The sequence below is a fragment of the Macaca nemestrina genome, chromosome 3 (assembly GCF_043159975.1).
Source record: "Macaca nemestrina isolate mMacNem1 chromosome 3, mMacNem.hap1, whole genome shotgun sequence".
NCBI lineage: Eukaryota > Metazoa > Chordata > Mammalia > Primates > Cercopithecidae > Macaca > Macaca nemestrina.
The window spans coordinates 172,149,186-172,221,274 of record NC_092127.1 but is presented as its reverse complement, the minus strand read 5'-3'; the positions used below and the strand labels follow the sequence as shown (position 1 = coordinate 172,221,274).

At 43.9% G+C, this 72,089-nt stretch overlaps 1 pseudogene; it reads left to right on the top strand.

Moving 5' to 3' along the window:
- Window positions 1-14,354: 14,354 nt before the first annotated feature.
- Window positions 14,355-60,724, top strand: LOC105487828 (inositol-3-phosphate synthase 1-like; annotated as a pseudogene).
- Window positions 60,725-72,089: the final 11,365 nt, after the last annotated feature.

Sequence of the window (72,089 nt, the reverse complement as noted above, 5' to 3'; positions counted from 1 at the left end):
TTTTCTGCTGTGGGCATTTAGGATGTTGCAAGTTTGTGCTGTTACTTCAATTAACAGTTTCCTATCAGTCTGCTTGTCTTCTTGCTAGAATGTGTCTAGAGCGCATATCTAGGAGTGGAATTGCTGGGTCAAGGGATCTGCAAATATCCAGCCTCACCATATGTTACCAAATTGGATTTCACAGTGATCAATAGCAACATAAACTCTCACTGGTGGTGTGGAACAGTTCCTGTGGCCCTGCCTGCTCACCAGACATTTAGCGTTGCCAAAATGTGTAATTTTTGGCCAATCTGGTGGGTAGGAAACTCACTGTTCAGTATTTGAGGACTCAAGAGCTAGGAAATGCTTAAGAGGGAAGGTTACTGATAGTTTTTGAGGACCTGCTCTGGGCAAGGCACTGCAACACCATCTGCTTGAATTCTCCTAGCAAACTCTGCTAACTTGATATGAACATCCTCTTTTCACTAATGAGGAAATCGAGGCTGGTTCAGGGTCCCACTGATGGTGGAAGAGCCAGGATTCAAGTTCAGCTCTGTCTGTCCCCCAAACCCCGCCCTCCCCTTACCAACTTCTCCATAGTCCACATGTCTCACCTCCACAGAGAAGAAAATCATGCTCTAGAGAGGCAAGGCAGCGTGACTGTCCCACAATGAGCAGGTGGCAGAGAGGACTGGAAGCCTGCTCCATAGGGGTGACCGACCTGTGAGAGCTCTCCCTGGAAGCTCTCCTGGCTCTCCTGGCCCTGTGGCATCCACATACCCTGAGCAGGACCACCACAGGGCAACGTCATTGTTACTGCCCAGTTCCTGAACCTGCCCCATCTCCTGGCCTTTGGGAGAGGGGGATGTTAGCTACAAGCTGTCACTTATGTGCCAGGAGGTGTGCTATGTGGTGTACTTACATGACCTAGATATCCTCATCATTTCCATTTTGCAGGTGATGAGATGAAACTCAGAGAGCTTCGTTTCCCCCATGCTGTTCCCACTCACACACCCTGGCCTCAAGCCCCACGTTCTCACTCTCTTTTCCAGCCAAGAGAATGCCAGAAATGTGCCTGGAGGGAAATAGCTGGGGAGATGAGCCTCATTTTACTGCTTCTGCTCAAGGCTCTTCCAAGCTGAGTGTTAAATGCCATTCCTTTTTTCTTTTCCTAAAATGAACTGTACTTAAAAAAAACCCAAAAAACTCCAACCTTTTAACTTTAGAATAGTTTGAGATGTACAGAAAAGTTGCGAAGCTGATATAGAGTTTCCATATACCCCAAACCCAGATTCTCGTAGTTAACATGTGACATTAGCAAGGTATGTTTGTCACAATTCATGAACCAGTATTATTAATTATAATATTATAACTAAAGCCCATACTTTACTCAGATTTCCTTAGTTGTTTTGTTGTTGTTTTGTTTTTGTTTGTTTGAGACAGAGTCTCGCTGTGCCACCCAGGTTAGAGCACAATGACTCAATCTTGGCCCACTGCAACCTCCACTTCCTGGGATCAGGTGATTCTCCTGCCTCAGCCTCCCACGTAGCTGGGATTACAGGCGCCTACCACCATGTCTGGCTAATTGTTGTATTTTCCTAGAGACAGGGTTTTGCTGTGTTGGCAAGGCTGGTCTCAAACTCCTGACCTCAGATGATCCACCCACCTTGGCCTCCCAAAGTGCTGAGATTATAGGCATGAGCCACCGTGCCTGGCCAGATTTCCTTAATTTTTACCTAAATGTCTGTTTCCTGCCCCAGGATCCCATCTGGAATACCACATAGTCATCACGGCTCTGTAGGTTCCTCTTGGCTGTGAAAATGTTTCCGACTTTCCTTGGTTTTTGGACAGTTGTGAGGAGTACTAGCCAGGTATTTCGTAGAATGCCCTTCAGTTATGATTTGTCTGAGACTTTTCTTATGATTCAACCGGGGTTATGGGTTTTTAGGAGGGAGACCCCAGAGGGAAAGTGCCCTGTCACCACGCCACAGTATATGAAGCGGGCACACCCGCAACATGGTTCATCCCTGCTGCTGTTAACTCTGATCACCTGGCTGATGTAATGTTTGTCATGTTTCTCTACTATAAAGTTACTCTTTTCTCCCCATTTTCATACTGTGCTCTTAGGAAGGAAGCCACTATACACAGTCCACACTTAAGGAGCTGGGGAGGCTGGGGACAGTGGCTCATGCCTGTAATGCCAGCACTTTGGGAGGCCTAGGCAGGTGGATCGCTTGAGTCCAGGAGTCTGAGAGCAGCCTGGGTGACAAAGAGAAACCCCGTCTCTACTAAAAATACAAAAATCAGCTGGGCATGGTGGCACATGCTTGTAGTCCCAGCTACTTGGAAGGCCGAGGCAGGAGGATCGTTTGATCCCAGGAGGCAGAGGTTGTGGTAAGCCATGATTGCACCACTACACTCTAGCCTGGGCGACAGAGTGAGACCTTGCCTAAAAAAAAAAAATGTGAGAGGGGTCTGGCTGCAGTCTGTGTTCCTGAGCACGTGCTGTGTGGCCTCCTGGCCTCTGGTTTCTCCAGGCCCCTGTTGTGCTCTGGCACTAATAATAACACCTCCACCACCCTTAGCCCTGGAATTAAAGCTGCCAAGGCCCTTTACAATTTCATATCCTTCCTGTCATTTGCTGCTCTGCCAAGTAGGAAGCACATGCATCATTATCTACCCCTTTTTATAGTTAGAAAAACGAAGGTTCAGAGAAGGACAGTGACTTACCAGGTGCTGCACAGCTGGTCTGCCGCAGGGCTGGGGTTGAAGGCAGCAGGTGTCCCTCGCTCCACTAGGCCACTCTCCCTGGGGCTGCCCCCGTCCTAACTCCCAGCAGCTGTTCCTCCCCAGGACAGAGCCTTGCTCCCTCTCGCCTGCATATGTCCTCTCTCTGAACCACTTTTCTCTTCACAATTGTCACGTGGCTCCTGCCCCGAGGCCCCCTTTCCACCCTCTGACATAGTTTCCATTTCACCAACTGCCCCAGCCCTTTGGCTCCCTCCTGGTCCCAAAATGTCCATTCTTGGGCTGTGTCCTCCTTCACAGCCTCCTCCACAGGCTGTGTTGAAGTCTCCATCCCCCCCACCTGGGTGACAGAGGGGTTCTCAGGACCACAGACGTTTTGGGGAAAGAGATGAGCACCTTCAGAAAAGATATCTTAGCCCATCCTTTCTCAAACTTCTCTGTACAGAAGAAGCCCACAAGGTATCTGTAAAAAATACCGAATTCTGGGCTCCTGCTGTTGAGTTAATTGTCCTGAGGCCCAGAAATGTGCATTTTACACAGTTGTCTGAAGTGATTCTGATTCAGGTGATACTGCAGTTTGAATTGCTTGAGCCCGGGAGGTTGAGGCTGCAGTGAGCTGTGATTGCACCACTGCACGCCAGCCTGGGCACTAGAGTGAAACCCTGTTTCAGAAACAAATAAATAAAAGAACTCACCAAAACCTTTCAACACATACCTACTAGGATGGCTACTAAGGAAGGAATGAAGGAAGAAAGGAAGGACGGATGAGAGGAAAACGGGGAGAGAGAGACAAAAAAAGAAAAAGAGAGAAAGAAGGGAAGAAAGAACAAAAGAAAAGAGAGGAAAGAAAGAGAGGAAGAAAAGGAAAGACAGAAAAAAAGAAAAAGAGGCCAGGCTTGGTGGCTCATGCCTGTAATCCTGGCACTTTGAGAGGCTGAGATGGGAGGACTGCTTGAACCCAGGAGTTCTAGACCAGCTTGGACAACATAGCAAGACCCTGTCTCTAAAATAAATAAATAAATAAAATGAAAGAAGAGGAAAGAGAGAGGAAAAGAAAGAAGGAAAAGAGGAAGACAGAGAAAAGGAAAGAAAGGAAGAAAGAAAGAGAAAAAAGAAATGAAGGAAGGAAGGAAGAAGAAAGAAAGAGAAAGGAATGCAGGAAGAAAGGAGGACAGAGAAAGAGAAAGAAAAGAGAGAGAACATAACAATTGTCAAGGATGTGGAGAAATAGGAACCTTTGTGCCCTGTGGGTGAAATGTAAATTGGTGCCACTAATGTGTAGAATAGTAATTGGTTCCTTAAAAAATTAAACATGGAGCTACCATGTGACCAAGCAAGTCTGCTTCTGGGTATATACCCAAAAGAATTAAAGCTAGAGATATCTGTACACCATGTTCATAGCAACATTATTCACAATAACCCAAAGGTGGAAAACAACGCAAATGTCCATGACAGATCAATGGATAAACAATATACTGTCTCTACATACAGTGGAATATTATTCAGCTTTAGAAGGGAAGGAAATTCTGACATGCGCCACAACGTGAGCGAGCCTTGAAGACATTACGCTAAGTGAAATAGGCCAGTCGCAAGAGGGCAAATATATGATCCTACTTATGTGAGGTGCCTAGAGTAATGAAACGCACCGAGACAGTCGAATGGCCATCGCCAGGGTCTCGGGGGTGGGGTGGGATTGAGGAGTTAGTGTTAAATGGAGCTTCGGTTTTTCAAGATGAAAAGAGTTCTGGAGATGGATGATGGTGATGGTTGCACAACTTAATGTACTTAATACCATTGAACTGTACACTTAAGAATGGTCATGAGGGTAAATTTTGTGTATTTCACCACAATTTCAAAAACCAAACCTCTCAACAATTCTATGAAATAGGTACTATTACTATTCCCATTTAACAGATGAGGAAACTGAGGCATAAAGAGGTTAGGAGATGTCCTTAAAAATCACACAGGGCCGGGCACGGTGGCTCACACTTGTAATCCCAGCAGTTTGGGAGGCCAAGGCGGGTGGATCGCTTGCAGTCAGGAGTTTGAGACCAGCCTGGCCAACATGGTGAAACCCCATCTCTACTAAAAATGCAAACATTAGCCAGGCATGGTGGCGGATGCCTGTAGTCCCAGTTACTTGGGAGGCTGAGGCAGAAGAATCGCCTGAACCTGGGAGGCAGAGGTTGCAGTGAGCTGAGATTGGGCCACTGCACTCCAGCCTGGACAACAAAGCGAGACTCTGTCTCAAAAATATATATATACAATAATAATAAATAAAAAACACAGATAATAAGTGACAGACCTGGAATGTGAATCTGGGAAGTGTGCTTCCCTGAAATGTCCACACATCCATTCCTACCTCCTCCAGGCTCCACGCAAATGCCCACCCATCTTCCCGCCTTTTGTCATCATTCTGCATAAAATAGCTGTCCCCTCTCTCCAAGACATTCCCTATTCCTGTTTCCCTGCTTTATTTTTTATTTATTTATTAATTATTATTATTATTTTCTGAGACTCTAGCCAAAGATAGTTTTTATTCTTGGCACTCGACTTGTAATATACTTATTCGATTCCATTTTTATCTTCTATCCCCTAGATATAGCTTCATGATGGCAGGGATTTTGACTTTTTGTTTGCCATGATATCCGTGTATCAGGCTTTACATAGCAGCTGCTCAGTAAATTCTTGTTGAATGACTGAACCAAACATGGATTTGTACCAGACACTGAAAGTGCTAATATGTAAATGAAGTCCAGTTTTTGGCTCCAGGGCTCCTGGTCTGGTGGAGAGATGGAGCAGCAAGGAGCCGTTTAATGATCCTATTTCCACAGGGCACTGGGACAGTAGAAAGCACAGAGGAGGAACCCCCTGCCCAGCTTTGCTGGGGCCAGGAAGGATGCCTGGAGGCGAGACAGCCGCTTGAGCTTAGTTCTCAGGAATGAGTCGGGGATGTCCATGTGAAGAAGAGGACGAAGGGCTTTCTAGGTAGAGGGAACAGCATATGCAAAGGCTTAGAGGCCTGAAAGGGCATTGGCCTTCAGGAGAACCCAGTCACTAAGTGGGAGGGATGCCAAAGTGTATTGAGAGGAAACTGGAGTCTCTGAATCTGCTGTGATTCTGAAGGCTGCCAAATAAAATTTTTTTTTAAAAAGAGGAAACTGAGGCAGATCTTCAAGGGCCTTGTTTGCCTGCTAGAGGACCCCCGAAAGGCCTGGAGAGCTATTTCTTTCATCTCCTATGCCATCATTTCCTGTTTCCTATGTACCAAGGAGGTGCCTCGGTTTATGTGAAACCTATTTCTAGCTTGGTTGCACTCAAATTCCATCAGCGATGTTTAGAATCATCATAAATACAAACTTTACCAGGAAAAGAAGGAAGACTGACATTGATCGAGTATCTCCCTTTTGGTGTCTGAAGCTTAGTTTGCATAAACAATGGAATCACTACAACCACCCTGAGCAGTGAGTAGGTGAGTGCAATTAACAAGTGCATTTTACAGGCTGGAGCACTGATGCTCAGAGGTCATTGCTCAAAATCACACAGATGGTAGAGTCAGGATTTGAACTCAGTCCACCTATCCCAGAACCTGGGTGTTCTTGCAGTGAGAAGAATGGACTTCTCTGTTCTTGCTTTTCCTGATTCCCCTGAGTACTCCAAGTGGCTTGGATCACTTGATTCTCCTTGCTCTGAAGAGCAGTGACAGCAGAACCTTATCTACATGTTAGGTGTAGACGATCAGACAATTGCAATACCAGTTCTTCTTTCCAAAGCCTCTTGGATGATTGTGAACCATTGCTAACACTCTTCTTTGCTTTTGTCAACTGGGCAGGCAGCAAAGAGGACACCTGGGTTTTGCTGATAAAATTAGGAATCTGGCACCTATCCTGCAGCCTGGAGAGAAATTATTTTCTCTTGGGGTGCTTGTGTGCTTCTTCTTTGCCAGGGCTTGGCCAGGGAAAGGCTGCGTCATGCTTGTGGCACACAGAGTAAAGCTATGAGGATGTGAGTGGCCCCAGGTCTCAGTGATTTGAAATAAAGGGTGGCAGATGCAACTAAGATTTAGACACAGTGAAAATCTCCAGCTAATAAGGTGGAGACAGAGGGCAGGGGCTAGGCATTTAAAACCCAGAAGTAGATGGAAAATTAATACCATCTTAATGCCTGATGGAACTATGTAAATAGTCACCCTCATTGTGTTTGCTGCTGTCAGTTCTTGGTTCTTTCCTGACATTTGTGTATTTTCTCAGATGGAAACACCCAGCCTGCCCTCCAGGAAAGAAGGCGAGGAGGTGCTCTCAGTTTCTGTGTCTGGATGAGTTATTTTTCTTCAGTAAGACTTGGTGCCCTGTGTCTGTGTAGAGAGGGATGCAGAGAGGGGGATAGGTGCATATCAATGGCAGACGCAGTTTTGCCTCATCGTGGTGCTCCTGAGGAGGGAGAGATTAGAGCTTTGTGGTTTATCTGGGGGTAAGTTCTTAGTTTGAGGAGGAAAAGGGTATTAAATGACTGTCTTAGTCAATGTTATACTGCTGTAGCAGAATACTAACAGACTAGATAATTAATAGTAAATAGAAATGTATTTGACCCATGGTTCTGGAGTCTGGGAAGTCTGAGAGCATGGCATCAGCGTCTGACAAGGGCCTTCGTGCTGTGTCATCCAGTGACAGAAGGCAGAAGGGCAAAAGGGGGTGAGAATGACAGCAAGAGAAGGCCGAGCTCACTTTTATAAAAAGTATGCTCTCCCAGTAATGAACCCACCCTGACAATAATGGCATTAATCCATTCGTGAGGGCAGAGACCTCGTGGCCTAATCACCTCTCAACATGGTTTCATTGAGATGTGACACATGATCAAGTTTCCAATACATGAACACTGGGGGACACATTCAAACCATAGCAATGACCCATGATGACTGGACCCACCCCTTTTATAATTGCATCACTCATCCATTCATATCATTCATTCAACAGATATATATTGGCTTTGGTTGCAAAAGTTGAAAGGAAAGCATCCTTTTTATCAATCAGAAAGGAACACGTCAGTGGATTTCCTATAATTGCTGACTTCACTCCCGATATTTCCCATGGTGGCCCCTGGAATCTCCCTAATTGTTGACACTCCCTTCAGTTCTCCACCTGCCAACCCAAAGGGAAACCAGACTCTAGCTTGAGGACCTCATTTACCCACAGCTCTTTTGAGAGGAGGGAGCTTCTTTCTCTGCATTCAACAACCCAGCTTAGAGCAGGTGTATTCCCCATGCTCCTCATTGGGATTTTGAGTTCCACTGGGGCTCTGCCCATTTCCACCATACCCTGCCCCCTTGCACTCTTGTTGTCCTTGTCATTTGCTGGCCTCCTGGTAATTCCCACATGCATCCATGGGCACTTCAGGCACTTGGCTCACTGTTTTCTTCTCCATTCTGGATGCATTACTGCCCAGGCCCTGCTCCCTCTCTTGGTCATCACTGCTCAGGCCCTGCTCCCTCTCTTGGTCATCACTGCTCAGGCCCTGCTCCCTCTCTTGGTCATCACTGCTCAGGCCCTGCTCCCTCTCTTGGTCATCACTGCTCAGGCCCTGCTCCCTCTCTTGGTCATCACTGCTCAGGCCCTGCTCCCTCTCTTGGTCATCACTGCTCAGGCCCTGCTCCCTCTCTTGGTATGCTCTAACATACCTTCTCCTCCTTCCTTAGACCTCCAACACCTCCTTCCTATCCTCACTCTCAGCTCATAATGTAGCTTTCTGTTTCACTGAGAAAATAGATGCCAACAGAGAAGATGCTCCTGCCAGCGTCCTGTCCACACATCTGCACTCTCTGCCTCCCCACCCATGACTTCTCTGCACACTTTCTTTGGCAAGTCCTGCTTGCCTTCACCCTGCAGGGGCTTCCTCTCTCCTGCATCACCAGTTTCCCTCCCTCTTTTGGCTCATTCCCATCAATATACATGTGTGCTATAAACCCCCCAACTTTAAGATATAGACCCGCCTTTGACCCCAGCAGCCTCCAGCTGTGGCTCTATGTCTCTGCTCCTAACACAACTCCTGGAAGCAGCTGTCTCCACTTCTTGTCATCCAGTTCTCTCTTGAACTCACCCCAAGCTATCCTTTGTTCCCATACCACCACCTAGAAACGTGTCTTGTCAAGGATTGCAGTGACTCCCTCCTCCATGGCCATATCCAGGGTCTTATCTTAGTCCTTTCTGTTCCTTACTCCCCACATGCCATGAGCCACCAAACACTGTCAATTCTGGCCCTTAAATCTCTCGCCCATCTGTCCCCTTCCTCTCCGTCAACATTGCCCCTCACTAGTTCAGACCTTAGCCCTTTTCACCTTCCCTGTTATAATAAATGCCCTCTTTACCTCTCTCCCAGCTACAGCTTTTCCCCTCCCCAAATACTCCCTCACTGCTTCCCTCACAGATGTCAGAATGACGCAATCACCTCCTAGCCTCTAAATCCAATGTCTGGGAATTTTAAAGCTCTTCCTTTTTATTTATTTATTTTTTGACTCCTCTACTGACTACTCATTTCCTGAAACTTTCTCCCAACTTAGATGTGTCACTTCCTCGCTCAGAATTCTTCAGTGACTCCAGCACCTACAGGACACAGTGAAATCTCTCTTCCTAGAGTACCAGATTCCTCACGATCTAGCTCCAGACCCTGCTAAGCCTCTCCTCCTTACCCCTCTTTCCTCTGAATTTCTCTCCTAGCCCCTGTGGTTCTTCTGAATTTTCATCTCTCTTTGCACACAAGGGTTCCTCTGGCTTGGATGCCTTCTCCCTCCCCTGCCTCCACTTCATCTTCCAAGTCTGTTATTTCATCTTTTTCCCACAAATGTTTATAGCATTCCTTCTTTGTGCTAGACTCTGTCGCAGCCCCAGAGTCTGAAGCCTCCTGCACCTCTGTTGCAATCTCTCTGCTATCTGGCCCATCTGTTTCCCGGGGATTTTCATATTGCATAATTGTTTGCGTGCATGATTTTTTTTTTTTAAGAGGCAAGGTCTTACTCTGTTGCCCAGGCTGTGGCATGATCATAGCTCATTGAAGCCTCAAACTACTGGGCTCAAGTGATCCTTTTACCTGGGCCTCCCAAAATGTTGGAATTACAGGCGCAAGCCACCCCACCTGGCCTTGCTTGTATTTTGTTTTTTCTTCTCACTAACCACAGCCTGTCATGGTTTTTTGGGTTTTTTTTTTTTTTTGTATTTTAGTAGTTATAGGGTTTCATTGTGATGGGCAGGCTGGTTTCAAACTCCTGACCTCATTATCCACCCACCTGGGCCTCCCAAAGTGCTGAGATTACAGGTGTGAGCCACCCCGCCCGGTGGCTTTTTATTTTTGTGCTTCCAGAGTCAAGTCTGTGTTTGGCCCATGGTAGGTAATAAATCAACATTGTTGAAAGGATCAACAATGAATGAGCTACACTAGAGGCCCCCAGTAATCAGGACTCTGGTATCTGAGCCGCTGCCTCCTGGTTTTCCCATATGGCACACGGCAGGAGTAATATGTTGCTTTTGAGGAGCTTCATTGAAGACTCTAATCAGGATCCCACATATCAACAAGGATGTTCTTAGACCATTTTGTCTTTTCTATTAGAATGCCAGTTTTCTGCTTTTATTCTATCAATCCTCACTGAGGGATGGATCCTGGCCTCCCATGGGATGAGGGTAGGAGACGAGCTTGGATTTTTTGATCTATCTGATCAGTTTCCTCCACAAAGATGGGAGACGATGGAGGGGAGAACCCTTTAGGGCAGAGCCCATGCCCTGGTCTTCATTTCCCAGGATCTCGCTGAATTGATGGTGCTCAGTGCTGTCTCCAGGAAAGGTTTGCTGAATGAATGACGAAGCCCTGATTATCTCTTCATTTCCCAGGATCTCGCTGAACTGGTGGTGCTCAGTACCGTCTCCAAGAAAGGTTTGCTGAATGAATGAGGAAGCCCTGATTACCTCTTCATTTCCCAGGATCTCGCTGAACTGGTGGTGCTCAGTGCAGCCTCCAAGAAAGGTTTGCTGAATGAATGATGAAGCCCTGATTATCTGTTACAGGTAATTTAATAGACTGCATGAGGCATATCAAAACAACTGGGAAATAGTTCTTTCTCTCAAAGATCCTACAGTCTATTTGGGAAAAAAATGTATTGATTTGAATTTTAAAACTCTGTGAATAATGTTTTCCCCAATGTTATTTTATCTATTCATTTATTTTTATTTTTATAGACTTAGTGCAGTTTTGTTACATGAATATATTTCATAGAGACAAAATCTGAGGTTTTAGTATAACCATCAGCTGAATAGTGTTCATTGTTCTCATTAGGTAATTTCTCATCCCTCACCCCCATCCCACCCTCCCACCATTTTGAATCTCCAGCATCTTACTATTTTTCTTTTTGGAGACAAGGTCTGACTCTTGTTACCCAGGGTGGAGTGTAGTCGCACCATCTTGGCTCACTGCAACCTCAGCCTCCTGGGCTCAGGTGATTCTCCCACTTCAGTCTTACAAGTAGCTGGGATTACAGGCTAAAGCCACCATGCCTGGCTAATATTTTGTATTGTTAGTAGAGATGGGGTTTCACCATATTGCCCAGGCTGATGAGTCTCCAATATCTATGATTCCACACTCTATATCCATGTGTACCCATTATTTAGCTTACACTTACAAGTTAGAACATGTAATATTTGACTTTCTGAATTACTTTTCTTAAGATAATGCCCTCCAGTTCCACCCATGTTGCTGCAAAAGACAAGATTTTATTCTTTTTTATTCTTTTTGATATATATAGATATACCACATTTTCTTTATCCAGTTATCTGTTGGCAGATACTTAGGTTGATTCCACATCAACCCACATCACTTTGCTATTGTGAATAGTGCTGTGATAACATATGAATGGAAGTATCTTTTTGTTATAATGATTTCTTTCGCTTTGTGTAGCTACCCAGTAGTGGGACTGCTGGATCAAATGATAGTTCTTTGAGAAATCTTTATACTCATTCCAACAGAGGTTGTACTAATTCACACTCCCACCAACAGTATATAAGCATTTCCTTTTCTCAGCATCCTCATCAATGTCTGTTATTTTTGACTTTTTCTTTCTTTTCTTTTTTTGAGACAAAGTCTCACTCTTGTCGCCCAGGCTGGAATGCAACAGCGCGGTCTCGGCTCATTGCAGCCTCCGCCTCCCAGGTTCAAGCAATTCTCCTGCCTCAGCTTCCCGAGTCGCTAGGATTACAGGTGCTTGCCACCACGTCCGGCTAATTTTTTTTGTTTTTTTTTGTATTTTTAGTAGAGACAGGGTTTCACCATGTTGGCCAGGCTGGTCTTAAACTCCTGACCTCATCCGCTCACCTTGGCCTCCCAAAGTGCTTGGATTACAGGTGTGAGCCACCGTACCCAGCCTATTTTTGACTTTTTAATAATAGTCATCATGACTGGTGTAAGATGTTTCTCACTGTGGTTTTTAAATTGTCCCAGTGTGATTTAGAGTCCAACCAAGAGCAAAGGTGAAGTCCTCTTTAGGAATCAGATTATGATTCCTTTCTTCGCCACACAATAAAAAAGAAAGGAGAGAAACAAACTAAAATCATCTCTCAGATGACTCTTGGCTCTTAGCTCCTGCTGAAGTTGGAGACCCTCATGGGATATTCCAGGCATTAGATAGGGTGGGAAGAAGGGAAGAGGGAAGGCGTGAAACACGACTCCCTTTATTTTTCTTCTTATTCAAGTAATATCTTTTTATCTTTGGAATTTGGAAAGCAGAGATGAGGGTGAAAAAAACTGCCCTAAAACTTATCATTCAGAGACGATGGCCTTATATTTTAGTGTAGTTTAATCTTTGTTTCTTAAAAACAAGACAAACTATATGTTTTTTGCTTTGTGTATAGGGATTCTTGTTGTAATTACAAAAGCAACGCATGGTCACTGTTGAAAGGATTGGAAACATCAATAATAAAAAGAAATGAGAATGAAAATTGCCCTCAGGCTCACCAAATAAACACCAAACAGTGTTGACCTTAAAAGGTGTATTTTGTCTTCCTTGTTACTGCCCTCCTCTTTCATTTTCTACGTGACACAAAGAAACAAAACTCCACAATTTTTTTTCATGTTTTGTACCAAATTAGAAAAACACAAATAAGTAAAGGAATACAAATGAAAAGGGGGAAGGCTGGGTGTGGTGGCTTACACCCGTAATCCCAGCTACTTGGGAGACTGTGGCAGGAGAATTGCTTGAGCCCGGGAGTTTGAGACCAGCCTGGTCAACGTAGAAAGACCCCCACCTCTACCAAAATATTTTACAATTAGCCAAGCATGGTGGTGCATGCCTGAAATTTAGCTGTAATTATTTAGCTAGGTTCCAGCCTGGGCAACATAGTGAGACCCTGTCTCTAAAAAAAAAAAAAAAAAAAAAAAAAGAAGAGGCCGGGCATGGTGGCTCACACACCTGTAATCCCAGCACTATGGGAGGCCAAACCAGATGGATCACCTGAGGTCAGGAGTTTGAGACCAGCCTGGCCAACATGGTGAAATCCCATCACTACTAAAAATACAAAAAAAAAAAAAATTAGCTAGGCGGAGTGGTGCATGCTTGTAATCGCAGCTACTGAGAAGGCTGAGGCAGGAGAATCGCTTGGACCTGGGAGACAGAGGTTGCAGTGAGCTGAGATCACCCCCCTGCACTCCAGCCTGGGTGACAGAGCATGACCCTGTCTCAAAAAAAAGGGGGAGTCACAATCTAGAGAGAAAGGAAGACCAGGAGGCAGGTGATTACCAAACAGCAGGCCAAGCACAAGACAGAGCTAATCACAGGGTGGGGCCATTTAGGGCAGAGCTGAGGGGCATCTGGACCAGGAGGTGTGGCCAAGATGTGCCTGAATCTACCCTTGAGGGATCACATTAACTACATAAAAGAAGAGCAGTCAGATGGGCAAGTGGTGATGGTGGCAAAAACCATAAGGATATTTTAAAACCAGGCACTGGCATGTGCAGAAACATGGTGACGTGTTGCCATCCTTTACCCTCGCCCAACAACACCCTGTACATAGAGGTGAGGATAAAAGTTTGCTGAATGGATGGATGATCAGATACAAATTTGATTTTATCGGGACCATCCTGGGCAACATAGCGCCCATGTTAGGCACTATGATAGTAGTACCTACCGTGGTAGGTAATAAATTAGTATTTGTTGAAAGAATGAATGATGGATGAGCTACGCTAGAGGCCCTCTAGTAATCAGGACTCTGGCATCTGAGCCGCTGCCTCCTGGTCTTCCCACGTGGCACATGGCAGGGTCATATGTTGCTTCTGAGGAGCTTCTTTGAGGACTTTAATTGGGATCCCAGATATCAACAAGGATGCTCCCCTAGGCAAGATTCTCTCTGCTTCTTGGGTTGTTCTGCATTTGATATTGTTAGAATGGGTGATGTCTGAGCTTGGCTGGCACAGAGAGACTTGAAGTTGGCTGTGCCCAGTTGGATCTGGTGCAGGAAGGGCTTGGCCCTACTTCTTCAGCTGAATATTAATATTAATTGACATCTGAATGTTGGAGGTAGAATTCCTGCAAAACCAGTCCCAGGTGTTTCATGAAGCCTGGAGTGGGGTGGAGTGAGTGGGGTGGGGTATTGCAAAGTTGTCGCCTTTGACTGGTGTCAGGTCACAATAGTCACTGTCAACTCGGCCTCCTGATGAACCTCTAACCTGGCTTCCCTTCCTGCTTGCCTTGGAACTGGGCTGCCTGTTTTCTTAAGGGCTTTCCATCTCTCTCTACCTCTCACTATACTAATCTCATTAAGTTATGACAGCAGCCCATGAAATGAGTACCACAGACAAGGAAACCTGGTTTTGGAAAGGTGATGGGGCTGCACAGGCCACTCAGCTGGTGAGTGAGCGGCAGAGCTCAATGTCAAGCCTTGGTGTTTGTCTCTTCAGAGTTTGTTCTCTTAGCTACTCAGTCCGTTTGGGCTGCTGTAACAAACTATCATAGACCGAGGGGCTGATAAATAACAGAATTGTATTTCTCACAGTTCTGCAGGCTGGGACATCCAAGGCCAAGGCAGCAGAGTTAGTGTCTGATGGGGGCCCGTTTCCTGGCCCATGGATGGCCGTCTTTTTGCTGTGTCTTCATGACAGGAGTGGGGAGGGGGCTCTCTGGGCCCTCTCTTGTGAGGACACTAATCCCATTCATGAGGGCTCCACCTTTATTACGTAATTACCCGCACAGCCTCTCCTCCAAATACCATTGCATTGGGGTTTAGGAGCTAACATGAATTTTGGATGGGACACATTTGGTCTATAGTAGCAAGCACCCCACACCACTCCCTTTCAAATAACAGCTGGGCCCCTGCTGTGCCCTGGGCTAGCAGGTATCAGAGTCTTTAACCATTCATTCGTTCATTGGTTTGCCGGCTTGACATCTTCCATCCCTTTGGGAATACAGTGCTCCTGAGGGCTGGGGCCTTCCTCATTGTCATGTCACCCGGCCCCAGCACAGTTCCTGGCGTACAGAACACCTGTAGTAAACCTTGGCTGAGGCACCAGCCCCGTGAGCGCAGGGATTTTGTCTGTTTTGTTTCCTAATGTATCCTTAGTGCCTGGGATGGTGCCTGGCCCTTACATAGGCACATAATAAATAGTTGTTGAAAGAATCCATGAACCGAAGGAGCAAATGTTAGGCTTTGGGATACAAAGGTGAATGAGCATAGCCTGTGCCCTGGGAACCTCGCTGTTGAATGGGGGAGGCAGGCATTATGGGTGAGGCAATAAGAGGAGAAGGAACCCGGAGTGACCAGAGCCACCTGCTGCTTGACCGCTAGGCCCCCCGATGTCAGCAGGAAGATGTTGATAGGGGCTTTTCTAGGGGCTTGGGGTGTGGTGGGTAATGAGACAAAGTCACTGCCTGGAAGGAGCTCATGTTCTATTGGAATCATTTGCTGCCAGCTGGGGCCAGTTTGTTAATGGGTGAGGTCATGGCTTATAAAGTGAGAGCGGCTGGGCGCAGTGGCTCACGCCTGTAATCCCAGCATTTTGAGAGGCCCGGGCATCTTATCACCTGAGGCCAGGAGCTCTAGACCAGCCAGCATGGTGAAAACCCATCTCTACTAAAAATACAAAAATTAGCTGGGTGGCTGCGCCTGTAATCCCAGCTACTTGGGAGGCTGAGACAGAAGAATCGCTTGAACCCGGGAGGCGGAGATTGCAGTGAGCTGAGATCCTGCCACTGCTCTCCAGCCTGGGTGACAGAGAGAGACTCTGTCTCAATAAATAAATAAATAAATAAAAATAAAGGGAGGGCACCTTTTCCCTCACAACAGCCAGGCCGTGAGTCGCTCAATCAGCAGGGACTTGCTGAGGCCTCCTGAAGACAGAGCCTTTGCTGGGTGCTTATTCCACACGGCGGGGAGCAAGAGTTTGCCCTCAGCCTGGTCAAATCAAGGAGATAAGAGACCCTCGCACGCCCAATGACAAACAGAAAAACACCTTAGGGCTCAAAGTGCCCAAAGAGCAGAACAGAGAAGCACCTGGAGTTAGGAGGAGCTGGTCATAGGCAGAGAGCATCTGGACTTCCTGGGTAGCGAGGGAGGTTCCATGTGACAGGTGTGTCAAGCACTTAATGCAGTCCACCACCCGGAGTCACTCAGGAAGCGGTTGCTGGTGCTCAAAGGCTGAGGGTCATTGTGGGCTGAGTGGCCCAGGAGCATCTTCACAGCCGGGCTATAAAACCTGGCTGCAGGCTGGGCACGGTGGCTCACTTAACCCCAGCACTTTGGGAGACCTAAGTGAGAGGCTCACTTGGGTCCAGGAGTTTGAGACCAGCAACATAGTGAGACCCTGTCTCTAAAAGAAATTTTAAAAGTAGCTGGACATAGTGGCATGCATCTCTGGTCCCAGCTACTCAGGAGGCTGAGGCAGGAGTACTGCTGGAACCTAGGAGGTGGAGGCTGCAGTGAGCTATGATCACTATCTCCATGCCACCGTACATGGAGACATGGAGTTTGGGTGACAGAGCGAGACTCTGTCTCAAAAATAAAAAACCAAATCTGGCTGCGGCAAGTGACCTTCTGTCCTGCAGCAGGTCTGGAGAAATGGGGGTAGTGGGCTGGTGACCCACCCCACCCCAGCATCATTTACTTACAAATTCACCCATTCATATGATGCATATTTACATGCGGTACTTTTACCCTGAAACATCAGCTTAATCAGATTAATTAACTAAGTGTTTAACAAACAATTAACATTTATGGCTTGATTTTTATAATAAGCCATATTGTAGCAAGCTTTAGGTTAGTTAGCGTTCACGCACGAGGAGATTTTGACTAAAAGTCAATCCTTCTTCTAGGCCAGGGAGTAAAAGTCTATGTGCTCTTGGGAAACCCACTCATTATAGGATGTCAGCTCTGTGTCAGGCACTGACCTGGGCACTGGGCCTTCTGCCCTCAAGGAGTTTGTTTTCTAGAGGAGGAGCTAGACAGTGGATAAATAAACCAATAACTATATAGTGCTAGGGAGAAAAATTAGATCGCAGAGGAGGAGAGCAATAAAAAGCCCAGTGTGTGCTGCCAGGGTGGTCAGGGAACAGGGTGTCACCTGTTCTCTGAGCAAGTGACATTTGAGCAGAGAGGGATCCAGGGAGGGAGGGAGCTGCATGGGTGTCCACCTGCTACAGGGACCTATGGGGAGGAAATCTGATTGTGTATATAACATGGTGATCATTCAGCAAAGGTTAGTGCCCCGGGGCTCACTGGTGTTAAGGTCATTGCTAACCTTTGAGCATGTGACATCTCCAGGAACCCAAGATCATGTGTCAGACAAAGAGGTAGAATGGTGGAGTGGAGTTGGGGAGCCATGTGGCTATCAGGAGGAAGCTCATTCCTTGGTAGAGAGAACAGCAAGTGCAAAAGCTGCGAGATGGGAAGGTGTTTGATATGTCCAAGCAACAGCAAGGAAGGCAGCGAGCCAGGAGGGCAGGGGGAGAAGGCACACACACCGCAGTGGGGAGGTCGGCAGGACCAGACCTCATACCACCTTTTAGGCCATAGAAGGACTTGGGATTTGTTCTAAGTGGGATGGGAGCCACAGGAGGGTGTAGGTTGCAGAAGGTTTATTCTGACCGCTGTGTGGAGAGTAGATGGGTGCAAGCGGGTTGTGGGCAAGAGTGGAACCGGTGGTTACCCAGGAGGTATTGCAGTAGTGGCTGTGTGGCAGATGGCAGTGGGGGCCAGGTGGCAGTGGTTAACAGGTAAAAGGTGGGAAGTCAGGTCAGGCAAACACCTAGGACAGTCAAGAGGGAAGAGAAGTCATGGGGTTTGGACGGGTCTGGTAGGGCTGGGCAGGGATGGTGTCCCTTTGTTAGTTGGGTGGGTGGGGTTGGCTATTGCAGATCATTGGGGTTGTGTGGGTGGAAACTCCAGTCTCAGATGCTCTGCCCCTGTTGTCTGGGCTCCGCGCTCTTGATCCTATGACTCTACTTGGAGGTCACTGCCTTACTGAGCCTCCTCCAAAGCGATGACTGCATTAATTTGCTAGGGGTGCCATAACAAAGTAGCACACACTGGGTGACTTAAAAAACAAATCTATTCTCTCACAGTTCTGGAGGCTTGATGTCTGAGATGAATGTGTAGCCAAGGTTGGTTCCCTCTGAGCGTCATGAGAGAAGGACCTGTCCCAGGCTCCTGTCCTTGGCTTGCAGATGGCCACCTTCTCCCTATGTATGTCTCCATCATCTTTCCTCTGTAGCTCTCTGTGTCCAAATTTCCTCTGTTTCTTCTAAGGACACCAGTCATGTTGGATTAAGGCCCATCCTAATGACCTCCTTTTAATTTAATTACCTCTTTTAAGACCCTGTCTTCAAATATGGCTACATTCTGAGGTCCTTGGGGATAGGATTCCAACATATAAGTTTGGGCGGAGACATAGTTCATCCCATAAGAATGATCCATGGGGCCTGGTGCAGTGGCTCACACCCGTAGTCCCAGCACTTTGTGAAGCCGAGGCAGACAGATTCATTTGAGGTTAGGAGTTTGAGACCAGCCTGGCCAACATGGTGAAACTCCGTCTCTACTAAAAATACAAACATTAGCTGGGAGTGGTAGCGGGGGACTGTAATCCCAGCTATTTGGGAGGCTGAGGCAGGAGAATCACTTGAACCTGGGAGGCGGAGGTTGCAGTGGGCTGAGATCCCGCCACTGTACTCCAGCCTGGGTGACAGAGGGAGACCCAACGGCAACAAAAAACACACAAAAAACCAAGAATGATCCATGGGCCCTGAGAAGGGGTTTAGTGCTGGTTTGTCTTAGCTCATCTAAAGCACCAGGAGCTGGGAGAACACTCCCTCAGTCTCAGGCCCGTCCTGTAGGCTTCCTCTTCCAGTAACCCGGCCTTCCATTTCTGCCTTCTTTCCTGCCTGGGCTTGGACACCCCTCTGCAGCACCAGCCTGAGGTGTTGTCAGTGGCTGTTGTTTTCACTGTCTGTCTTCCTTTCTTCCTTCTTCACTAGGTGAGCAGCCCCAGCCCCAGCCCCAGCAGTGGGGGACACTTTTCCCAGTAGGGACGGCCCTTATGGGTCCACGTGACTTCGTCCTCAAGCCGTTTCATCGCGGGAAGCCTGGTGTGCTCTGCAGTTTCCCAGTGTTCTGATCATCTCAAGACCAATAATATCCCAGTTTCCTTTTGTTGTTGATTTTGGCCTTAGATAAGCAAACGTGATGAGGCAAAGTGTGTGTGATACTTCACACAGTATCTGATGAGTAACAGAATGAGCACTGCAGAGGACAGTACTGTTATTTTTACAATCTGTCCTCGCCTTCTTTTCTTTAGGAAGGGGCCTGGAGATGCCAGCACCATTGAGTTCCAGAGCACAGATATTCATTGGATAATTACTACATTACATCCATCATCTGATTTACTCTCCGTGTGTAACTGGATGAGGTAAGCATTTTCATCCTCACTTCATATAAGAAAAATCACAGGCTCGAAAGTTGAATTGACTTGCCCAAGGCCATATAGGAAAGGAAAGAGGAAGGATTTGAACCTGGTCATTGGACTGAAACCCAAATGTTTTCACGTCACCATTCTTGCTCCTTGTCTGATACCAGGAGCTCCAGCCCAGATTAGGGGGCTGCAGAAGGGAGAAGGCCAATTTGATGATTGAAATAGGAGAAATAGGCCGGGCGTGGTGGCTCACTTGGAAGACTTATAGGATGACAATGGTAATGGAAGCCAAGACCTTTCCGTTTCTCCTCCTGCAAATTACGCAAAAGCAACAAGGCAATACACACTCCTCTAGAGATGAAGATCTCTAACCCTTCCCACGATTCACATTTTCAAGAATGTGAGAGGCAGAAATAATCCACAAATTCGACAATACCTGTAAGGGCTGCCCAAAACATCCGAGGTGAGACCTTACATGGGAGGAAGCAGAGCTTGAGTTCTCTTATCCAAAACACTTGAGACTAGAAGTGTTTTAGATGTTTTTGGATTTGGAGATATTTGCATAGACATCATGTAATATCTTTAAAAAGGGACTCCGGTCTAAACACAGAATTTATCTATGGTTCACATCATCTTATACACCTAGCCTGAAGGTCATTTTGTACAATATTTTAAATAATTTTGCGCATGAAACAAAGTTTGTGTATACTGAACCATCAGAAAGCAAAACTGTCCCTAGCCCCGCCGTCCATGTAGATGATCTGTGGTCGTTTGGCATCACCATCATTCCTGACTCTTGAGTTTATATGTTATGGATAAGTGATCCTCTCCTCTCCTCTGCTCTCCTCTCCTCTCCTCTCCTCTCCTTTCCCCTCCCCTCCCCTCCCCTCCCTTCTGGTTTCTTGAGACAGAGTTTCACTCTCGTTGCCCAGGCTGGAGTGCAATGGCGTGATTTCTGCTCACTGCAACCTCTGCCTCCCAGGTTCAAGTGATTCTCCTGCCTCGGCCTCCTGAGTAGCTGGGATTACAGGTGCCCACCACCTTCACCTAATTTTTTGTATTTTTAGTAGAGGCAGGGTTTTACCATGTTGGCCAGCCTGGTCTCGAACTCCTGACCTCAAGTAATCCACCTGCCTCGGCCTTCCAAAGTGCTGGGATGACAGGCGTGAGCCACCATGCCTGGCCCTAAGCAATTATTTTCTGAAACTTATTCACACATAAGTACTTAGCAGTAAAAAATATGACACACCATTAATGCAGTGAAAAAATACAAAGTTCAGGGTAACTAAGCAGCACAGTAGCATCATCAGAATACCTGTGTCTTGGCTCAATGCAACCTCCACTTCCTGGGTTCAAGCGATTCTCTTGCCTCAGCCTCCCGAATAGCTAAGATTAGCATCACCAGAATACCTGCGTCAGCTGTTAAACAACAGCGACAAGTGCTTAACAGCAGGTGTTCAGTCTCCACCTGCGATGCTGTGTTTTGATTCAAAGGTTAATGTACACTGTATTTTTAAATTTTTTTTTTTAGGTAAGAAGAACCATCAGAAACAGTTGAGGGACCAGGAAGTGGGTCCTCTAAGGATGATGAAGATGGCTTTCTTTTTTGTTTGTTTGTTTTTAGAGATGGAGTCTTGCTCTGTCACCCAGGGTGAAGCGCAATGGTGTGATCTTGGCTTACTGCAACCTCTACCTCCTGGGTTCAGGCAATTGTCCTGCCTTACCCTCCTGAGTAGCTGGGGTTACAGGCACCCACCTCCATGCCTGGCTAATTTTTGTATTTTTAGTAGAGATGGGGTTTCACCATATTGGCCAGGATGGTCTCGAATTTCTAACCTCGTGATCTGTCCACCTCGGCCTCCCAAAGTGCTGGGATTACAGGCTTTTCTAAATGCTTCATCTACTGTCGTCTGCCCCATTAACGATGGCTTTTGTCTTAGATATCTATCTTTGATTTTATAGACTGACATAATTTCTTGTTCTGTTGTGAATGAAGGCTGCTGGAGTCGTTCAATAAGTCCATCACACATTTTCACCATGTCATTTATAGGCACTTTTTCTTCAGTGCTAACAACATCATCTTCATTTCACTATTATCACAATCACCTTGACTTAGAATAATTTGGGGCCAGAGGTGGTAGCTTATGCCTGAAATCCCAGCACTTTGGGAGGCCAAGGTGGGAGGATCACTTGAGCCCAGGAGTTCAAGACCAGCCTGGGCAACATAGCGAAACCCTATCTCCACAAAAATTAAAAAATTAGTCAAGTTGGCTGGGCACAGTGGCTCATGCCTGTAATCCCAGCACTTTGGGAGGCCAAGGCGGGTGGATCACCCGAGGTCAGGAGTTCGAGACCAGCCTGGCCAACATGGTGAAACCCCGTCTCTACTAAAGATACAAAAATTAGCCAGGCCTCGTGGTGTGTGCCTGTAATGTCAGCTATTCAGGAGGCTGAGGCAAGAGAATCGCTTGAACCCAGGAAGTGGAGGTTACATTGAGTCAAGATCATGCCACTACACTCCAGCCTGGGCAACAGAGCAAGACCCTGTTTCAAATAAATAAATAAATAACCATTTTAGCTATTCCACTATCCGTCAATGAATGAATAACTGGAGCCTCATTATTGACGTTAAAAACGTCTTTGATATCCAGTTCTTCTGACTGACTGATAGACTCTGAAGGTATATTTTTTGTATATGTAAGGAGGTCAGACATCACTTTTTTCTCACTTGACATATGAAATCCTTCAAAATCTCCAACTTGTTCAATATTATCACTGAAAATAGTCACAGGACAGAGGTTGTGCCAGGCATGCACAGCTGTGTCTTTAATCAGTGTTCCAAGCATTGGCAACAGCATATAGGGCGTCCTTTATGCCACACTCCTCTTGAAAACCCTCCACACCCATTCCTCTATTCACTGCTGCTAGCATGCTGTTGAAGAACGTGGGCAGGGCGTGGTGCCTCATGCCTGTAATCCCAGCACTTTGGGAGGCCGAGGCTGGCAGATCACGATGTCAGGAGTTCAAGACCAGCCTGTCCAATATGGTGAAACCCTGTCTTCACTAAAAAATGCAAAAATTAGCTGTGCATGGTGGCACACACCTGTAGTTCCAGCTACTCGGGAGGCTGAGGCAGGAGAATTGCTTGAACCAGGGAGGTGGAGGTTGCAGTGAGCCGAGATCGTGCCACTGCACTCCAGCCTGGGCAACAGAGTGAGACTGTCTCAAAAAAAGAGAAAAAAAGAACGTGTTGTTGTTTGTTATTGTTGTTGTTGAGATGGAGTCTGGCTCTGTCACCCAGGCTGGAGGGCAGTGGTACCATCTTGGCTCACTGCAACCTCCACCTCCTGGGTTCAAGCAATTCTCCTGCCTCAGCCTTCTGAGTAGCTGGGACTACAGGCGCCTGCCATTACGTCCAGCTAATTTTTGTAGTTTTTGTAGAGATGGGGTTTTGCCAAGTTGGCCAGGCTGGTCTCGAACTCCTGACCTCAGGTAATCTGCCCGCCTCGGCCTCCCAAAGTGCCAGGATTACAGGCATGAGCCACTGCGCCTGGCTCAAGAATGTGTTTTTATATTTAGTCTTCATTTCTCTGATACCCTGGTCACTCAACTGAATTTACAAAGTCACATTCGGGGGAAAGTATAAGGCACAAACATTATTTTTGATGAGAATTTTAGCTGGAGGATAAGCAGAGCAGTTGTTAAAGAATAAAAGATTCTTACAGTCATCATCCAGTCCAGCTTCCCTGCAGTGAGCACAGGCCGCTTGTACAAAATCATTGTGAAACCAATCCGAAAACATGTCCCTGGTGATCCATGCTTTTTTGTTAGTGTAGTAATGGACTGGTAAGAATTCACTCCTCAAACAAGGAGGATGCAAGCTTTTGCCTATCCCAGAAAGTGTACCCTTATTTCTGCCTGCTACATTAGTACATCCCAGCACAGTTACGCTGTCCTTGGCATCCTTAATTCCTACAGAGGCTGTCTCATCAGCTGTATTCAGTGCCTTTCTGAGGCAATAACACCAAAACATTGATGTTTCATCAGCATTATAGACTTGTTCTGGTGTCAGATTTTCATCAGTGATGATGACCTTGGCAATGAATTCCTCTGCTGCTTCATGATCAATCCATGTTTTATCACCACAAATCTTTAAAACTTTACTGCTGTCTTTTCTTAAATTTCTGAAACCAGCCTGTCGAATATTCACAGTTCCCTTTGTGATAGATCTTTGATTGCTTTATGATCCGCATACCATTGAGTGGCATGTGTTCACTGCAATGATGATGGATCCACTCTTTCAATACATGATTGAGATCTTCCCTTTTAGCTTGATGCAGGGTTTTTCTACTTTTGTCATTAACTTCTGTTCATCTCTTTCAGTACAGAACGTGAATAGCTTACGCTTCTGTTTCTTCAGTTACACATGGTGGTCACTCCAACACCAAGGTCTTCTGTAAGACATTTCACACTTTCACCCCTGTCTAGTTTATGCAATAGCCTGACTGTCTGTGCTATAGATAAACATAAATGCTTCCATTTTTTTTCTTATGACTGTTACCTAAAGGGATGTCTGCAGGCTTTTCCGACAGTTTCAACAATATCTTTATACCACAGAGCAGAAAATAAGCAAAACAAAATAAAATAAACAAAAACCACAATGAGTAATGCACATAAGTCTTGGTCATATGTAGCATATCATGGGGAACCTCCTGTTGGTGCTTCTGGCCTGCACACGTGCCATTTTCTTACCCTTTGTGGGTGTGCTTGCATGGGGGATCTGGGCATGCATGGAAAAGATATATGCCAGATATAAAGTTGAAGGTGGCTGAGAAGTCTTTTTTCCTTGGGGATGCTGAATAAACTGTGTGTTGTGTACTTGCATTTTGACTGCAGCCTATCGCAGCAGGTCAGGTGTGGTAATCACAGCAGGTCAGGTGTGGAATTTTCCACTTGTGGCATTGTGTTGGCCTTTGAAAAGTTTTGGATTTTGAAGCATTTCAGATCTCAGGTTTTTGGATTAGGGATGGTACTAGAGTAGCACCCAGAGTGATGGAATGGCCCAGTGGTTTCATATGTTAGAAAGTGCCGCCAAAAATTTGTTTCGTGAAGGAGGGGCTCTAAAATGTGAAAACTATTGCTCTTATTTGCAACCACCTGTAAGTGAACTCAGATATGCAGCTTGGAACAGAAGATCTCATAGACTCAATTATACTTAGAGATGCAGTGAAGGAAATATTATAGAAATACATTGTGAAGCCATTTTTGCAGGAAGCAGTCTGTCTTTGTGGCAGTTGAGAGAGATAGACCTTTTAGATTATAAAGCCTGGAGAGCTATCCTGGCCTATTCCCATTTCTCACCAGTTGAATGGTCCAGGAAAATTCAACCTGATAAATTTCAAAGAGATAAAGGATTTCATTGTACAAGATAAAATCATAAAAACATAGAGGAAAATGTGAAATAATTTCTTTCTTTTTAAAAAGAAAATATGAAAAAAATGTATTTCCAACTTTAAAAAGTTATTAACATCATTAAAAAAGACAACCAACTGGATAAAATTTTAGCATAGATAAAAGACTAATCTCTCAAGTGGATAAAAATCCTCTAGAAATTGATGTGAAAAAGAACAAATTCATTAGAAAAAATAAGTAAAAATTACTGATCAGAAAGGATGTTTCCAAAGAAAAAAAAACAGGAATCTTCATCTGAAGCAGTCAGGGATCCATGCTTTTCTTTAAGAAGAAGGAAAGTGTTCCCCAAATCTTCCTCAGGTCAAGAGGAAACAGAAATAAACTTTATTCAATGACTCATAGATTCAACTTTGGGAGGCTGAGGTGGGTGGATCCCTTGAGGTCAGGAGTTTGAGACCAGCCTGGCCAACATGGTGAAACTTCATCTCTACTAAAAATACAAAAATTAGCTGGATTTGGTGGTGCATGTCTGTAACTCCAGCGATTCAGGAGGCTGAGGCAGGAGAATCACTTGAACCCGGGAGGCAGAGGTTGCAGTGAGCCAAGATCGTGCCACTGCACTCCAGCCAACAGAGCGAGACTCTGTCTCAAAAAGAAAAAAAAAAAAAAAAAAAAAAAAGATTCATAGATTTGGCAACATTGATTCATTGATTGATTGATTGGGATGGAGTCTCTCTGTTGCCCACGCTAGAGTGCAGTGGCACAATCTCAGCTCACTGCAACCTCTGCCTCCCGGGTTTACGCGATTCTCGTGCCTCAGCCTCCCCAGTAGCTGGGATTACAGCTGTGAGCCACCACACCTGGCTAATTTTTGTATTTCTTTAGTAGAGACAGGGTTTTGCCATGTTGGCCAGGCTAGCCTCAAACTCCTGGCCTCAGGTGATCTGCCTGCCTTGGCCTCCCAAAGTGTTGGGATTACAGGCATGAGCCAGTGCTCTGGGCCTGGAACATGTATTCTTTGAGAGACATAAACAAGAAGAATAAGATAGGTTATTAGCATTACAGCCTCAGAAAGAGATGGATAAAGAGCAAATGAAGCCAAACTGGCAAAAAGAGTTCCCAGATGAATATCGGTTATGTGCCTACATCCTCACCCCTAAATTGCTAAATAGAGAGAGGAAGAATTCCAAAGGTAGGAACCTCAAAAGACAAACTGATCCAGAGCATTCAAAACCTTGGAGAGACTCAAGGGATAAAAAATGGCAACCTTCTTTTAAGATCCAGTTGAAGCATTCAGTTAATGGAGGAAAGATGCCAAGTTCCACTAGAGATAATTGTAAGGAATCTAAAAGTGCTGGTTCCCTACAGCCTAGTAATTCACAGAAAAGTATTTTTCAGATGTTTCAGAGATACACAGCTTAATGCCTGGGTAAAGGGAGTGTTTTGTAAGCTTGTTAGGTAGATTGTGAAGATCTCTTTTCTGTCACAGAACCTTTACACATTTGTCATTCATTCTGCTTTGTAGGCATACTCGGAGTTTTGCTCTTGTCACCCAGGCTGAGTACAGTGGCACGATCTCGGCTCACTGAAACCTCAGCCTCCTGGCTTCGAGCGATTTTCATGCCTCAGCCTCCCGAGTAGCTGGGACTACAGGCATGCACCAACCTTGCCTGGCTAATTTTTTATATTTTTAGTAGAGATAATTGTAATGGGCATTCACCATGCTGGCCAGGATGGTCTTGAACTCCCGACCTCAGGTGATCTGCCCGCATCAGCCTCCCAAAATGCTGGGATTACAGGCGTTAGCCACTGCTCACAGCCATATTCATTATTCGTAAAGGACTATGTGATTATAAGAGAAGATTTTATAAATGTGTTTCTGCAAAACTCAGTGATAAGCAGGGGTATCCCTGTCTTTTCCATTGTTAATAACTGTGATATGTACTTTTCCAATCTTTATGGATATAAAAATGCCTTGATCAACTCCAAGAAATCTTCAAGTGATATTCTCTTTCCAAAAAATGTATGCTTTAGGGGCCAGATACAGTGATTCATGCTTGTAATCCCAGCACTCTGGGAGGCCAAGGTCAGCCTGGTCAACATAGCGAGACCCTGTAGCTATAAAAACAAAGAAACATACAAACAAACAAATGCATGTTGCATGGCCTTTGCCCACCTTTTTGTCATTACTAGTAATCAAAGTAAGGTTATACTATTCCAAGTTATTAAGGAACCCATGCAGAGTCTAAAGTCTAAGTATTCTTGCTATTATTGTTCCAAATATTTACAGAGCCCTTGAAATATATTTTTCATAACACTGAAGTAATTTGAGTTCCAGCTCCAATTTAATTACATTTTAAGCATCATAGCATTTCTTATTATTTAAAATGGGTTAGGATCAACGTTAAAGCAGAAAAGCAGAGTTTTCTAGGACATTGGGAATTAGTTAACAGAAAGGAAACTAGACTCTGTAAAAGGAGTTAAGAGCTGGGGAGAGGCTGGGTGGAGTGATGGACAGGTTGGTAGAATGGGAACCGAATGGGTGAACAGAAACTGGGTCTAGAATGAAGCAGCAGCTGAAGTTCAGCACAGCATTCTCCCTGTCCTTTATCTTCTAAGACACAGAAAACATTAGGGTTTTAGGTGGGTGGATCACCTGAGGTCAGGAGTTTGAGACCAGCATGGCCAACATGGTGAAATCCCGTCTCTACTAAAAATACGAAAATTATCCAAGAGTGGTGGTGGACACCTGTAATCCTAGTTTCTTCGGAGGCTGAGGCAAGAGAATCGCTTGAACTTGGGAAGTGGAGGTTGCAGTGAGCCAATATCATACCGTTGCACTCCAGACTGGGCAACAAGAGTGAAACTCCATCTCAAAAACAAAAGAAAAAAAAAAAGAAAGAAAGAAAACATTAGTGTTTTATAGCTTTTCACATAATAGTACATGGTGTCAATATCAAAATGAATTACTAAATTACCTGAATTTTTGGAAATTCATATTTCTAATAATCTATTATTCCAGAAAAAAATGGGAATTTACTATAGGAGGGTTATATCACATTATATTATGTTGTAAAACCTGAAACATAACCATACGTTTTTGTTGTGAATTTGTATTGTTGTTGACTTTTATTTGCGTTGATGGACAGAAATAGAACATATGATACTTGGATTTTGCCCTGAAGACAGTGATTGATTTCCTTTTGTGAAATGTAATTTAGAGACTATTGATCTGTTTTCCTTTTTTTTTTCTTTTGAGACAGAGTCTCACTCTGTTGCCCAGGCTGGAGTGCAGTGGTACAATCTTGGCTCACTGCAACCTCTGCCTCCTGGGTTCAAGCAATTCTCCTGCCTCAGCCTCCTAAGTAGCTGGGATTACGGGTGTCCACAACCACACCTGGCTGATTTTTGTATTTTTAATAGAGATGGGGTTTCGCCATGTTGGCCAAGCTGGTCTTGAACTTCTGACCTCAAGTGATCACCACCCTCTCAGCCTTCCAAACTGCTGGGATTACAGGCATGAGTCACTGCACCCAGCCTATTGATCTGTTTTTCATTAATATGAACAACTGGCCAGGCTCAGTGGCTCATGCCTATAATCCTAGCATTTTGGGAGGCTGAAGTGGGAGGATCGCTTGTATCCAGGTGTTGGAGATTAGCCTGGGCAACAAAGCAAGACCCTACCTCTAATTTAAGAAAATAATAATAATAATAATATGAACAACTATTACCAAACAATAGGTTTGGCAGCATTTCTGCTGATGTCTAGTCATCCGTCCTTTTAAAAGGACAAAAATAAGATAAAATGTCCTAGAGCCAATCCTAGCTTAAATTTGTCAATATTTTTATATGTTATTAAGTTTTTCCTCCAAATTTTGTAACTGAAATTCTGTTCATCTTTGCATACTTGATGGCGTCTGTGTCAATATTGATTGGCTATTTATGAGTAGAATTTTGATACCTAATTTAAAATTTAGTTTGCCCTTTTTTTTAAAAAAAGTATTTTTTTAAAAAAAGCCTTCTGAATAAGTGATGGTAGTAAGATGAAGTATAGTTTGTAACTATAGTATCGCATTGGTTGTTAAATATAAATAAATAAAAACTAACCAAATTTGTCTAAAACAGACTAAAAATCTATCTTTTCATCAAACCAACATTTTTCTAAGAGTAATTTTACTTTATGTTTTAGAGTAGACATTTTTGGAAATCCTCAAATAAAAAGCTCTCATTAAATCTTCCTGGAATAGCTCATAACCAAAAAGGAAGAAAAAAAGTAGCTTATGGTGTGATATATTTAGGATTTATATATTTAACTAGTTATTTGTCTGTGAAGAAGTCTTCCTGACTAAAGATGGCTTTCAGATAAATTTTAAACTTCTCTATGAGTCTTTTGCTATTCCTATAATTCATGCCTTTTTGTCAGAAACAAATATAGGTTTTGTGTCATTTTTTTTCAATGAGCAAAAATAAGTTAAATAAGTAAGTAAGTGAACAAAGAAACAGGTAGTTTAAAGCAAAGGAAGGGCCCAGCCTGGTGACTCACACCTGTAATCCCAGCACTTTGGGAGACCGAGGCGGGTGGATCACCTGAGGTCAGGAGTTCGAAATCAGCCTGGCCAACATGGTGAAACCCCGTCTCTCCTAAACATACAAGAAATTAGCCAGGTGTGATGGTGGCTGCCTGTAATCTCAGCAACTTGGGAGGCTGAGGCACAAGAATTGCTTGAACCCAGGAGGCAGATGTTGTAGTGAGCTGAGATTGTGTCATTGCACTCCAGCCTGGGTAACAAGAATGAAACTCCATCTCAAAAGAATAATAAAAGAAAAAGAAAGCAAAAGAAGTATAAGTCGTTCTTAAATTGATGGAAATATGCCCAACTTTACTCATAATAAGAAAAAGAAATTAAAATGACATTGAGTTAGCATTTTTATCTTTGAGATTGGCAGGATGTCACAAATTTGGTAACACGCTCTGTTGGTGAGGCTGTAGGGAGACACATGCTCTAACACATTGCTTTTGGACGGCTAAACAGCATCCATCCACATCCATCCTGTGGGGGCATGTGGGAATATAATGCTTTTGCTTGATTCACCACTTCTACCTCTGGGGAATTTGTCTGCAGATACTTGCGTATGTGTACAAAAATGTACACACAAAGTCACTCACTGTGGCACTATTTAAGCTTCAAAATATTGGAAACAACAAAATTATCAATGAGAATATGGCTAAATAAATGATGGTTTACTCATACAATTAAATACTATGTGGCTGGAAAAAAGAATGAGGACACACTGTATGTAATAATATGGAAAAAATTCTAAAATATATTACTAAGTGAAAAAACAAAGTAGGGAAGAATGTTTCAGGAAAGGCTAACTTTTGGGTAAGAAAAGGGGAGAAATAAGAATATATATTGGCCCAGCACGGTGGCTCACACCTGCAATCCCAGCACTTTGGGAGGCCGAGGTGGTTGGATCACCTGAGGTCAGGAGTTCAAGACCAGCCTGGTCAACATGGTGAAACCCTGTCTCTACTAAGAATACAAAAATTAGCTGGGCATGGTGGTGGATACCTTTAATCCTAGCTACTCAAGAGGCCGAGAATTGTTTGGAACCTGGAGGTGGATATTGCAGTGCACCAAGATCACGTCACTACACACTAAAACCTGGGTGACAAGAGCAAGACTCTGTCTCAAAAAAAAAAAAAAAAAAAAAAAAAAGAACATATATTTACATTTGATTTTGTGTGTATATATATACACAAACAAATGGAAAAACATTCCATGCTCATGGATAGGAAGAATCAATATTGTTAAAATGGCCATACTGCCCAAGGCAATTTACACATTCAATGCTATTTCTATCAAACTACCAATGACATATTTCTCAGAATTAGAAAAAACTATTCTATATTTCATACAGAACCAAAAAAGGAGCCTGAACAGCCAAAGGAATCCTAAGCAGAAAGAACATAGCTGGAGGCATCACATTACCCAACTTCAAACTCTACAACAAGACTACAATAACCAAAACAGCATGATACTGGAACAAAAGCAAATACACAGACCAATGGAACAGAATAGAGAGCCCAGAAATAAAGCCACACACCTACAATTGTCTGATCTTTGACAAAGTTGACAAATACAAGCAATGGGGAAAGGACTTTCTATTCAATAAATGGTGCTGGGATAGCTGGCTAGCCATATACACCATATACAAAAAGCAACTCAAGATGGATTAGACTTAAATGTAAAACCTAAAACTATAAAAACCTTTGAAGAAAACCTAGGAAATACCATTCTGAACATAGGCCCTGGCAAAGATTTCATGGTGAAAATGCCAAAAGCAATTGCAACCAAAACAAAACTTGACAAATGGGACCTAATTAAACTTCTGCACAGCAAAACAAACTATCAACAGGGTAAACAATCTACAGAATAAGAGAAAATGTTTGCAAACTATGCACCTGACAAAAGTCTAATATCCAGAATCTACAAGGAACTTAAACAAATTAACAAGCAAAAAAACCAAACAACCCCATTAAAAAATGGGCAAAATATATGAACAGACACTTTTCAAAAGAAGACATATACACAGCCAACAAGCATATGAAAAAATGCTCAGCATCACTAATCATGAGAGAAATTCAAATAAAAACGATAATGAGATGCCATCTGACACCAGTCAGAATGGCTATTATTATTTTTCTTTTGAGATGGAGTCTTGCTCTGTTGCCCAGACTGGAGTGCAGTGGTGTGATCTTGGCTCACTGCAACCTCTGCCTCCTGGATTCAAGCAATTGTCCTGCCTTAGTCTTCCCAGTAGCTGGGATTCCAGCACCCACCACCATGCCTGGCTAATTTTTGTATTTTTAGTAGAGACAGAGTTTCACCATGTTGGGCAGGCTGAGAATTGCTATTATTATGAAGTCAAAAAATAACAGATGCTGGCAAGGTTGCAGAGAAGAGGGAATGCTTAAACACTGCTAGTGGGAATGTAAATTAGTTCAGCCACTATGGAAGGCAGTTTGGCAATTTCTCAAAGAACTTAAAACAGAACTACCATTCAAACCAGCAATTCCATTGTTGGGTCTATACCCAAAGGAATACAAATCATTCTACCATAAAGACATATATGTTCACTACAGTGGTATTCACAAAGCCATGAAATCAACCTAAATGCCCATCAACAGTGGACTGGATAAAGAAAATGTGGTACATATACACCATGGACTACTAAGCAACCATAAAAAAGAACACGATCATGTCTTTTGCAGGAACATGGATGGGGCAGGAACTAGTTAGCAAACTAACGCAGGAACAGAAAACCAAATACCACATGTTCTAACTTATAAGTGGGAGCTAAACACTGAGTACACATGAACACAAAGAAGGGAACAATAGACACTGGGGCCTACTTAAGGGTGGAGGGGGCGGGGGTGGGGTAGATCAAAAAACTACCTATTAGGTACTATGCTTATTACATGGGTGACAAAATAATCTGTACAACATACCACTGTGACACGCAATTACTTGTATAACAAATCTGTACATGTACCCCTGAAACTAAATAAGAAGTTAAAAAATAAAAGTTAAAAAAAATGTAAATGATGTCATAGACCATATCTAGGCTAATGCTCTATAAAAATTAAACTAAAAAAAATATATTCACATTTGATTGTGTTTATATATTCATATGTATAATTATATATATATATATATATATAAATTCTAGAAAGATACACAAGAAAGTTAGGGGTGTAGGGGGCAGAGGGCTGAGTGCCAGGTAGATGGGGGACAGTCAGACTTTTCACTGTCTACCTTTATGTATCATTTAACCATGTGCCTGTATTACCTACATTAGCACTGCCATAACAAACTACCATAAACTCTGTCTTAAAACAACCCAATTGATTCCTTCAGTGTTCTGGAGGTCAGGCACTGGCAGGGGCCTGTTCTCCCTGAAAACTTTAGGGGAGAATCCTTCCCTGACTCTTCCAGCTTTTGGTGGCTCCTGGCATTCCTTGGCTTATAGATGTGTCATCCCAGTCTCTGGCTCCATCTTCATATTCCCCTCTGTTCGGCGTTTCTGTGTCCTTTCCTCTTATAAGCTCATCACTTATTGGATTTAGAGCCCACCCTAAATCCAAGATGATTTAATCTTGAAGTCCTTAACTAACTACACTCGCAAAGACCCTATTTCCACATAAAGTCACATTCTGAGGTTCTGAATGAATATGAATTTTGGGGGGATGCACTTCAACCCACAACACTATTCAAAAATAAACATTAAAAAAAACATAACTGTTGTGAAACAAAATAAAGTTCACATTGTCAAACCAAAATATTCTTTTAATGTTAGCACTTCTAGCCTGAGCAAGCATTTAAGCTGAAATATGGTAATCCATTCTATAGAGTGAGGGAGAGATTAACTGAAGCCATCATGCCTCTCAACATCATTTACCTGTCTCAGAGGCAGAAGGCAGACAGTAAATGAAAATATATTCAGCACCCATTGAGTATAAAGAGACAGTTGAATGGGCTCAATTCTGTTAACAAGGGGACCAGTTAGCCAGATTTATGCTTAGTTTGTGTCATGTAAAATGGTGATGTTTCTCTGCAGTGTTTCTAAGATTGTCTCAGAAAGTCTTTGCTGTAAATGTAGGAAGCTCATATATCAGGATTGGGGACATAGCATTTTTAGAGGAATGAACTGAGAAAAAAAGTGTTTGGGTATTATCTTAACCTGTTTGGGCTACCATAACAAAATACTGCAGACTGGGTGGCTTAAACAATAAAAATTCATTTCTCACAGTTCTAGGGGCTGAGAAGTCCAAGATCAAAGTGCCTGCCGATTCAGTTCCTGGTGAAGGCTTTCTTTTTGGCTTAAAGATGGTCACCTTCTTGCTGTGTCCTTACATGACAAAGACAGAGAGAGAAAGAGCAAGAGAGAGAGAGAGACAGACAGATAGACAGACAGATAGAGAGCACACTTTCTGGTGTCTTTGCCTACAAAAACACTAATCCTGTAAGATAAGGACTCTACCCATATGCCTTCATTTAACCTTAATTGCTCCTTATTCCAAATGTAACTACACGGGGAGTTAGTGCTTCAACATATTAATTTTGTAGGAGACACAATTCAGTCCATAGCAGGTATTTTAAATCAACCTGAGCATTTTCAACATTTGTAAAGAGGCATGATATACTATAGGACTTAAGCAGAGACTATGAATCAGGCAGAATTTAAGATCTTTTAGACATAACCATGGGGAACACTAACCTAGGTTTATCAAACTGTGTCCCAGCTTGAGCGCTGGGAATGAATGACATTGTATTCATTCATATGAATAGGAAGTACTTCCTTTCAAAGTCTTTGGGGTTCAAAAGGAAAAGCATCCCTTTAAGAAGAGTTCTTAGGACTTAAGGGGCTTAGAGTCAGACAGGCCTGGCTTCCCATCTCAGCTGTAGGACTTAACAGCTGTAGAACTCCAGGCAAGTTGCCTCACCTCTTTGGGTCTCTGTTTCTTCAGCTATAAGATGGGAATATAACAGCCCTCTTTGGGTTGTTATGGAATTAAATGAAGCAAGATCTGTAAGAAACTTAGCACAAGGAACACAGTGAGTGCTCATTCAAGTTGCCTCTTATTATTACCAATCATGAGAAACATGCATGGAGAAAATTTTGCCAAATGCCCAAAAAAACTCCGGAAAGGATTATTCAAACTGTGGGATGTAGAAATGAAAAGCGGTGGTAGCCGGAAGGCAGGGCTGCTCAATTTGGAAACAGCAACAAGCTTGCTTTGGCTGAGTATGGAGTACACTAATTCCTCACTTAACATTCGGAGTTTATATTCTAGAAACAGTAGAATTTAGAGGAATTTATACCCAGTTAAAAAATTAATGCAAGGCCGGGCACGGTGGCTCACATCTGTAATCCCAGCACTTTGGGAGGCCGAAGTGGGCGGATCACCTGAGGTCGGGAGTTCAAGACAGCCTGACCAACATGGAGAAACCCCGTCTCTACTAAAAATACAAAATTAGCCAGGCATGGTGGCACATGCCTGTAATCCCAGCTACTCAGGAGGCTGAGGCAGGAGAATCTCTTGAACCCAGGAGGTGGAGGTTGCAGTGAGCCGAGATCATGCCATTACACTCCAGCCTGGACAACAAGAGCGAAACTCCGTCTCAAAAAAAAAAAAAGAAAGCACCACTCTGGTGGGGGATGTTGATAATGGGAGAGGTTATACATGTGGGCCGTGGGGAGTAATTGGGAAATCTCTGTACTTTCTGCTCAATTTTGCTGTGAAACGAAAACTACTCTAAAAAAAATTAAGTCTTGGCCAGGTGTGGTGATTCACACCTGTAATACCAGCACTTTGGGAGGGAAATGTAGGAACACTTGAACTCAAGCGTTCGAGACCAGCCTGGGCAACATAGCAACACCCCATATCTACAAAAACGTTAATGAATTAGCTGGCTGTGGTGGCACACACATGTAGTCCCAGCTACTTCAGAGGCTGAGGCAGGAGGTTCACTTCTGCCTAGGAATTCGAGGCTATAGTGAGCTATGATCGTGCCACTGCATTCCAGCCTGGGCCACAGACTAAGACCTTGTTTGGAAAAAATAAAATAAAATAAACAAAATCTATTTTAAAAATGGAAAAGAATTAGTGAATACTTTTCACTGTAATGAAGAAACACACCCTTACCCAGGGACCTACACTCTGGTGCTTGCACCTGGTTCCCCTGACACTCATCCAATCCACCCCTACTCCAACACCACCCTGGGTTCAAAAGGAAATGCATATTAGCTCAGAGTATCTAGTTTAACTCTGTACATTTGCAGGAAGTCTTTTTACTGTGAGGGCCCTTTAGTCACACTTTTGCACATTTTCTTCTAATAAAAATGTGACGGATTTCTCACTTAATGGACTAACTAAGGAATCCTTTGGGGAAAAAACAAGGAAAGTGAGAACAGCTATAACTTCTATTTTTTTTTTTTTTTTTTAGCTTCCTTGTAGAATCAGAGAGAATAACCTGTAAGATGTATTTCTTCACTAGGAGGGCAAATAATACCAAATTTTGGTTCAGAATTTTTTTTTTTTTTTCAGACTGAGTCTTACTCTGTCACCCAGGCTGGAGTGCAATGGCGTGATCTCAACTCACTGCAACCTCTCCCTCCCGAGTTCAAGCGATTCTCGTGCCTCAGTCTCAGAGTAGCTGGGATTATAGGCACCTGCCACCACACTCAGCTAATTTTCGTATTTTTAAAAATTTTTTATTTTAAAGATAAAAAACAGAACCTACTTCATTAGACTGTTAGGGAGAGTAGTTGAAGTAATAAACATGCAACTCTCAGAACCATGCCTGGCACACAGTAAGCACCCAATGAATACATATTCTTAGAATTAGAAGGTGAATCACAAGAGTTTGTCTTTTCCGGGGCTTCTCACAGTGGCTTTTCTTATGTGCTTTATTTATTTGACTTGCTATTACTGCACATATCATTTACAACCAAACACCAGACAGGGGCTTATGTATAGTAATACCAGGGAAGGTAAATTAGTATTCCAATGCACGAAAGCTCCTTTATACTGATATAATGAAAGACAGCTATTCACTGACTTAAGATCGCTGGCATTAATTACAGGTTTCAGTACATAAAAGTGTTACCCAAATCTGAGTTTTTGCTTTGAAATGCAAGATCTGTGAAACTGAGCCAAGCCAATGGAAATGCAAATGCCTCAAACATTTTCATTTACCTGTGACATATGGCTTTCATTAAGATGGATTACCTCACTTGTAAGAACACAAGAACAATTGGTTTTGTTTGTGGTCAGATAAACCAATCATGATTAATGAATCTGGCCACAGCTCTTCCTTTCTGTGGATTCCCCAAAAGAGAGCTCTGATCTTTCCTAATCGTAAAAGAAAAGGATTGTAAAGAAAATTGAGATGTATATGCATATTAAAATATTGCCATTTATTGGACACCAGCAAAGTGGCTGAGTCTCTAACAGCCTGCCATCTTTGTTTATTGCTTTAATGTCAGTGTAACTCACAGGTCTTTTCATATCCACTAAATATTTACATAAAAAGTAATTAAAATAAAGTTAATTATTTTTTATTTTCAGAAACAGATATTCCAGATACAGGCATTCAAATATATGATCCATTCAGAAGAGCCACTTTGATATCCTAAGAGCCTTAGGAGTAGGATGCTTCTGTTAAAACAAACTAAGGATGGCCTCAGAAGGACACCGTACTTCTATATTTGAGTCCTTGTGGAACCACAACCTAACTTTATAGGTAGACAAGATTGAAAACTTAACTTAGGAGTATGTGCCTGGAACAATAGCTTAGTCTTGGCCAATCCTAGCAGCCATATTTCAACTACTCATACACTGCCGAGTGTTCAAACTGTGTTCAAATAAGGCAAACACCAAGGTGTAACCAATCAGTTGTTTCTGTACCTTACTTCCAATTTCCGTACATCACTTCCCTTTTTTGTCTATAAATCTTCTTCCACCACGTGTCTCTGCTGGAGGAGTCTCTCTGAATCTGCTGTGATTCTGAGGGTTGCCTGATCGCGAATCATTCGTTGCTCAATTAAACCCTTTAAATTTAATTCGCCTGAAGTGTTTTTTTTTTTTTTAACACTCTTAACACCTTAAAACGTCTTTTGGGAATTGCCTTCCTAGTTCTTGGCACATTCTTTCAGATATCTTTATTGGTGAAAAAATATTTTCCTTTGATGAGATTAAGTTTTTTTTTTTTTTCGAGACGGAGTCTGGTTCTTGTTGCCCAGGCTGGAGTGCAGTGGTGCCATCTCAGCTCACTGCAACCTCTGGCTGAGGCGATTCTTCTGCCTCAGCCTCCCGAGTAGCTGGGATTACAATTGCGCACCACCATGCCTGGCTAATTTTTGTATTTTTAGAGACGAGGTTTCACCATGTTGGTCTCAAACACCTGACCTCAGGTGATCTGCCTACCTTGGCCTCCCAAAGTGCTGGGATTTCAGGCGTGAGCCACCATGCCCAGCCCAGAGAATGAATTTTTGAAAATATTTGGAAGTCATTCAGATTTCCTTGAGGTAATGCCATTTTTATTCAAAAACAAGGTGCCACTAACCTAAGTGATATTTCTTGCCTGGATCATAAACTGGCTTGGAAGACAACCCTAAGGAAGGAATTCTAAAGCAGACTTCTCAAGGGTGAGCATTCGTCTTTTTCTGAAACAACAGAGTCATCTATGTAGGTAACCAAATTGTTATGCTTTTCCAGGACTTTTTCTGTTTTTCTGCTGAAAGTCCCGTGTCCCGGGACCTCTTCAATCCTGAATGAACTGGGAGGGATGAACTTATGAGGCAGTCATATTCCTCCAGTTCACAAGACTTTGATCCTGCTCCTGTAACACGATAATCCAAGAGTTTCTCATCCTAGCTTACTTCCCATGGGTTACAGGCTCTGAGCAATTCTACTGAAAGACAACTCTGGTGTGATTGTACGCATTACAATAGGTTTCTTTCCTTGTTTCCTGGTTTCTTTTTAAGGCCGGTCTAGTTGAATCATTCTAGTACCTTTGAACTTTTCATTGTTATTTGGAGCAATGTTTGCAATTCTTTTGTGGTTTGCAGTCCCTGTCTCCTTACAATGTTTTTGCTTAAACTGAGCCAGCATGTGAGATCCAACAAGTGGATTAGAATTTCTAGTCTGAGCTCTGCCATGTATTCAGCCATGAATCCCTTAGCCTGTCTTGGCTCTCAGATTCCTCATCTGACATATAGAAAAAATAAGTACCTTCACTATTACATATGGTTAATAAGAAGATGAAAAGAGATAATGCACATGAGCTGCAGAGTTATTAATTTTAACAATTAATTAATGTAGTCATAATTTATTGAATAACTGCTACATCCAATACTTTTCCGAAAGCCATAATCCTGGAGGGAAAATACACACACATGCAGAAACATAGCTGACCACTGGATGATGTCTTTAGTGCTGTCATAATTACATGAAAAAGGTTCCAACTGCCACTGCAAAATTATAACTGCGACACTGAAAGAGATCTGAGCTAACCAACTCCATCTTGTTTCCAACTTCCAAGCTGTCCTTGTTCATTCCTGGGCATAGGCTGAACTACCTCTGGAGGAACTTAGTTTATACCTTATAGTTTAGAACAAAGATGGTAACAAACAAACCACTTTCTTGCCTGGGGGCTAGACTGCCTTTGTAGGACTAACAAATTAGCCGAAAGATTAGAAATTATAGTTTAGAAGTCATGCAGCTGGAGGCTACAAGACTCTGACCCTCCCCATATTGCTCCTGGGGATAACATCACTTTCTAAAACCTAAGATCAGTGCTTGAGATATTTTGCAGACCCTGCACTTGTTGGATCAGCTAGCACCATGCAGATCGATAAACTGGCTCATCTGATCTTGTGGACCCCACTCAGGAACCGATTGACTCAGTGCAAGAGGACAGCTTCAGCTTCCTATGAGTTCATTTCTGACCCAACCAATCAGCACTCCTGACTCACCGGCTGCCCCCACTTTCACCATATTACTCTTAAAAACTCTGATCCACAAATGCTCAAATGCTCAGGGAGACTGATTTGAGTAATAATAAAACTCGTCTCCCCGCAGCCGGCTGTGTGTGAATTGCTCTTTCTCTATTGCAATTCCCCTGTCTTGTTAAATTGGCTCTGTCTAGGCAGCGAGCAAGGTAAACCCGTTGGACAGTTACAGGACCTCCAAGGAAAGGCCGATTAATTTTGCTTGTGTCACTCTGGAAGGCTTCCCAGAGGAGATGATGTTTGAATTGGATCCTGAAGGGTGATAGAGGAAATGGCATGAACAGAGACATGGAGATGGGACGACTGGGAGCATGTTTAGGGGAGGGCAAATATGCCAGTATTACAGTGCTTTCTGAGTAAGCAGGATAGGACCAGATCTCGAAGGACCTTAAGTGCCAAGCTGAAAATGTGAACTTTATCAGCCAGGTGCAGTGACTCACGCCTGTAATCCCAGCGCTTTGGGAGGCTGAGGTGGGCAGATCACGAGGTCAGGAGATAGAGGACATCCTGGCTAATATGGTAAAACCCCATCTCTGCTAAAAATACAAAAAATTAGCAGTATGTGGTGGTGGGCACCTGTAGTCCCAGTTATTTGAGAGGCTGAGGTAGGAGAATGGCATGACTCCGGGAGGTGGAGCTTGCAGTAAGTGGAGATCACGCCACTGCACTGCAGCCTCGGTGACAGAGTGAGACTCCGTCTCAAAAAAAAAAAAAAAAAAATGTGAACTTTATCAGGGGTTTGACCTAATCAGATCCCTCTGGCTGTAGTGTGGAGGACAGAATAGACTTTAAGAAGCAGGACAAGCAGGACGTGGGGAGAAGAGTTATTGAAGTTTATTGTGCACATTCAGAGAATACCAGGGTAGTATAAAGGAGGATGATGGCAAGTTGGAGAAGAGAAGAAAAGAGAGATGAAAACCTCCTCATCATCAATAATGCCACCTTATTGAAGAGGCCTGGCTTGACCACTCTATAGAAAATAGGATAGAAAATAATGTAGAAGTATCACCAATCCACATCATTTTCCTTCCTCCACTTGCTATATTTTTTTCCTTAGCATTATCACCATCAGAATGCAGATGCAGGTACCAAAAGGGCTGCATCTGGGAAGAAAGTACATCTGGGAAGAAAGAAGTCTGAGCTTCCTGTAAGCCAAGGCAAAGAGAGAAACAAGACCAGTTATGACACCCACAGTGTTCATTGGATAAGGACGTGACATTTTGTCAAATGAAGTCATATGATATATTTACTTTTCAGATGCTTATTATCTATTCTCTCACTAGCATGAACATTCCATACAGGAAAGGTTTTTGTTTAATTATTTGCTATATCCTTGATGCCAGAACAGTGCCTGGTATATAGTAAGTGCTCAATAAATGTTTGCTGATTTTAAAAATAAATAAATAAATAAATAAAATTTGAGGTTCTTCCCACTCTGGAAATCAACAGGTCAATATGGTTGATCAACTCCTGTTTTCATTTATGGATACAATGTACTTCATTCTAAAAAGCATTTGAGGTGACTCCAGAAATATATAATATTAAAAGAACAAAACAAAATCAAGTCTAAATGACAAAGAGAATTGCCTAAGATGATAAAGCACAGAGAATCAGTATGCAGATGCAGGTACCACAAGGGCTGTACTAAGATTTTCAAAATGGGAAGAAAATACATGTCTGAGCTTCTTATACACCAAGGCAAAGAGAGACACATGGCCAGTAATGGCACCCACAGTCCTCATTAGACAAAGGGGTGACATATTCTCAAATGTAGTCCTATTTCTTTTTGGTGGGTAAAGACGATGTTGAAACCATCTGTTTTATGTCCATGTTGTTTGGTGGGGTGATAGTTAACCCCTTAGCTGTTTTGGAGGGAGTGCAATCTATGTTCAGCCTCACTTATTCACTGCAAGAGGTGATCAGAAATGTATCCAAACCAGAAATGGCTAGAGAGCTTGAAAAGCTACAGACAAATTAAGTGACACTCACCCAAGGGTAGGATTGGGTGGGGAAAGAATGTAAACACTCTGTTCCTGATCTCCTGTTCGCTGAAGAAGCTTTATCAATCTGTAAGAGAATTATCTCTGCTGATAAAAAGGAAAGTTACATAGAAATCTGGCAAAGTTACACTGAAATCTGGATCCACTGTTGGTCTCTCTTCCTTTGATTTATTAAAGTTTCTTTGAAGTACACTTAAGTAAGAGGTTGAGTTTGGCTGATGATTTATTTTTAAGAGAGTGAAACAAGGTGAGAAAGAGAGAGGAAGCTGATTTTCCAAATGATTAAAAGGTGAGTATGACTCTAGTGAAGGATATTCTTCCTTAAAAGATATTTTAAGGGATTTTTAAAAAGGTAATACATCCACATGATAAAAAAAATTCAAATAGGGCCAAAAATTTATCACATTTTTGTATATTCTTGCAAAGATATTTATATTTAGGCATATACATAAATGCTTTGGTTAAATAAATGAGAATTTATGATATAAACTCTTCTCTTGCTTTTTTTCACTTAGTGAATATTGGAGACTATTTCTATTGTCTTTTCCCCCATCTTGGTTTTTGGTTTTTTGGACTTGTCTTTTAGCATATCTGGTGATTTTTAAATTAATGGCATGTATAAAAAACAATGTTAGAAGACACAAAGGAGGGAACAGTAGACACTAGGATCTACTTGAGGGTGAAGGGTGAGAAGAAGGTGCAGATCAAAAAACTGCCTATTGGGGCCGGGCGCAGTGGCTCACATCTATAATCCTAGCATTTTGGAAGGCTGAGGCAGGCGGATCACCTGAAGTCAGGAGTTTAAGACCAGCCTGGCCAACATGGTGAAACCCCATCTCTACTAATAATACAAAAATTAGCTGGGCATGGTGGAGCGTGCCTGTAATCCCAGCTACCTGGGAGGCTAAGGCAAGAGAATAACTGGAACCTGGGAGGTGGAGGCTGCAGTGAGCCAAGATCCTACCACTGCACTCCAACCTGGACGACAGAGTGAGACTCCGTCTCAAAACAACAACAACAACAACAACAACAACAAACAACTGCCTACTGGGAGGCCGGGCCCAGTAGCTCACGCCTATAATCCCAGCACTTTGAGAGGTCGAGGCAGGTGGATCACTTGAGGTCAGGAGTTCGAGACCAGCCTGACCAACATGGTGAAACCTTGTCTGTACTAAAAATACAGAAAAATTTAACCAGGTGTGGTGGCACACACCTGCAATCCCAGCTACTCGGGAGGCCGAGGCACGAAAATTGCTTGAACCTGGGGGGCGGAGGTTGCAGTGAGCCGAGATTGTGCCACTGCACTCCAGCCTGGGTGGTGGAGTGAGATTCTGTCTCAAAAAAATTAGGAAAAAGAAAAAAAACTACCTGTTGGGTACTACCTAGGTGACAAAATAATCTGTACACCAAATCCCCATGACACGCAATTTATCTGTGTAATAAAACTGCACATGTACCCCCTGAAATAAAATAAAAGTTGGAAAGAAAACCAAATAATTAAATAAATTAAAAAAAAAAAACAAACCCAATGTTGGAAATAAAGACGGGAACAATAGACACTGGGGACTACTAGATGGAGTGTGGGGCAGGTAGGTGCTAAAAAAAGTACCTGTTGGGTACTATGCTCACTACCCGGGTGACAGGTTCAATCATACCCCAAGCCTCAGCATCACGCAATATACCTTTCTAACAAACCTGCGCATGTACCCCAGATTCTAAAATAAAAGTAAAAAATCAAATAAAAGATTATGCTACACTTACAAGTAGTAGAAAAAAGAAACAAATAACAACAAAAACAAAAACAAAATTTGAGGCGCTAAATGATGTTGTCTTCCTCCAGAGAGAGTTATCATTATCATTTCATTAGCTAGTCAGGCAGAGTGGGGACTGATTATCCTAAGACAGAGACTGAGCTAAATGTAGACTGTGTGGCAGTTTGCAGAAAGCCCTGTCTGCCTCCTCCCCGTCGAGGGTAGATTCCTCCAGGAGTCCCGACTGAGAATCTAGGGTCTTAAGCATGGTGCCTGTTTTAGTAGATCTTGGACTGTAAGACTTGTGTCATTACCACTGTGAAATTGCTCAAACCCTGTGCTTACTTTTTGGGGCTTCCTGTTTAGCTTTTATTCTTTTCTTGTGGATCTGCAATTTAATATGTTTTAAACTTCATCAGCCTACCCGACAAGCCTTTTAATCTTTCGTATTTTCCGCCTTGATCTCTGTTCTATCCTCAGATTTATCTTCTAACTCACTAATTTTCTCTTTACTTGTTTTGGTGCTATGGTTCACACCTTGGTTTTTTTCGTGTATATTTTGTGACTTTTTGATATTTGATGGAACTTTGTCTGTTGAAATTCTTTGAAGCCTAGGTCCAGCCTGGGTGACAGAGTGAGACTCCATCTCAAAAAAAAAAAAAAAAAAAAAAAAAGTAAATAAAAAATATTTTCTATCACTTTTATTTATACATACATATACATATATATGTATCACATATATATCATATATATGATATCCAGTTTGGCCAGGTGCAGTGGCTCAAGCCTATAAACCCAGCACTTTGGGAGGCTGAGGTGGACGGATTACTTGAGGTCAGGAGTTCAGGACCAGCTGGCCAACATGGCAAAACCCCGTTTCTACTAAAAATACAAAAATTAGCCAGCTGTGGTGGTGGGCACCTGTAATCCCAGCTACTTAGGAGGCTGAGGCAGGAGAATCACTTGAACCCAGGAGGTGGAGATTGCAGTGTGCCGAGATCATGCCGCTGCACTCCAGCCTGGGTGACAGAGTGAGACCCTGTCTCAAAAAAAAAAAAAAAAAAAGATATCTAGTCTGTAGCAACACAGTCAATTCATTCATCTCTAAACATTTATTCATATCTGTCAAATGCCAAGTAATCTGTTCAGTACTGGTGGCAAACAGATGGCTGGAATGTATACTAATCCTGGCCTCTTCTCAACTTATTTATGAGGTCAGTAATTACTTGATACCGAAACCAGGCAAAGGTATCACAAGAAAACTACAGATCAATACTTCTTATCTATATAGACACAAAAATTCTCAACAAAAGACTAGCAAACAGACTCCAGCAGCATAGAAAAAGGATTATAAAACCGGGCACAGTGGCTCGTGCCTGTAATCCCAGCATTTTGGGAGGCCAAGACGGGTGGATCATTTGAGGTCAGGAGTTCGAGACCAGCCTGGCCAACATGGTGAAACCCTGTCTCTGATAAAAATACGAAAAAAGTAGCTGGGCGTGGTGGTGCACGCCTGTAATCCGAGCTACTAGGGGAGGCTGAGGCAGGAGAATCTCTTGAACCTGGGAGATGGAAGTGCAGTGAGCCGAGGTCACGCCACTGCACTCCAACCTGGGCAATGGAGCAAGACTCTGTCTCAAAAAAAAAAAAAAAGATCATACACCATGACTAAATGAGCTTTATCTCAGACATGCAAGGTTGGCTTGACATATAAAAAGTAATCAAGATAATATACTATACTAATAGAATAAAGGAAAAAAATTACATGATCACCTCAATAGATGCAGACAAAGCTTCTGACACAATCCAACATCTTTCATGATAAAAACACTCAATAAACTAGGAATAGAAGGGAACTTTCTCAACCTGATAAAGGACACGTATGAAAGACTAATGGCAAGCATCATACATAATGGTGAAAGACTGGAGGCTTTCCTCCTAAGATAGGAACAAGATAAACGTGTCCACCTTTGCCACTTTTATTCAACATTGTACTGCATTTAGGCTACAAAAAGAAATAAAAGAAATGTAGCCTGGAGAGGAAGAAATAAAACTATCTCTACTTGCAGATGACATTTTTTTTTTTTTTTTTACATATACTGGTAGATCAGTAGTTGCCTAGGAACAGGAGTGCAGGAAGTAGAGGAGAAACGAGAGTGTCTGTTGACAGCTACGGATTTCCTCTGGGGATGATGGAGCTGTTCTAAAATGGGATTTTTTCATAACTCTGTGAATATTCTAAAAATCATTAAAGTATACGCTTCAAATGGATGAACTGCATGATATGTGAATTATATTTCAGTAAAACTTTGTTTTGTAAAAAAGATGAAATGGGTGACTTTTCAGGAAGAAAAAAAATGTGTTTTGAGACAGAGTCTCACTCTGCCACCCAGGCTGGAGTGCAGTGGTGCAATCTTGGTTCACTGCAACCTCCACCTCCCAGGTCCAAGTGATTCTCCTGCCTCAGCCTCTTGAGTAGCTGGGACCACAGGAGCGCGCCACCATGTCTGGCTAATTTTTGTATTTTTAGTAGAGATGGGGTTTTGCCATGTTGGCCAGGCTGGTCTCGAACTGCTGACCTCAAGTGATCCACCCACCTCGGCCTCCCAAAGTGCTGGGTTTACAGGCGTGAGCCTCTGTACCTGGCCAAGGAAAATTTTTAAATTAACTCAGGAAGAAAGCAAAAACCTGAATAGTCGAATAATCCTAAAATAAATCTAAAGGGTATTTAAAAAATCTTTCCCCCTACTTGCTCCATCTAGCTTGAGACAAAGATAGTAGGCCAGACTGTTTTTGAGTCAAACTATATAAAACCTCTAAACTTTTCCATACGCTTTATAAATCATATTTAGAGCATAGAGAAAGATGGGAAACTTCCCAACTCATTTGACTTGGCTAGTATTACTTGCCAATGTAATAAAACAGGATGATGAGCTCACAAAAGCAAAAGAAGAGGGGAAGAAATGATAGGTCAATATATTTATAAGCAGAGATGCAAATAGCCTAAATAAGACATTAACAGGCTGGGTGCCATGGCTCATGCCTGTAATCCCAGTACTTTGGGAGGCCAAGGCAGGCAGTTTGAGACAAGCCTGGGCAACATGGCAAAATCCCAACTCTACTTAAAAAAAAAAAAAAATTAACCGGGCATGATGGCATGCACCTGTAATCCTAGCAAGTCAGGAGGCTGAGGAACAAGAATTGCTTGACCCCAGGAGATGGAGGTTGCAGTGAGCCGAGATCACACCACAGCACTACAGCCTGGGCAACAGAGCAAGACTGTCTGGAAAAGAAAGAAAGAAAGAAAGGAAAGAAAGGAAAGAAAGGAAAGAAAGGAAGAAAGGAAGAAAGGAAGAAAGGAAGAAAGGAAGAAAGGAAGAAAGAAAGAAAGAAAGAAAGAAAGAAAGAAAGAAAGAAAAAGAAAAGGAAAGAAGGAGAAAGAAAGACAGAAGGAAGGAAGGAAAGAAGGAAAGAGCAAGAGAGAAAGAGAGAGAGAGGAAGGAAGGAAGAAAGGAAGGAAGGAAACTATTTCCATCTTTTCCAGCAATGGATTTATGGAGAAAAAAATTATGATCATCTGAATAAATGTTGACAAGGTATTTAATTAAATTTAATACCAATACCTGATTAAAAATCTTAGCAATCCAGAAAAGTATGAATCTACATTAACTTGGCCAGGTGCAGTAGCTCATGCCTATAATCCCAGCACTTTGGGAGGCTGAGACAGGAGGATCACTTGAGCCCAGGAGTTCCAGACCAGCCTGGACAACATAGTGAAACACCATCTCTACCTAAAAGTTAAAAACTTATGGTGATATGTGCCTGTAGTCCCAGCTACTTGGGAAGCTGATGCAGGTAGATCATTTGAGCACAGGAGTTCAAGGTTGCAACGAGCTATGATTACATCACTGCACTCCAGCCTGGGTGACAGAGCAAGAACCTGTCTCTAATTAAAAAAATAATAATAACAAAAATACCCTTCTGTATGACAAATAAGCACACAAAATATAAAGACAAGTGACCGATGAGAAGAAAATATTTGTAACATATTGTGGACCCTGGAGAATAATATTTAAGTACTTGATAACGTCTTGTGCATGAAATCCTGTGCTGGACCTATCACTTGTATCATCTCTCTCTTTCTTTCTTTCTCTCTTTCTTTCTTTCTTTCTTTCTTTCTTTCTTTCTTTCTTTCTTTCTTTCTTTCTTTCTTTCTTTCTTTCTTTCTTTCTTTCTTTCTTTCTTTCCTTTCCCTTCCTTCCTTCCTTCCTTCCTTCCTTCCTTCCTTCCTTCCTTCCTTCCTTCCTTCCTTCCTTCCTTCCTTCCTTCCTTTCTTTCTTTTTTTCTTTTCTTTCTCTCTCTCTCTTTCTTTCTTTCTTTCTTTCTTTCTTTCTTTCTTTCTTTCTTTCTTTCTTTCTTTCTTTCTTTCTTTCTTTCTTTCTTTCTTTCTTTCTTTCCTTCCTTCCTTCCTTCCTTCCTTCCTTCCTTCCTCCCTCCCTCCCTCCCTCCCTCCCTTTTTTTTGATGAAGTTTTGCTCTTGTTGCCCAAGCTGGAGTGCAAAATGGCGCAGTCTCGGCTCACTGCAACCTCCACCTCCCGAGTTCAAGCAATTCTCCTGCCTCAGCCTCCTGAGTAGCCAGGATTACAGACACACGCCTCCACACTTGGCTAATTTTTTGTATTTTTAGTAGAAATGGAGTTTCACCATGTTAGTCAGGATGGTCTCAAACTCCTGGCCTCAGGTGATCCAGCCACCTTGGCCTCCCAAACTGCTGGGATTACATGTGTGAACCACTGCACCTGGCCCTCATTTCATCTTTAAATCAAGTCTCTGAGGCAGTGGTGACTGACACCATTGTTCAGAAGAAGACACTAAAAATTGGAGAATTTAAGCACCCTGCCCAAATCTCATGGCTCAGAAGCTCAGAAGTGAGTTAGGGTTCCAACATGGAGCTAACCTGGCTCCCACACCTGCCACCATTTATCTCTCCAGGAACTAGCATGATTCCTCATCTCCTAAAGTCACTTAACTTATTCTTTGTGCTTTTGATGTGTTTGTTTCTGGACAGATTGCCTGAAAGGGTCTTTTCAGTGGAAAGGTCCTGAAGTGAAGATGGAGAATGGGTGACAAAGATGTCACATGCCTTCCTTCTCATGAACTCTTGAGACGCAATCTTTTTCCTCAGCTTTTTCTTCTGCCTTCTTCCTTGGCTTCTGAATTTCTTGGGGTGGCCCCAGTTTCCAGCCAGTGGAGAGCTGGGCTTGGTTGCCCCATTCCATAGCATGCCCACCCTCTTCCCCTTTCTCATTTGCTTGTGACAGGGAGAAAGAACGGAGTGTGGGTGAACCCTCTGAATTATCTGATTGTGCTGTGGACAGGCCAGGCCAGGCTTGGCTTGACTGGCTTGACCTGCTCTCCTGTTTCCTTTTCTGTCCCCCACTTTTTCTTTTTTTAGATTAGGTCTTACTCCACCACCAAGGCGGGAGTGCAGTGGCACAATCACAGCTCACTGCTGCCTCCACCTCGCGGGCTCAACTGATCCTTCCACCTCATCCTCTGAGTAGCTGGGACTACAGGCACACATCAGCATGCCTGGTTAATTAAAAAAATTTTTTTTTGTAGAGGTGGGATCTTACTGTGTTGCGCAGGCTGTTCTTGAACTCCTGGGCTCAAGTGATCCTTCCACCTTGGCCTGCCAAATTACTGGAATTACAGGTGTGAGTCACTGCGCCCAGCCTTCTGACTGAAGGATGTAGACTGTCCTGTGTTTCTGTGAGAGGGGCAGTCACTGTTATTTAGGATGTTCTGGAAAGGGTGACTGCTTGTCAGTCCCTCTCGGAGCCCCTTGAGCATCTGAATCAGTTAGCAAACTCTGTCCATCTCCTCTGCCATTATCCCTTTCTCTCCCCCATCAACTCCTTCTGTGCCTTCCTACTCCTAGTTTCCAAGTCTCCAAGGTCAAGTTCAATTTCCTAAAGCACAGATTTTATCACATTTTTCTTTTGCTTAAGAACCTGTAAGAGTCCACCAGTGAATTTTCAAAATAAGGTTCATGGATGTTATATCGTGGTCCAGGAAGTGTTAGACATTCTATTTATTCTTAATCCAAAAGTTAAGAAAGAAAGAGCTTGGGTACTAGATAGCTGGTATATTGATTGTCACTAGTGCCCCACTTGGTCCATCTGTCAGACAGTTTCCTGAGTCATGGTGTGTGTCAGAAATATCATAATGCAGAGGGCCAGACAGGAGGGGTGTATTCTCATTCACTCCCTTTCAGTCTATTGCCAAGTGTCGCAATTTCCATGAGTCTAGCTCCATGAATTCCTACGGCCTCAGGATATGGCGGAGAAAAGATTCTTAGAAATGAAACATGCATGATTCTTTGCATATAATCATGCAAGTCCATTCTAAAGTGTCTGTGGGAATTTTCCTTTCCCTATATGGAAACAGAGGCATGACATTTCTGGCAGTTCTTGGTAATAAAAAGCCTTGTTGTCCTTTTCAGTCATATCTCTGTCTTCAGACCTCTGGTCTAGGAAGGGGAGTAGTAGTGGTCAGCTTGTCTCTTTAAACCTCTCTTCCCTTGGAGCTAGAAGTAGGAGGAAGGAAGAGAGGTAAGGGATAGAGAGTTCTTATTTGGCTGGTACTTGAATAATCTGACCCCATGCTTTCTAGACCTGGGAGGTTTGTGGAGCTGACTCTCTCTCATGGGCATTTCTATGGATTTTCTGGAGACTCCCTTGCTAGGGCTGTTCAACAGCAACTCCACAGCGGCAGGCAGTGTTTCTCTTGCCCCTGGCTGCTCCTGACATAGCCTCAGTTTCTACCTCCAATGGTTCACATCACAGCCTCTTACCACCAGGGTCCTCTCCGGCTGTAGGCCGCCATCTTGGGAGGATCTCTTCTAAAATGACCCGGGCCATATTCTTACTGCAAGCTCATGTCTGGTCCTTGCGTTAGAGGGAACTTCAGCCACTTCTGACCCACCATTGGAGGGGAGGAGTGAAGAGACTTCCCAGATGTTCAGCCATAGGGAGTGAGGCTGGTCCATGGAGGCCCAGCTACAGGTGCCCTGAGCTCTATGCAAGGTCAGGTGAAGGTTCTCTCCCTGGGTTGAGGTTAGGAGGGCACTCCCCTCCCAACTCTCTCTCGGTGCACCAAGTGCTATGGGCTAGACACTGTGTATGTTGTGGGCACCACATTGATTCTGCTTCCTGGGTTCAAATCCTACCTCTGCCTCACTAGCAGTGTGAACTCGTGCAAATTTTTGAAAGTCCCCATTCCTCATCTGTAAAATCGGGGAATGTTAATGCCTACCCAGTATGGCTGTGATAAGCTCAGTATATTTCTAATACTTGGAACAGTACCTGGTACTATATGTGTGTGTGTGTGTGTGTCTGTGTTTGTGTGTGTGTATTAGCTATTATTTTTACAAAATCAGGACCTTTAGAGTAGAATTTTATAATTCTTTCTAATGAGATGGTGGCCTCTCTGCAAGGGATACTTGTTTCCATTTATAGTGGTAATGCACTGTTCATTTCAAAAATTCCTAATTTATGTTTTAAAAAGTAAGCTGAATTAAATAAAACTCTGAATTAGACAGAAGTGTTGGAAAGCATGGCAAGCACTGTGATGGTGGCATACAAATGACTGATCTTTAGAGGTACAAGTTTAGTAGCTCTTGAGTTCATAATGGCGCTCTAAGAAGAACCTGACCAGTATTCTTCCTTATCCAGAAACCCTCATGGAATGAATAGCTTTTTTGTTGTTGTTCGAGATGGAGTCTCGTTTTGTTGCCCAAACTGGACTGCAGTGGCGTGATCTCAGCTCACTGCAGCCTCTGCCTCCTGGGTTCAAGCGATTCTCCTGCCTCAGCCTTCCGAGTAGCTGGGACTACAGGTGTGTGCCATCATGCCCGGCTAATTTTTGTATTTTCAGTAGATAAGGGGTTTCATCATGTTGGCCAGGATGATTTCAATCTCTTGACCTCGGGATCCACCTGCCTCAACCTCCCAAAGTGCTGGGATTACAGGCGTGAGGCACCGTGCCCGGCCAACATAGTTTAATTTTATCTCAACTTGGCAATATTCTCCAAACATTGTTTTTATTTGCTTGTTTTCTTCTGAACACCTTCTTCAATAAGCCAAATGAAAAAACAAAAACAAAACCAACAGCACTGAACAACTTGAACATGAAACCCCAATATGTATTTACTTAAAATGTGAAAATTATACTTACATATGACAGACAGAATAGAGTAGTAGTTATGAATGTAAGCTTTCCAGCCAGACCATGGAGTTCAAATCCCAGTTCTGCCACCTGTCTACTATATGATCTTAGAGGGATAGCTTGACCTTTCAGTGCCTGGAAAGTAGAATTAATAATACCTACCTCATAGAGTTGTTGTAGGGGTTCAATGAAATGATATATGTAAGCTATTAGAATGTTGCCTGACATAGAATAAAAACTCATTGACATTACCTATTATGATGATTACTGTGCAGCAAAATAGGTACCTTATAAAATACTTTAAAATTATAAATGTAAGATTAAGATAGGCGGTAATCCCAGTACTTTGGGGGACCGAGACAGGTGTATCACTTGAGGCCAGGAGTTCAAGACCTGCCTGGCCAACATGGTGAAACCCCATCTTTACCAAAAAATACAAAAAAAATTAGCCGGGCATGGTGGCGTGTGCCTGTTATCCCAGCTACTCGGGAGACTGAGGCAGGAGAATCGCTTGAACCCGGGAGGTGGGTTCAAGTGAGCCAAGATCGCACCACTGCACTCCAGCCTGTGTGACAGAGTAAGACCCTGTCTCAAAACAAACAAACAAACAAAAAACAAAAAAAGCACGAATGAATGAACAAAAAGAGATTAATGTTACAGAGGTTCTGTTATGTCCCTTCACCCTCATGAATTGTCTTGTGATGTCTGGGGTGTATACACCCCCACTTTGGAAACTGCTGGCTTAAGCAATGATAGGAACATACTATGTCCCCGGGTTATTTTGATTTTTGAGATGCTCTGTAAAGCTTGGAGGACTGTGGGTGGGCGGATTCTTCCATGCTTGGATTATGCACACTCTCATTTCTGCACAAACCTCTTGGCTTCTCTGCTTGTAAACAGTAATCAAATAGGATTGAAGTGTGGGGCCGGGAGTCGCAGGCTCCTTGCCAGTCCTACCCAGTCATTCCTAAGTATGGAGGCTGCATGGGCTCTGCCTCTTGCCTTGCATCTGCCACCCTGTGCTTAAGCAACTCCCACAAAGCTTAACTCCTGGAGACAGTGGCCGGTGGGGACAGCTGCACGTCAGTCTGTGCTGTGAAACCAGCCATCCTTGCAACCAAATGTGACAGCTGCAGATTAAAGCAGAATTACCTAAAGATAGGTTTGTAGGACACACACTGGCCGAGTCCCCTGCTGCCAGCAGCTGCTTTTCTTGACATGGGGCCAACCCAGAAACTTTGCGGGATACCCTCAGATGCTCCAGCAGCTCTAGAGAGGTGGTGATGGCCCTGAAACTGCTGAGAGCAGCTGGTTTCATCAGGGATGGCTGAACGTCTGGATCAACAGTGAAACCTCTGACTCTTTGCCAGGGAGCGGGCTGGTGGGCGCTGCGTCGATAGCCGTGACTAGTAAACCCAGCGGGAACCAGGTCTAATTACAGTAGAGCTACAGAAATTGCCCCCACATTCCAGCTGCTTTAAGTCAGATAATTTTAGGGTTGAGAAAGACCCTGGAGATCACCTAATGGATCCCAAACCTAGTTGCTTACAGCATCAATGAGAAGCCTTAAAATTCTTATAGTGAATTAGCTCAGTCATATAAAACAATGGAGGGGCTGAGTCACCACATCATCCTGTGTTCCACTTAGCTGAAGAAATGGAGGCCGGGCGCAGTGGCTCCCGCCTGTAATCCCAGCCCTTCGGGAGGCTGAGACAGGCGAATCACTTGAGGTCAGGAGTTCAGGACCAGCCTGGCCAACATGGTAAGACCCCATCTCTACTAAAAATACAAAAATTAGCGGGGCCTGGTGGTATGTAATCCCAGCTATTCAGGAGACTGAGGCAGGAGAATCACTTGAACCTGGGGGGCAGAGGTTGCAGTCAGCCGAGATGGCACCACTAAACTCCAGTCTGGGTGACAGAGTGAGACCCCATCTCAAAAAAAAAAAAAAAAAGTTTCCCAAGCATTCCCAGTGACCCAGTGATGAGCCCGGATTGGTGAATAACCGCTCTCACAGGGGCTTGCCTGAGTGGACTGAGCACCCGTGTTGAAGTTAAAAAACCTGACATCCCATCCTGATGGTGCCACCTCCCACCTGAATGACACCTGGCAAGGGGCATATTCCCCAAAACCTCAATTTCTTCACTGTAAAAAGGGGATAAGGACAATAAACTACCTTTCGAGCTTATGCATGTATATGAAGCTCTAAAACACTACACAGACATAGGACTTAAGGGCTCATGCCAAGGGCTCATGCAGCCTAGGGTTGGTCACCTCCAGTGACAGGAGGCTCATTACTTTCAGAGACAGCACCCCCCTCCTTTTTTTTTGAAAGCTCTGATGGACAAAATGTCCTTCCTTATTCTGAGTAGAAATCTGTTCTCTGTCATTTTCTCCTATTGGATTTAATTCCACCCCTCAGGGAACCACAGAATAAACTTAATCCTTAATTTGCAGACCAGTCTTTTGAATAATTGAAGACAATATAGCCTTTTGGCTTTCCTTCCCTACCTCAATTTTAGGCTTCTCCACACACTGTACTGAGAAAGTCCCTTTATGAATAAGCAATATTCCCAGAAATTACCATAGGCATGGCTCCATTTCAGCAAACCAGAGAGGCTGTGTTCCTGGATTAGTGATTCAGGAAAATCCATTTAGCATCTAGTTAATTAAATCCCCCAGTCACATCAAATCAAATTGTTAATCACCTGTGCTATGGGAGCTACTTATTAAAGTATTTGCTTAGTAAATGTATAACATCTATGCAACCCTTTTATGTGCGAGGCACTGCTCAGTGATTTGCATACACTCAGTTCTTATGATAAACCCTGAAAGGTAACCACTGCTATTATTTCCGTTTTACAAATGAGGAAACTGAGGCTCAGAGAGGTTCAGAAGGTGCCCAAGATGATGCAGCCAGTAAGTGACATAGTGGGGTTTGGACTCAGGTCTGGCTGACTCTAAAGCCCACATGGGCCTGGCATGGTGGCTCATGCCTGTAATCCTAGGCATGAGGGCCAAGGTGGGAGGATCACTTGAGCCTAGGAGGTTGAGGCTGCAGTGAGCCATGATCATGCCAGCCTGGGTGACAGAGTGAGACCCTGTCAAAAAAACAAGGCCGGGTGTGGTGGCTCGCACCTGTAATCCCAGCACTTTGGGAGGCTGAGGTGGGAGGATGGGTTGAGCCCAGGAGTTTGAGATCAGCCTGGGCAACATGGTGAAACCCCATCTCTACAAAAAAATACAAAAACTTAGCCAGGGGTGGTGGTGTGTGACTTTGGTCCCAGCTACTCAGGAGGCTAAGGTGGGAGGACTGCCTGAGCCCAGGAGGTAGAGGCTACAGTGAGCCAAGATCACAACACTGTGCTCTAGCCTGGGCGACAGAGCAAGACCCCGTCTCAAAAACAAAACAAAGTAAAGCCCATGTGCTCAGGACTGTGGCAACGGCCTCCTGAGGTAGAAATTCTAAAACAAATGAACCTAGAATTCCAAAATACTCTCTTAACTGGAACTAAATCAAACTATTTCATTTGAAATTATTTGATAAGAAGAAGCTGGCCATTCTACTTTCAAGAATAGGGTTATTTTGTTTTTTTTTTTTTTTTTAGATGGAGTCTCACTTTGTCACCCAGGCTGGAGTGCAGTGGTGCAATCTCAGCTCACTGCAACCTCCGCCTCCTGAGTTATAGCAATTCTCCTGCCTCAGGCTCTTGAGTAGCTGGGATTATAGGCGCCCACCACCATGCCCAGCTAATTTTTGTATTTTTAGTAGAGACAGGGTTTCACCATATTGGCCAGGCTGGTCTTGTCCTCCTGACCCCCAAGTGATTCGCCCACTTTGGCCTCCCAAAGTGCTGGGTTTACAGGCGTGAGCCACCATGCCCAGCTGTTTTGTTTTGTTTTGTTAAGAAAAATGTACATAACATGGAAATGCACAGATCTGAAATGTACAGATTTGGTGAGTTCCGGCAAACACAGAAATCTGTCTTAAATTCCAATCAAGATAAAACAGGTTCATCACTACAGAAAATTTTCTCATGCCCTGCCTAGCCAGTTCCCAGCCCTGGAGGTGACTGCCCACTGTTCTATTTCTGATACAAAGATTGATTTTTGCCTATCCTTGGCATCTCATGGGTGGACTCATGTAGCGCATACTCTTTTGTGCCTGGCTTCTTTTGCTCAACATGTTTTGAGCCTCAGTCTCCTTGTGTGTGCATCAGCTGCTCCTCTTTTTAATGGCTGAGTACTACGCCATTATATGAATATACATTTTCTCCATTCCTCTTATAACAGGTTTTAACACTGATACATCACATAGATGTAATAATATGTAAATCACTCATTTATTCATTAGGCAAATGTCTTTCCAGAGCTTTCTCTATGCAAGGTACTATTGGAGGTGCTAGGAGACTTTGGTGAAAAAAAAACGAAGCCCCTGCTCTCACAGGGCTTTTCTCTATAGCAGGAGAGAAAAACAATACAGAGGAAATTGAAGGAATGAACAAGGCAGTAGTGGGAAGTGCTATGAACAATAAATCTGAGTGAAGGTGCCAGAGTGGCTTGTAAGGACGTTGGGTTTTCCTCTTTTTTTTTGAGACAGGGTCCCACTGTCACCCAAGTTGGAGTGCAGTGTTGTAGTCTCAGCATTGCAGCCTCAACCTCCTACCTCAGCCTCCTAACTGGGACTACAGGCACCACGCCCAGCTAATTGTTATTTTTGTAAAGACAGGGTCTATGTTGCCCAGGCTGGTCTCAGGTCTTCTTTACAAGTCACGCAGGCCCACGTGAGGGACCTGGAAGAGAACTGGGGTCATACAAACAGTGGTACTTGAACAGTTTCACAGCTTATGAAACTCCCTGGCATTGACTCATTCACCATTATTACCCTCTCTTCATTTTTTTAGATGAGAAAACGAAGGCATAGAAAGATTAGCAACTTGTCCCAGGACAAGTGTCAAGTCCAGGTCTTGAACCCAGGCAACATAGTGCTGTGGTTACCATATATGCTTTGGAATCAGACAGGGCCAAGATCGAAGTCCTCTTTCACCTGGATGTCCTTGGGCATGTCACAGTCTGAGTCTCCGTTTTCTCATGCATCACATGAAGGGGATACAGTCTAACTCACAGGGTTGTTAAAACTGAAAGATAATCTCAGGTAAACAATTTAGCGCGCTGTCCACCGCCGCTGCCTGAGCCGACTTCGCACTGACGACCGCCACCGCCGTCCAATTCTTGGTGCAGAGCCCGGACGTGGTCTACCGCGTCAGCAGCGAGGGCGGCGTCCTCAAGGTGCACCTCAAGTCCACGAGCTTCACCTTCCGGACCGCTTGGCCGGCAGGTCCCAGGCTAGGGGTCATGCTTGTCGGCTGAGGTGGGAACAACGGCTCGACGCTCACCGCCGCGGTGCTGGCCAACCTACTGTGTCTGTCCTGGCCCACACGCAGGGGTCGCAAGGAGGCCAACTACTACGGTTCGCTGTCTTAGGCGGGCACCGTGAGCTCGGGCCTGGACGCCAAGGGTCAGGAGGTGTTCGCGCCCTTCCGCCGCTGCTGCCCATGGTGGCACCCAACGACCTCATGTTCGATGGCTGGGACATCTCGTCGCTGAACCTGGCAGAGGCGATGCGGCTCGCGAAGGTCCGCATTGGGGACTGCAGGAGCAACTGCGGCCGCACATGGAGGCCCTACAGCCCCGGCCTTCGGTATACATCCCAGAGTTCATCGCGGCCAACCGGAGCGCGCGCGCGCGGACGGCCTCATCCCGGGCACGCGCGCGCAGCGGCTGGGGCAGATCCGCAGAGACATTCGAGACTTCCGGTCTAGCCCAGGGCTGGACAAAGTCATCGCGCTGTGAAACGGCGAACACAGAGTGCTTCTTTCTGTGAGGTGGTCCCAGGTCTCAACGACACGGCCGAGAACCTGCTGCTCACCATCGAGCTTGGCCTGGAGGTGTCGCCCTCCACGCTCTTTGCCGTGGCCAGCATCCTGGAGGGCTCTGCCTTCCTCAGTGGGTCCCCACAGAAAACCCTGGTGTCCGGAGCCCTTAAGCTCGCGTGGCAGCGCCGGGCTACGTGGGCGGAGATGACTTCAAGTCAGGCCAGACAAAAGTCAAGTCCGTGCTCGTGGACTTTCTCATCGGCTCCGGCCTCAAGACCAAGTCGACTGTGAATTATAACCACCTGCGGAATAAAGACCAGCAGAACCTGTCGGCACCATCGCGGTTCCCTCTGAGGAGGTGTCCAAGAGCAACGTGGTGGACGACATGGTGCAAAGACACCCAGTGCTCTACGCGCCCAGCTAGGAGCCTGACCACTGCGTGGTCATCAAGTACATGCCGTATGCGGGCGACCCCAAGCGTGCGCTGGATGAGTCTACCTTGGAGCTGATACTGGGCGCAACCAACACGCTGTTGCTGCACGACATGTGCGAGAACTTGCTGCTGGCCGCCCCTGTCATGCTGGACCTGGCGCTGCTGACCGAGCCCTGCCACTGCGTGAGCTTCTGCACTGATGACAACATCGAGCCACAGACCTTCCACCCCATGCTGTCCCTGCTTAGCTTCCTCTTCAAGGCGCCGCTGGTGCTGCTGGGCAGCCGGGTGGTCAATGCACTTTTCCGCCAGTGCAGCTGCATTGAGAACATTGTCAGGGCCTGTGTGGGGCTCCCGCCACAGAACCACGTGGTCCAGGAGCACACGATGGAACTCCCGGTGCCTGGCCTCAAGCGAGTCGGACCCGTGGCTGCCACCTGCCCTGTGTCAAACAAGAAAGGACCGGGACCCGCTGCCACCAATGGCTGCACCGGTGATACCAGTGGACACCCACAAGTGGAGGAACCCCAGATGCACACCACCTGAGGCCCTGGTCACACAACTTCCCGGCCTTTCCCCGCCTGCACCCCAGGACCCAACCTTTCCAGGCGCCCACAAAAACAATAAAGCCGGTGCCACTCTCAAAAAAAAAAAAAAAAAAAAAAAATTAGCTCTTTGCGGTTGGGTGCGGCGGCTCACGCCTGTAATCCCAGCACTTTGGGAGGCCAAGGCAGGCAGATCACTTGAGGTCAGCAGTTCGAGACCAGCCTGGCCAAAATGATGAAACCCCGTCTCTACTAAAAATGCAAAAATTATCCGGGCATGGTGGCCCATGCCTATAATCCCAGCTACTTAGGAGGCGGAGGCAGGAGAATCGCTTGAACCCCGGAGGTGGAGGTTGCAGTGAGCCGAGATCATGCCACTGCACTCCAGCCTGGGCAACAGAGCAAGACTCTGTCTCAAAAAAAAAAAAAAATCTTTGTGCTCATGTTCATTAATTCATGCAACACATGTGAATTTATCATCTACCACTAGGTAGGGAGGATACGATGGGGAATAAGCAGACACAGCCCCATCTCATGCAGCTAATAGCCTGTCATTAGAATAAATAAATTTGATAAAGAATGTAGATAAAGCACATGGAATGCCAACTTAACATAGTCTTGGGGAAGTCAGGGAAGGCTTCCTGGAGGAAGGGATGTTTAATATGAAAGAGTTTATCCAGTGAGGGAAATGTGAAGGTAGGAGAGGCTTCTTTGTAGTTGCTTTTGGGTGTGATTTTGGTTTTATAAATCAGATACACTTGCATGAGAATTGGAAGGCACGTGCATGGTGCCATGAATAGTATATCATTGCTGGTTTTACTGGAACATGTTTCATTGTCTGGGTACCAGCTTCTTGGGTATGAGAGGCAGGATGAGGCTCATCTGTTTTTGTTGGATTGGATCTCTCAGGTGTGGTGTGGCTCTAAATCTAATACTCAGAGTTTTAACAGCTGAAGAGGTGTGGTCCTGAAGCCAGCAGCTTCAGCAGTCCTGCCTTCCTAGTGGTTGCAGCGTCCCTGGTAGGCTGGTCCTGGGGCCCGGTCTAGAGCCCGCTGCTCCAGCCCTTCCAGTGATATTTGTAAATTCTTTTTTTTTTTTTTTGGAAATGGAGTCTCACTCTGCCACCCAGGCTGCAGTGCAGTGGTGCAATCTCAGCTCACTGCAATGTCTGCCTCCTCGATTCAAGAGATTCTCCTGCCTCAGCCTCCTGAGTAGCTGGGACTACAGGTGCCCGCACCATGCCCGGCTAATTTTTGTATTTTTAGTAGAGATGGGGTTTCACCACGTTGACTAGGGTGGTCTGGAACTCCTGGCCTCAAGTGATCCGCTGGCCTTGGCCTCCCAAAGTGCTGGGATTACAGGCATAAGCCACCATGCCCACCTGTTTGTAAATTCTTAATTTCCTATTTGAAATCCCTTTCTGCTTAAAATAATTGGAGTGGTTTCTATTTCCTGCGACTGACTCTTCCTTATACTACTGAGGTACAAGTAGATTCATTTATTTAGTTGTTATTTTCTGAGCACCTAGAATGTACCAGGTACTAGTTTTTGGCTCTGAAAATATAACAATGAACAAGGCCAAGGTCCTGCACCTTTGTGTTATTATCATGGCAGTTATATTCTCTATCAGAGCTATCCAATACGAACAGAATGTGAGTTACATGTGTGTTTTAAACATTGTAGTATCTGGCCGGGTGCGGTGGCTCATGCCTGTAATCCCAGCACTTTGGGAGGCTGAGGTGGGCAAATCACCTGAGGTCAGGAGTTCGAGACCGGCCTGGCCAAATGGTGAAACCCTGTCTCTACTAAAAATACAAAAATTAGCCGAGCATGGTGGCAGGTGCCTGTAATCCCAGTTACTCAGGAGGCTGAGGCAGAAGAATTTCTTGAACCCAGGAGGCAGAGGTTGCAGTGAGCCGAGATCATGCCACTGCAGTCCAGCCTGGGCAACAGAGTGAGACTCTGTCTCAAAAAAAAAAAAAAAAAAAAAAATTAGTATCCATATTAAAAGAATAAGTGAAATTAACCTAACACATTCAGAATATTATCGTTGCAACATGTACTTAATATAAATATTGATTAATGAGACGTTTTGTGTACTTTTTTCATGTTAAGTCTTGGAAATTTAGTGTTTAGTTTTTACTTACAGTACATCTTGATTCAATGCAAAATTTTTATTGGAAATACTTCATCTGTATTACATTTCATTACATTTATGGTTGAAAAAGTAGAGTCATCACTAAGAGGTTCCAGATATACTTAAATACTTTCCACTAGCCAAAAAAAGTACCAAAAACAATTTTTCCTTAATATTTGCATCCATATTGACAAAACTTGTTCATCCTTTCTAGAAGGATTTGACTTTGGAGCAAAAGTTTATCAGTTTCAAAACTGTCTCTGTCCAAGTTAAGTAAATTAACCAACTCTTGAGTCAAATCTGAAGCATACTACATAATTGAAAAATAACTCAAAATTTATCAATGATAATCATGTCCTTCACATTTTTTTCTGTCTTTGCAGCTTAACTTACATAACATGTTTTAATTAAATGAAAATAACTTGCCTATTAATTTCATTTAGAAAAAAGTATAAAATCATTGTTATTGATTTGTATTTTAAGTTTCAGTTTCGCCGGGTGTGGTGGCTCACTCCTATAATCCCAGCACTTTGGGAGGCCGAGGCAGGCAGATTACCTGAGGTCGGGAGTTTGAGACCAGCCTGACCAACATGGAGAAACCCCGTCTCTACAAAAAATACAAAATTAGCCGGGCATGGTAGCACATGCCTGGAATCCCAGCTACTTGGGAGGCTGAGGCAGGAGAATCGCTTGAACCTGGGAGGCAGAGGTTGCGGTGAGCTGAGATGGAGCCATTGTACTACTCCAGCCTGGGCAACAAGAGCGAAACTCTGTCTCAGAAAAAAAAAAAAAAGAAAAGTTTCAGTTCCAACATTCATTAAATGTCTAGCTATGTAACAAATAAACTTTTCCTTACCTTGGAGTTTCAAGTTTCGTTCATCCATGTGCAGTGTAATTTTTTCTTTTTTCTTTTTTTTTGAGATGGGGTCTTGCTCTGTCACCCAGGCGGCAGTGCAGTGGAACGATCTGGGCTCATTGAACTCTCCACCTCCCAGGCTCAAGTGATCCTCCTATCTCAGCCTCCTGAGGAGCTGGGATTACAGGCATGTGCCACCACACCTAGCTAATTTTTTGTATTTTTGGTAGAAACAGGGTTTCACTATGTTGTCCCAGCTGGTCTCAAACTCCTGAGCTCCAGCCATCTGCCTCCCTCAGCCTCCCAAAATGTTGGAATTATTGGCATGAGCTACTGCACCCGGCCAGATATGCAGTGTAATTTTGATGAGAAAACATAAATCATGCTGCCATTTTTTGTCTTTGATTATGGGATAATTTGCCAAGCATTCCCTTTGTTTAAAGAAAATCTTGAATTGGAGTTAAAAATACAGTAACCCTTTGTAAAGCTCTTCTGTGACTCAAAGAGCATTGACAAAGACCACAAGATCATTAAATCTGTCATCTTCTATTTCTTTCAACTGTTCCTTAAACTGAAGATGATTCATAGCATTTGAATGAATACAATGAACAATGTTAATCTATGATGCTTTTCACAGAGTTGGCTGCAGAAAACTAAGCACGACTATTTTCAAAATATATCACCTAATGGGATAAGCAATAAGGAAAATGTTAGTCTCTTATTTGAAAATTCTAATACATCCAAATTTTTGATTCAGCATAATGGAACTACCATTTGTGGTGAAAGAGACTAATTTTTTTCTGGTCTGGCTGGAATTCTTCTTTGACAGTTATGAAAGATTTAAAAATATCCATGCCGTGTGTTAGTTTCTTTCAGGCTATGAATTGACATTTCTTCATAAATTTGAAGTCCTTTGAGACAAAATATAACCAATGTATTAATTGCGCAGTGTATATTATATCAAATGACTCATCTGAAGCTAAAGTACTTGTGATTTTTCAAGATTATTGATTGGTTTTTGCAATTGTTAGAAAAGTCTTCATATTTTATGGACAATTATTTGAGGGCTCAATTGAAGAGCTTTCTCTTCTTGTGAAGTATCTTTTTAAATCTTTTCCTCAGAATTTTCTAACAATATTTTCATTGTCAAAAAATAATTTATTTTACCATTTTTTCACCTAAAAGTGTTTTTCAACTGAGTACTGTGGCACGTGCCTGTCGTCCCAGCTACTTGAGAGATTGAGATGGGGAGGATCACTTGAGCCTGGAACTTCGAGTCCAGCCTGGGCAACATAGTGAGACCCCTTCTCTAATAAGTAAATAAATATATTTTAAAGTGTTTTTCTTTTGTGAAAGAATTCCAGTCTTTTTATAGCTGGCCAAGTTTATAAGCACAGATCCTGTTTAGATTTGTTTAACAATTATTTTAAAATGAAACATTATTGATGGCCTGGCACAGTGGCTCCCTCCCCTAATCCCAGAACTTTGGGAAGTTGAGGCGGGCAGATACCTTGACTCAGGAGTTTGAGACCAGCCTGGGCAATGTGGCGAGACTTCATGTCTAAAAAAAAAAAAAGAAAGGAAAGAAAAAAAAAATAGCTGGATATGTTGGCACATGCCTTTACTTCCAGCTATTATACTTAAGGCTGAGTTGGGAGGATCACCTGAGACCCTGTAGGAAGAGGCTGCTGTGAGCCGAGATTGTACCACTGCACTCCAGCCTGGGTGACAGGATGAGAACCTGTGTCAAATAAAATAAGCATTATTGCTTGATATCTTCTCACATAGGAAAAAAAATTAAATATTCGACAAATTTTTGTCGAATGTTTAAGTTACCCAAAAACATTCAACAAATTTTTGTTTAATGTTAAATCTGCCTTTAGGTAACTGATTTTGTTGATTCTTTTTTTTACTATTGAGAGGAAACTTCTTATCAAATCCACTATCATATGCTGAAAATGTCTCTTAATATTATCCACTTTATTATTTTATTTAATTAATTAATTTATTTCTTTTGAGATGGAGTTTTGCTCTTGTTGCCCAGGCCGGAGTGCAATGGCATGACTTCAGCTCACAGCAACCTCTGCCTCCCGGGTTCAAACGATTCTCCTGCCTCTGCCTCCTGAGTAGCTGGGATTACAGGCATGTGCCACCAAGCCCGGCTAATTTTGTATTTTTAGTAGAGATGGGGTTTCTCCATGTTGGTCAGGCTGGTCTCAAACTCCTGACCTTGTGATCTGCCCACCTTAGCCTCCCAAAGTGCTGGGATTACAGGCGTGAGCCACTGCACCTGGCCACTTTATTATTTTAATAAGAGTTTTTCTCTCATAAAAAAAAATTGCTGCAGCAAATTGCAGTTGCTTTTTGTCATCTTTTTTTGGCTTTACTCTTCAGGTACTAGTTTCTGCATCTCCACTCAATTCTGCATCCATAGAATGCCTTTGCTTATAACTTCTAAATTTGCCCATACTTTTTTTAAACTAAACAAATTTAATTGCATCATAATTAAAATCAGTATTTCAATCTACCTCTTACTGTCTGCAGAAAGTATTTGTTTTTTTGTTTTGTTTCGTTTTGTTTGTGTTTGAGACGGGGAGTCTCGCTCTGTCGCCCAGGCTGGAGTGCAGTGGTGCGATCTCGGCTCACTGCAAGCTCCGCCTCCAGGGTTCATGCCAGTCTCCTGCCTCAGCCTCCAGTGTAGCTGGGACTACAGGAGACTGCCACCACGCCTGGCTAATTTTTTGTATTTTTAGTGGAGAGGGGGTTTCACCATGTTAGCCAGGATGGTCTGGATCTCCTGACCTGTTGATCTGCCCGCCTCAGCCTCCCAAAGTGCTGAGATTACAGGCGTGAGCCACCGCGCTGGGCCTGCAGAAAATATTTGAATAGGCGGGGCATGGTAGCTCACTCCTGTAGTCCCGGCACTTTGGGAGGCCGAGGCGGGCGGATCACTTGTGGTCAGGAGTTCGAAACCAGTCTGGCCAACATGCTGAAACCCCATCTCTACGAAAAGTACAAAACAATTAGCTGGGCATGGTGGCTATTTTTTTTTTTTTTTTTTTTTTGAGACGGAGTCTCGCTTTGTCGCCCAGGCTGGAGTGCAGTGGCCGGATCTCAGCTCACTGCAAGCTCCGCCTCCCGGGTTTACGCCATTCTCCTGCCTCAGCCTCCCAAGTAGCTGGGACTACAGGCGCCCACCACCTCGCGCGGCTAGTTTTTTGTATTTTTAGTAGAGACGGGGTTTCACCATATTAGCCAGGATGGTCTCGATCTCCTGACCTCGTGATCCGCCCGTCTCGGCCTCCCAAAGTGCTGGGATTACAGGCTTGAGCCACCGCGCCCGGCCCATGGTGGCTTTAACATGGGAGGCGGAGATTGCAGTGAGGCGAGACTGTGCCACTGCACTCCGGCCTGAGTGGTAGAGCAAGAACCCGTCTCAAGAGAAAAAAAAAAAATTAAGATTTTACTCTTTAGTCTTTACTCCTTCAGGATTGACTTCGAGAGCTGAGTTCCTAGAGGCAGGATAACCATCGTGCTCATTCCCTCTCAGCTAAGTGCTTGAGGTTCACCACCCTGTACCCCACAAACCAACACAGGGCCAGTACGGAGCAGACACGAAAAACAAATATTGAGTTGAAAAGCACCAAATGAAAATGAACTTCAAACTGAAGGTCCAGGACCCTCGCTCTTCTCCAGTGACTCGCACTACAAAACTGACTCCCTTTTCTTTCTGTCCTTTACCACCGAATCTCCCAAGACCAGCTGATTCTTCCCTCTCTGGCCCTCTAAATGCATCTTCTGCTCTGTGCTCCCTGCATTTTTGTATAACCCTTGTAAACCCAAGTCCAGATTTCTGCCCCTGCTCCTGATTGGTCTCTGGGCTCTCCCTGACCCTGTGGACAGCTAAATTAATGCCACTCAACCTTCCCAAACAGGAATTCCTTCTGGCACCCTTTGCCGACCTGCGTGACTGCCTCCTTTGCCAAAGATACAGGTCAAATTCTTTAGCCTGTCACGACTAGCCTGGCAACATGGCAAAACACTGTCTCTATAAAATAAAAATTTAAAATTTTTAAAAAATTTCTTAGCCTGATGTTCACAGCACTGCATAACCCAGATTTATAATTGGTCAGTAGACGAACTAGAGGCACAGATGGGTACTGAGCACTTGGAAAAAGGCTAGTGTGGACAGAGCGAGAGTCTGTCTCAAAATAAAAAAAAAAAAGAAAAAAGAAAAGAAATGAGGCTAGTGAGACTGCAGAACTGAATTTTTTTTTTTTTTTTCTGAGACGGAATCTGGCTCTGTCTCCCAGGCTGGAGTGCAATGGTGTGATCTCAGGTCACCGCAACCTCCATCTCCCGGGTTCAAGCAATTCTCCTGCCTCAGCCTCCTGAGCAGCTAGGATTACAGGTGCATGCCACCATGCCCTGCTAATTTTTGTATTTTTAGTAGAGATGGGGTTTCACCATGTTGGCCAGGCTGGTCTTGAACTCCTGACCTCATGAGCTGCCCACCTCAGCCTCCCAAAGTGCTGGGATTACAGGCGTGAGCCACCACACCCGGCCAGAATTTTTAATTTTAATTTAAAAAATGAAGAATGTATAATATTTTTCTATGAACACAGTTTACTGTTTTGCTAAACTGCATTTCACATTAATCATTGCATTACATAAGATATCATTATTTTAGCTCACATGTAGGGCGAAAACATAATTTCTTTTTTTCCCGTTTTTTTTTCTTTGGAGATGGAGTCTCACTCTGTGGCTCAGGCTGCAGTGCAGTGTGCAGTGGCGTGATCTCTGCCCACTGCAACCTCTGCCTCCCAGGTCAGGCGGTTCTGCTGCTTCAGCTGCCTGAGTAGCTGGGATTACAGGCACCTGCCACCACACCTGTCTAATTTTTGTATTTTTAGTAGGGGCGGGGTTTCACCAGTTGGCCAGGCTGGTCTCGAACTCCTGGCCTCAAATGATCTGCCCATCTCGGTCTCCCAGAGTGCTGGGATTATAGGTGTGAGGTACCACGCCTGGTCAAAAACATTATTCCTAATGTTACACATTAACACGTCAATGAATTACTTCAGTTCAAAAATTTTAAATATACTTACATGTCAGTGTAATATATTTATTCAAATATTTTCTTTTTTCTTTCTTTCTTTTTTTTTTTTTTGAGACAGAGTCTTGCTCTGTCAACCAGGCTGGAGTGCAGTGGTGGGATCTCGGCTCATTGCAACCTCCACCTCCCAGGTTCAAATGATTATCTTGCCTCAGCCTCCCGAGTAGCTGGGACTACAGGCGTGTACCACCAAGCCCAAGCTGAAAACCTAAATGAATTTGACCTCCTCTCTCTGTCTGTCTGTCTTGAGAAAGTACTCATTGTTCTTGAAATGCCCTTGAAACATATTTTCTTGCAGAATTTGCTATTAGCTGTATTTTTTAAATGGCTTGAGTTTCTAGATCTGACTGGATTGAACATCTGCTACACACACTTCTGCCCTTGAACCAAACAACTACTATGTATACTTCGGGAGAGAAAGCAATTTACAAAAAACAATGCTCACTATAATCCCCTTTTTTGAAAAAGCATAGACAGAGCAAAGAGTGGACAACTGTCATCTTAAGGTGGCCATAAGAAACTACAGCCAAGAGGGCCGGGCGCGGTGGCTCAAGCCTGTAATCCCAGCACTTTGGGAGGCCGAGACGGGCGGATCACGAGGTCAGGAGATCGAGACCATCCTGGCTAATATGGTGAAACCCCGTCTCTACTAAAAATACAAAAAACTAGCCGGGCGAGGTGGTGGGCGCCTGTAGTCCCAGCTACTTGGGAGGCTGAGGCAGGAGAATGGCGTAAACCCGGGAGGCGGAGCTTGCAGTGAGCTGAGATCCGGCCACTGCACTCCAGCCTGGGCGACAAAGCGAGACTCCGTCTCAAAAAAAAAAAAAAAAAAAAAAAAAAGAAACTACAGCCAAGAGACAGTGACCCTGGATCATTGTCATTGCCATTCTGGTTACCTAAACGTTAACAGTTATGATATCTGGATAGTGAAATGTGACTTCTGATTTCTTCTTTTGGCCTCTGAATAATCTAAAATATGTGTGTGTATTTTAGAAAAAGCAGAAGAAAAACAATGAAAGTTTGTGTTTTGTTTTTCTTTTTTTTTTCTGAGAATAGTCTTGCTCTATCACCCAGGCTAGAGTGCAGTGGCGTGATCTCGGCTCACTGCAACCTCCGCCTGCCTCAACCTCTTGAGTAGCAGATACTATAGGCATATGCCACCACGCCCGGCTAATTTTTGTATTTTTGGTGGAGATGAGGTTTCATCATGTTGGCCAGGCTGGTCTCGAACTCCTGACTTTGTGATCCACCTGCCTTGGCCTCCCAAAGTGCTGGGATTACAGACATGAGCCACCACTCCTGGCCTGAAAGTTTATTAAATAACTTGAGAGGAGCCTCCCATGGTGTCTGGCCTCCCTCCAGTGATTCCAGACCTCAAGTGATAGAGCCCTTGGTCAGGTAGATGTCTCCCAGGGTGTTTGGGAGGTTGGAAAAGAGGCCAAAGGCCCAGGAGGATAAGAGGGGGATGCAAGGGCTGAACGTTGTGGAGAGAGGCGTGGAGATAAAGAGGGGCTACTCGGGGCTGGGAGGAGAGCAGAGGGAAACGGGGCAGACACAGTGGCTGGGAGCCATCCTGTGCCATCCTGAGCAGTTCAAACTTGGTGGGAGGAGGCAAAGGAGGCTTGAAGCAGGAGGCAGTGTGGTTACAAGCATTTTGCAGCAAGTCAGTGGCGGCAGTGCAGCGGCTCCCCAAGAGTGGCAGGTTAGGTAGGAGGTTGCTGAACAAACCTGGAGAATGACGATGGGTGTCAGGCAGCGGGGAGTACTGGGATTCTATGGACCTTTTAAGGTTGAATCAGCCACAGTGGACAACTGTGAGCTCCTCATGGGAAGGAAACGTGTCATATGGATCTTCGCATTTCTAAGATCCAGCACCATATCAAGGTTGGGGTGGAGGTGGGAGGGTGGCTTCTGACTCCATGCTGCTGGGACTTAAAGGAGCCAGGCAGGCAGCTCCCCGCTCCTCTCCCACCCCTGGCCACTGACCATCCCTCCCCTTTGGCCATCATGGGTACATATTTTGAGGATCCACATTCTGGCTAAGGCCAGATGCTCTTTTCCCTTTTTATTTACTTTTTGAAGTTGAAATAGGCCAGGCGCAGTGACTTACACCTGTAATCCTAGCACCTTGGGAGGCCAAGGTGGGAGGATCACTTGAGCCCAGGAGCTCAAGACCAGCCTGGACAACATGGTGAGACCTCAGCTCTACAGAAAAACTTAAAAATTAGCTGAGATGAGATTTCACTATGTTGCCCAGGCTGGTCCCGAATTCCTGAGCTCAAGCAATCCGCCCACCTCTGCCTCCCAAAGTGCTGGGATTACAGGCATAAGCCACTCCACCCAAGTAGTTATTTTAAAATGTGCAGTAAATTGTTGTTGACTCTGTCACCCTGTTGTGCTATCAACTACTAGACCTCATTCGTTCTATGTAATTATATTTTTGTACCCATTAACCATCCCCACTCCTCACCCCCCACTACCCTTCCCAGCCTCTGGCACTCATCCTTCTATTCTCTATCTCACTTGTTTTCATTTTTGGCTCCCACAAATAAGTGAGAACAGGTGAAATTTGCCCTTTTTTGTCTGGTTTATTTCACTTAACGTAATGACCTCCAGTTCCATCCATGTTGTTGCAAATGACAGGACATCATTCTTTCATATGGTTGAATAGTACTCATTTGTGTATGCATACCACATTTTCTTTATCCACCTGTTTATTGATGGACACTTAGATTGCTTCCAAATCTTGCCTGTTGTGAACAGTGCTGCAATAAACATGGGAGTGCAGGTATCTCTTCGATATACTTATTTTCTTACCCTTTGGTACATACCTAGCAGTGAGATTGCTGGATTATAAGGTAGTTCCAGTTTTAGTTTTTTGAGGAACCTGCAAACTGTTCTCTATAGTGGTTGTACTAACTGACATTCCCACCAATTGTGTACAAGGGTTCCCCTTTCTCCACATCCTCGCCAGTACTTGTTACTGCCTGTCTTTTGCATAAAAGCCATTTTAACTGGAGACGGTATCTCATTGTAGTTTTGATTTGCATTTATCTGATGATCAATGATGTTGAGCATTTTTTCATATGCCTGTTTGCCATTTGTATGACTTCTTTTCAGAAATGTCTGTTCAGATCTTTTGCCCATTTTTAAATTAGATTTTTTAAATTAGATTTTTAATTTTTTTTTAATTTTTCAATTTTTAAATTTTTTAAAAATCAGATATTTTCCTATAGCATTGCTTCTTATATATTCTGGTTCCTTGTCAGATGGGTAGTTTGCAAATATTTTCTCCCATTTTGTGGGTTGTCTCTTCACTTTGTTGATTGTTTCCTTTACTGAGCATAAGCTTTTTAACTTGATGTGCCCAATGTTTTCTTGTGTAGTTTCATAGTTTGAGGTCTTAGGTTTAAGTCTTTGATCCATTTTAATCTATTTTGATTTGATTTTTGCGTATGGTGAGAGATAGGGGTCTAGTTTCATTCTTCTGTATATGAATATCCAGTTTTCCCAGCACCATATCTTGAAGAGACTGTCCTTTCCCCAGTGTATGTTCTTGGCACCTTCGTTAAGCATTCATTTCTTTCTTTTTTCTTTTTTTTTTTTTGAGACAGAGTCTTGCTCTTGTTGCCCAGGCTGAAGTTCAGTGGCGCAATCTCAGCTCACCACAACCTCCACCTCCCAAGTTCAAGCGATTCTCCTGCTTCAGCCTCCTGAGTAACTGGGATTACAGGTATGTGCCACCACACCTGGCTAATTTTGTATTTTTAGTAGAGACTGGGTTTCTCCATGTTGGTCAGTCTGGTCTCGAACTCCCGACCTCAGGTGATCCGCCTGCCTTGGCCTCCCAAAATGCTGGGATTACAGGTGTGAGCCACCGCGCCCAGCCTTAAGCGCTTATTACTATTGGTTATACATCTAGGAGTGGAATTGCTAGCTCATAGAATAGGCATAGATTTAACTTCAGGAGACACTAGCAAATGGTTTTCAAAGGGCTTGGATCAATTTACACCCAACCACTAATATATGCGAGTTCCCATTGCTCTTTGTCCTCAGGATAGAGGCTTTGAATCCTCTCATTTTTCCCATTTTGTAAATCAGGAAACTGAGGCTTGGGGATGCTAAATAATCCACTCAGGTTAACATAGCTAGTGAGAAGTGACTCTCCAATGGAATCCAGATATTACTGCAAATTCATTGCTGCCTGTCACACCACGTTTCATATGAGGATAGTAAGCAAATGGTATACATCATGTGTATTGATGGAATTCTGAGAAAGATGAGATCAATGTTAGGCTTTGCCAAAGAGTTGGAACTTGAACTTGGTTTCAAAGGTTGTGTAGAGCACAGAGAAGGCTGAGGGCTCTCTGGGCAGAAGGGAAGACTTGGCTAACGGCAGGGAGAGCAGAAGTATATTGGGGTTGGGGGTGATGTGAGGTTGCCTCTCTCATTTGAGAACTGCTGATCTGGTTGGTGTCTCTATCTCAATGTTGTCGTTGGGTTCCTTGACCAAAGGACCATAGACGCTGCAGTAGTCCTCACCTCCTGAAGTCTCTATTCTTTGTTCACTTTCTCTTGTTGGAGAGAAAGTAGAACCATAGTTTAGCCCACATAATCTGACCTCCCTTTTTATTTTGAGCTATAGTTTCGGCTGCTGCAGCAAAAACACCATGGACTGGGTGGTTTTAACAACAGACATTTCCTCACAGTTCTGAAGACTGAAAAGTCCAAGATCAAGGTGCCAACTGTTGGGGTTCCTGGAGAAGTTTCTCTTCTTAGTTTGCAGAAAGACACCTTGCTGTATCCTAACATGGCAGAGAGAGAGAGAGAGACAGAGAGACAGAGAGAGAAAGAGCATGCACTAGTCCCTTTATCTCCTTACAAAGGCACTAATCCCATCATGAGGGCACTCACCCTCTTCCCTCACCTGACATTAATTACCTCCCAAAGGCCTCAGCTCCAAATATGGAACACAGTGGGGACTAGGGCTTTAACATACAAATTTGCAGGGGACACACACCTGCAGTCCATAGCACTCACTCTCTTCTATCTGTTCAGTGAAACACTATTTTATTCACCTTTATTCTCTGTATTTCAGGTGAGCAAGTCTAGTCTTTCCAATAAGACTATAATCCCCCTGAGGGCAGGGGCAGGGTTGTGCCCCTCTTATGTAACTGACAGTCCCTAGGGCTTTTCTGGGATACATAGGGCATAGAGACTTAATGTTCACTTGTGCTGCTTATGGATTGATAAAGTCACTCCTGCCTTTAGCTTACCCATAGGTCTGATTCCTTTCCTCACAAGTCTTCTGTTATTGCAAGTGTGTGGCCTTTCAAGTCCCTGCAATGAAAAATTTGTCAGCTGTTTAGACTCCTGTGATGAATTAATCTAGGTATAATGAAATGTTCCTTTTCTTCATTATTATTTCTCACAGTTCGGTATAGCTGGGAAGACTCAGAAAACTAATTCTAATTAATTATAAGCTAGAAATCGTGTCTGGGAGAAG